Source organism: Meriones unguiculatus, chromosome 11, assembly GCF_030254825.1.
Source record: "Meriones unguiculatus strain TT.TT164.6M chromosome 11, Bangor_MerUng_6.1, whole genome shotgun sequence".
In the NCBI taxonomy this organism is placed as follows: domain Eukaryota; kingdom Metazoa; phylum Chordata; class Mammalia; order Rodentia; family Muridae; genus Meriones; species Meriones unguiculatus.
In genome coordinates this window covers 4,745,463-4,816,565 of record NC_083359.1, presented here as the reverse complement: position 1 = coordinate 4,816,565, position 71,103 = coordinate 4,745,463, and the positions used below count along the sequence as shown (strand labels likewise).

At 46.6% G+C, this 71,103-nt stretch overlaps 1 protein-coding gene across 1 annotated transcript; it reads left to right on the top strand.

Annotated features, from left to right (window-relative positions):
- Positions 1-13,510: 13,510 nt before the first annotated feature.
- LOC110552776 (myosin-3) lies at positions 13,511-34,598 on the top strand. Its single transcript, XM_060363479.1, has 39 exons — positions 13,511-13,714; positions 15,289-15,432; positions 15,911-16,067; positions 16,477-16,504; positions 16,823-16,931; positions 17,465-17,557; positions 18,685-18,748; positions 18,832-18,930; positions 20,229-20,332; positions 20,409-20,547; positions 21,129-21,247; positions 21,333-21,482; positions 22,385-22,555; positions 22,644-22,950; positions 23,075-23,145; positions 23,982-24,069; positions 24,155-24,272; positions 24,604-24,727; positions 24,815-24,951; positions 25,466-25,721; positions 25,912-26,154; positions 26,247-26,423; positions 26,552-26,697; positions 26,784-26,874; positions 27,573-27,962; positions 28,061-28,187; positions 29,001-29,119; positions 29,282-29,478; positions 29,803-29,986; positions 30,599-30,764; positions 31,065-31,189; positions 31,622-31,930; positions 32,042-32,245; positions 32,336-32,461; positions 33,162-33,332; positions 33,425-33,529; positions 33,688-33,783; positions 33,877-34,014; positions 34,478-34,598. Exons 1-39 carry the CDS (start codon positions 13,511-13,513, stop codon positions 34,502-34,504), a joined length of 5,823 nt encoding a protein of 1,940 aa, XP_060219462.1. The 3' UTR covers positions 34,505-34,598.
- Positions 34,599-71,103: the final 36,505 nt, after the last annotated feature.

The window sequence follows — 71,103 nt, the reverse complement described above, 5'->3', positions numbered from 1 at the left end:
AGCTGTGAGGTTGTGACCATTTCTCAGTGGGAAAACATTTGCCTGGCATATGTGAGGGCCCCAGGACCACAAAATAACTACATTTAACTAAGTTTAAAAGTGGGGTTGTTGATTAATGTTTAAGGATATGAAAAGATACCCAGTAAGCCACAAAAGCTTGATCTCATTTTTTTTTGTACACACCAAGATGTCAACAGTTGTTCCAACCATGGAAATACCTTCATGAATTTTTTATCTTATTTTTGATCATCTGTTTTCGTAGCCTTTCCACACGAATACATATTATGTTCATAAGAATGGTAGAATTATGTAATAAGAATGTGTCACTGGGCAGAAGAGATGGCTGCATGGGCAAGAGCCCTGGCTGCAAATCATTAGGACCTGAATTCAAATCCCCAGCACCGACATAAAGCAAAGCCAGGCATGAGGCTAGCTGGGGCTTGCTGCATGCCAGCCTGATTCTAGGTTCAGGGAAACAATTTGTCTCAAGGGAATAAGACAGAAGAGGTAGAGCAGGACACCAGTGTCCTCTGGTTCTTACATGCATACATGGGTAAACACATCTTGCACACACATATACATCATACATGCACACAGGCAAAAAGAAGGAAGATGCAATTTTTAACAAAAAAATTACTAGGAAAAATGGTCAAGTCTAGTGAAGACAAATAGTTGATCTTCGTGTTGACTTGAGTCACATTTTAGTCACTTTCAACTTTATGGTGCTAAGAGGGATTATGATGTTAAGAGCAGAAAAGATACCGTGTGCTGTGATCCACTAGTGATGTCTGCGGAGGTTGCAGGAAGCAGTAGTAACCATCTTGATCTAAATTCCTACCAGCCATGAGAGGGTGGTGCTGGATTTAAGATCGCCCTGTGTGCTCAGTTACTTTTGAGGTGGAGAGAGGCATAACATGACTTGGGTTCGTCATGCACAGCCTGGGAGGCCCCAGGGAGAAATGCCTTTCTTGACAGGCTGTTATGTCACCCCAAAGAATGCCATATATTCTGAAAGACAGCCCTTCCCCTCAACACATGTACAGATTTGTGTATCTCTCTAGTACCTTAAGGTCGCTTAAGGCTTATAGTAATTTTGTTTACATCTCCTTTTTATTTTACATAGAAACTAAAGTCAAGACACTTAGCGAGTTTAAACTTTACTGGGGGAATTAGTTTCTTCATTATCCAAGAATATTCTGTCAGCGTTGAGGCACTGGGGCAGCTCCATACACCGTGCTCACCAAGCACCAGCACTTCCCCACAGCCCCTTTCCCCTCCGCAACAAACAGGCCCCGCTGAGTCATAGCTTCCCATCAATTAAGTGGGGATATGGCCACCTGCTGTCCCTATTCCCTGGGATTGAGACAAGGCTCAAATAAGATCAGTAACAAATGAAGAAAGCATTGGCATCACACACACAAGACTGCTAAGGCTGTTGACATATGAAAGTTCCTAAAATAGAAAAAAAAATACTTGAGAGAAAAAGGACAAGGGATATGAAGATGAGAACTATGAGTAACCAGCAAACACAAGACATCCAGCTTCACAGGGAAGCAACACCCGTGATACCTCAACAATACAGTTGCCTAAACAAAACCTGAACAGTGACAAGCATGCTAGCATGGAGAGGGGAATATCATAAGAACCACAGGCAGCTAAAGACTGTGAGGGCAGGAGAGTTAGTCTCTTCCCAGAGATGAGCCCCTTAATTGCTTACCTGGTGCAGAGTGGTCAGCCTTGAAATCATATACACACGTGCAACACCAAATGAACTCAGCATATGGTATTTACATATTTATACCCTATATATGTAACAACAATGGAGAAAAAGATGTCATCAGTTTGAGATAAAGTGAGGGCGGGCTTTATGGGAGGGGTCAAAGGGAGGAAAGGGCATGGTGAAAGTGATGTAATTGGATTTTCACTTCAATTTTAAATAAAATATTTTTGAAAAAATATGACACAAATAAAATCTGAGAGATGTTTTCTCTTCACAGAGACTGAGCCACGCCCAGATTTTCCTTGGTGCAGTTTGATAATTTTGGATGCAGCCTTTGCTCCTCACACCCCTCAGTCTTGTTCTGAACTCAAGGTGGGAGACCCCTGACATTCCATCTCGGGAGGATGGAAGAAAGAGAACGCCATCTACAGGTGGCTCCTGTGTATGGGTGGCCTCTGCCAGGTAGCCAGTCTCCCCACTGCTGTCCACGCACTGGGGCCTCCAGAGTCTTGGAGGTACTCTGTAAAGCCCTGCCCCCAGCTGAGAAAGTTTCCCACCATGGGCTCTTGCTTACACCAGAAAGGGCGAACCAAGAGGTGAATGTGACAGACGCCGATTATAAATTATGCAATTCATACGTTTCTTTGGTCTCTACAAAGGGAAAACAGAGCTCAGCATAGTCCCGAGGGGGGTCTCCCCACCCCTGGCTCCATCAGGGCCACCTTTGCCCATGTATCTGTCGACAGAAATGCAAAACTGAAGTCCATCCCTGCCTCCTGCTAGAAATCCTCTTATTAAAGCTGGGAAGCAGTAGAGAGAACACAACCCTTCTCCATCCTTCCCGCCTTGTTTTGAGTTCTACTCTACCTGAAACTAGGAAGTGCAAATCCCCTTTCAGTGGCATCTCAGTGCCCCAAGCTGGCATATAGATCCGACCAGGCCTTGGATTCTACTCATTAGGGTTCCTAGGGTATTTTCTTACATGATAACTCTTAAGACAGAGACTCACAACAGATCCACCCCAATCAGGAATTTATCATAATCCCACAGCGCAGATTGGTTGCCTCACAACCAATCTATCTCAATTGAGGTAGACCCAAAAGGACCTTTGCTTCTGTTCTCTAGAAGCAAATGGCACTGGGCCCTATAGGTGCCACGCGCCCCTTGCTGTGATCATTTTGTTGCCGCATTACCTGTCTTGCCCACAACGCCACTGGTTCCTACACACACATTTTCATATTCTCAATAGCATCAAATACCAACAGTTATCATTTCCTGTGATCTAATGCTATGATAAGTATGTTTTGAAAGCATTCCCCAAATACTCATGTTCTAGAAACTTGGGCCCTGGTGTAGTTAGGAGACAATGAAACCTTTAAGAGATGAGGTTTTGGCCAGGAATGGTGGTGCATGCCTTTAATCCCAGCACTTGGGAGGCAGAGGCAAGCAGGTCTCTGAGTTTGAGGCCAGCCTGGTCTACAGCCTGAGTTCCAGAGTGGCCAGGGATACACTGGAAAGCTTTGTCTAAGGAAAAAAAAAATGGGAGTATTAGTAAATGAGTAGGTTTTTCTGGGGCACTGTCCTCAGAAGGGATTAATGTCATTCTCACAAGTCTCTGCTCAGTTTATATAAGAATAAATTATAAAAGAGCACCCTGGCTTGTGTGAAATAGTTTCTAATATAACCTAGCATTGCAGCCAAAAAATCCACTGAGCAAACATCCCAATTTCTTTACTATTCTTTTTTTTTCTTCTTCATTTTGTTGAGACAGCATCTCACTGTATAGCCAAGACAGGCTTTAAATATAAGATCCTTAGCCTTCCAAGTCCTGGGATTATAGGCTATCCTGCCATGCCTAGCTGCTTAATCTTATTTTTGAATGTATAAACCAGGTCCAGTACCCAGTACCCACATATTTACATTCATAAAGCACACAAAAAGACATCACTCCAGTTGCTCTCTGCAGATAACTGTTGTCATCCTTTAGTTTCTGGGTTAGCTTTTGGTGGCTAACCCAGCTTTTGAATGAGAATGGCCTCCGTGTTTGAATGCTTGCTCCCCAGAGGATGGAACTATTTGGGAAGGATTAAGAGGTGTGACCTTGTTGGAGGAAGTCATCACTGGGGGTGGGCTTTGAGATTTTAAAAGGCTCAGGTCATTCCCAATGTCTCTTTCTGCCTCCAACTTTCATGTCAAAAGATGTTCTCTCTCAGCTCTTCCTGCTAGCATGCTTTTGCTTGGCCATCATGGACTCTAAACCTCAGAAAACACAAGACCCCAAATTAAATCCTTTCTTTTATAAATTGCCTCAGTCATGGATCTTTATTGCAGCAATAGAAAAGCAACTAAGACACCTTTTTAAGTTTTTTTGCAAAAGATGAGCAAATACAAGTAGATATTTTGGGTCTCCTTTTTTTGTACCAGAGGCTGCATTCATATACACTATTCTGGACTGCTCATTTTTTTATTTACAATAAATTGTGGAAATTAATTAATATCAAGTCATAGAGATATTTCTAATTCTATCATGGAACCATCATAAATTATGCCACAGATTATCCAATCAGCTCTGTATTGATGAGTATTTGTGCTGCTTCCAATCTTTTATTGCAGAAATGGTGTCACAATAAATAGCCAGGCTGGCTGCTCTGGATAGATGATTCAGCAGATGAGAGCCCTGGCTGCTCTTCAGGAGGACCCAGGTTCAGTTCCCAGCACCAACATGTCGGCTAACAACAGTCTGTAACTCCAGTTCCAGGGGATCTGAAGTCCTTTTCTGGCTTCTGGAAACTGCACACAAGTGGTGCACAGACAGACATGAAGGCAAACACCCATATACATAAAATAAAATTTAAAAAATTTTAAAAAATCAAGTGTACAAGTAGCCGGTGCTTACATTGTGTTTGTGAAGATGTATTTTTAGAGTAAGTTCCAAAGTGATTTTTTCTGGGCCAGTAAGATATCATCTACCTACTTTTATTTATTTCTTTAACAGGTTTAATATTTTTCCAAATTCTCCATACCATTTTTACCAACCAGAAAACGGCATCTATTCTCTGTTTGACAATAAAGTGAGATGGCAGTATTATTCAGATTTTCTTTTATCTAATTCAGCATGATTTAATATAGCTTTTTTAATAAGCATTTTTATGCTTAAAGTTCACGTGTACAGCTTTCATATAAATCATTCTTCTTCCTGGCTTACCATTTGTTTATAGCTGAAAGGATTTTTGTCTCTGTTTTTTTAACTTCTAAGAACTCTTTGTATATTAAAGCAAATGTTTGTTACATCATCTGTCATCTTGTCCATGATTGGTTGCTATGCACCTGTCTTCAAACCTTCAGTAATATTTCCTGTGATCCACCATATGCCTTCATGGACTATACTACAAATACTTTAGTATATTTTACCATTTGCTGTTTGATTATTCCAGTTTTGTTTGCTATAGATCTTTTTAAATTGCCTTGATGCTGATTTTAACCTCTTTTTTTTTCTTCCCTCACGCTATAGGGAAAGTTCTTGAGGTGATAGAGCTTGTAGACCTTCCAACCAGACCAGCCCCAGCCCCACCCACGTAAACCTGAGCGTCGGGGTCCCTAAGATACACACATTCCCTTCTCCTTTTCAGACCCTGTCTGGGGCATTTGCTGCTTCAACCTACTCTAGGTCAGAACTATGGGACGGTGTCCCAGCCCTCCAATAAAGATGGTAAAAATGCACGATTTCTTTTTTAAGACAGGGTCTCATATAGACCTGCCTGTCCTGGAACTCAGTATGTAGGGCCGGGCTGGCCTGGAACTCAAATAGATCTGCCTGCCTCTGTCTTCTGAGCATTGGGATCAAAGATGTGCACGGCCCTACTTATCTCACTCAGGGTAACTGCTAGTGAACTGTAGGAGGGAGGGGTTTAGGCAAAGAATCTGAGGACACTGGGGGTCTCCTGTGGATGGGTCACGTGAGCAGGTGATTTGTAAAGAAGTAGCTTTCCCCCTAGATTTTTATCTGGGTCTCTTACCTTCCCTCATCACCATCATGAGATTTCCTAAATCCAGTGACCCAGCAGACTGGAAGAAGACATACAGGGAAATCACATTTCCAATCTCTCCCCCCAGGTCTGAATGTTAAACTATAACTTTTGGCTCCTTGACCAGATGACTGGAGGGAAGGGAGGGAAGAAGGGGATGGAAGGAAGAGTTAGTAGCTTGAACTAATCCTAGGAACCCAAGGAAGATCTCAGCACAAGGAGGAGATGGAATTTAACCCCTTCCTCCTCTCTGATTCAGGACAGACCGGCTCCCCCTGCCGCAGTCTGCTCCCCTGGGACATGACAGCAGTTCTTTCAGAACATACCTATGTTAGATGCCTCTGCTCTGAATGGTCAATAAGGAATTCACCCAAGTGTTTCTTAGCACTTGTTTTTTTCTCTACATTTGGACCTGACTTGTTTAATCTGATGTGCGGCGGGAGATATGCTTACCATGGCTCTCTTACCATGGCCGTGGGTCGTCTGCGCACTGCTTGGGAGGCACCGTCCTGGACCAGAGGTGTTGCTGCCTTCACGATCTGCTTTCTATCTGTGTTTCACACGTCTCCAGAGCTTCTGTCTGGTGTTTCTGCCATGTCCCTTTGTCGGTCTTCATGCACAGTATGACTCGGTGTGTGAACTGTGGCATGTTTTGTTTGATTCATTTTTATTACTTATTGATTATTTATTTATGAGACAGGGTCTCACTATGTACACCTTGGGGCCTGGAACTCACTTACTCACTATGTAGATCAGGCTGGCCTCGAAGTCACAGAGAAATAAGAATTCTACCTCTGCCTCTTGCATGCTGGGATTAAAAGCAATTGCTGCCAACCAGGCTGTGGATTGTGTTTCAATCATTGAAATGGCACACCTGTGGCTTGTCTCTTTATCTATCTATCTATCTATCTATCTATCTATCTATCTATCTATCTACCTACCTATATCTATCTTCTATCTATCTATCTCTTTCTTTCTCTTTTGTTGTTGTTTATCATTCATGTCTGAAATTTAGATTTCACTTTTCAATTTCAGGGGAAAAGGTCTATATTTCTGAAATTACAAATCTTGCTTTATTAGTCTTGGGATGGTTGGCATCTTTCTGGTGTGGACTCATTCCCATGTAGCGCACTCAAAGGCTGCACACACCTTATCAGTTTTTTCTCTACTTTTTTTTTTAATCATACCCGTTACTCTGGGTCTTCTCTTCCCTATAGAGTCCAGTCATCAACGCAAACTTTGTCTTCTCCACAGCACCTTGGGTGCTTCTAATGTCTGGCCAGTTAGAAAGACTTCTCCAAGTGAAAACCATGTTATCCCTCAAATTAAGGGCTTTCTTAGGATTACTATTTCTATGATGAAAGCAATGTATAAGAAAAAGCATTTAATTTGTGGCTCACAGTTTCAGAAGGTGTATCCATGGTCATCTTGGCTGGAAGCATGTCAGCAGGCAGGCATGCATGGTGCTGGAGCAGTAGCTGAGAGCTTAATTCTGATCCGCAGGCAGAAGGCAGATAGGCACTAGCCTGGTGTGGGCCTTTGAAACCTCAGAGCCAGGCCCAGTGACATACCTACCCTAACAAAGCCATACCTCCTAATCCTTCTCAAACAGTTCCTCAAACTAGGAACCAAGCATTCTAACATATGAGCCAATGGTGGCCATTCTCATTCAAACCACCCCAAGGGCTATGGTCTAAACCTTAACCGCCACCCTCTACATCAGCCACCTTTCTTCAGAAGTCCTGCTGTAACAATGCCATTTGTTCTCCGTCTCTGGCATTAGTAAGCTGATGACAGCTTTGATCGCTTTCCTCCATGTCCACCTATCGCCAGTGGGATGCTATCTTCTTCCTTCCATACCCTTCACTGTTATCGCTGAATCTCCTGGCAAGGCCTTACCTCCTTGCAAGTTCCTTTTCTTAGAAACCCCTTCCTCCTGTCCCGTTATAGTAGTAGTTGTCAACCTTCCTAATGTTGTGACTGCTTAATACAGTTCCTCACATTGTGTTTGACTCCCAACCATTAAAAAAAAATATATTTTTGTTACAACTTCCGAACTGTAATTTTGCTACTGTTAGGAATCATAATGTAAATATGTGCAATGCAGTATATCTGATATGCGACCCTGGTAAAGGGGTCATTCGACCCCCCAAAGGGGTGGCAGCCCTCAGGTTGAGAACCACTGTATTAGGCCATACTCACCCTCTTCTGCCAGAGGACTCCATGCTACCAACCACAAGAACCCCATCAATCATCTCAGTCCAATGCAGACTTGTGATGGTAGCTGTCATCTCCTCTGAGCCAGCTGAATGTCACAAACCCGACAGACACCCTCCCTTCCAGTCCTTTCCTTCTGTTTTACCAGTGTGTGACACCGTGTCCTCAAGCAGTCACCTTTTAGCACCCACTGTCTCCGATAGATTAAGACTTGACATTTCCCTGAAGCCTCTTCTGGTTAATTTTGCAGGTATCCCAGCTTGTGTTGTAATCTCTGCGTCAACTGGCTCGGATCTCTTCTCATCCAGTTAATGAGGTGCTTCATAGCCTGGCTCCCACATTCTAATTCTAACCTGGTTATTTGCTGCCTGCAAACCCCAAGCTGGCTTCTTTTCCTTCCCCTGCTTTGTCTTTGTCTTCAAAAAGCAAAGCTCGTACTAGTGCCTCCCGCATAATAGTGCATGAACTGTGCTTGCAAAATCTTCTGAGTTGTGTCCAAAAGAGACTGAAAATGCTAGCCATTTTGCCCGCACATTCATCATAGTGAGAATTTATAATAGGTTACACTATGAAAAGCTAACAGATTAACATTTACTCCATTGTCAGACTAGGGAAGCTTTCTAAGATTATGTTTTCAATGTATTAATTTTTAGACTAGGCAACACATAGGCCCATTTTAAAAGTTATAAAAAGGCAAACCATGTCCCTTCTCCATCTCTTCAGCCATGTGCTTCTCCTTCCAAAAGAAAGGAGAATTCTGGGGCTTCAGTAGCTGTTTATTGCCTAAATGAAGAGAAGAAGAGGAGGAAAAGCAGAAGAAAGAGGAAGAGTAAGAAGAGGAAGAGAGGGGGAGGAGGAGAGGAAGGAGGAGGAAGATAGAAGAAGGAGGAAGAGGGGCAGAAGAACAGAAAAAACTGGCCAGGCACCCACTGTGTTGCCTTCGCATATGGGAGATCATTTGTGATACTTCGAAGTTACCTGTCCATTGTAAGTGTTTAAATAATAGAAGCAAAAGCAGGGGGAGCCTGTATTGTGGATTTGAACTGAAGGGAGAGCTTTGACCTCTCTTTGCTTGAACTCCTTCTGGGCTCAGGGTCCCTGCCCTTGATCGCAGAACCAGTGAATGATTTTAGCTCAGAATAACAGAGTCCCTCATTTCCAGCAATACCTAATCTCCCACACACAGTGGGACACACAGAAGGCACTTGATCCAGGAGGCATGTGCTCACTGACGCTGACTTCATGGTCTGGCACAGTGGTCCTGGGAATGCTGCTTCGAGCCTGGGAGCCCCAGCGTCCGCACTGTGGGTTCAGACATCAAACAGGAGGCAGATAGCCAGGGAGGAAGCAGCTAGGCATGAAGGGCGGGTGGGGAGCACCTGGCCTCCCGGGCCTGCCTGCATTCCTGAGACACAATCCATTTTTTTTTTCAGCTCCTGAGGGATAACTGAAGCCCTGGGCTCCGGCTGTGGGGATTAGCTCTGCCTGGTGATGGGTCAGAGAACAAGGGTTCCTCTGTTCCCCAGAGATGTCTAATAATACACTATATGTCATCTGTCCCCTGTTTGTCAGAGGAAGAATTCCATGCCAAAAGAGCATCCAGTTTGCCTGTGACCTCTGCCTCTTCTGGTGGCAAGAAATTCTCATCTCTAAGATGTTCTCTTTAGAGAGACAGACACGTTAAAATGTATGATCTGATCTCCTTCCCTCTCTGTAATTTGGTAAACACATATTCAGAACAATCCACTCAGGCTTGCCAGTTCTAAGGGCAGCCATCTCCTACCGCCACGCATGCAAGTAGAGAGAGGACAGCCTACATTTGGCAAACATTGGTGTGCCAAATGCTTGAGCACCCTGCAGAATGCACCTAACTAGTCCGTGAGATGCACACGTCCCTGTCATTAAACAGTGGGAGAACAGGTCCCTGAAGCACAACACCCTGCCCTGTGGTTTAGGCACGGGTTACAGGAATATCTGATTCTCACCCCGTGTTCGTTCTTCAGCAAGCCACACCCTCTGATGCTATGAGCACTTCTTCCCCTTTCTACAGATGGATTCCCAAAGGACCAGACTCTCGGTTCCTCACATACACTCTTTAGTCTGCTTTCTGGGTACCGTTGTCATCCGTGTTCCTCAGAATTTCTGGAGAGCTGTCCTCTGTCCCAATGCTTCCCTCTTCGCAGCCCCTGGGACCTCCATCTTTCTCTTTCCTGCCTTCAGTTCCTTACATGTAAGGGTATTAAGCAAGTGACAGGAAGCACCCATCTCTTCACCTGCATACACCAATCTCGAAGACATAGCCACGCCTCTTGCACTGTCCTTGGGGGTCTGTTAACATCTGCTCCCCAGGTGATGCCTAGCCTTCCCATGTCTGTCTTGCTCGTGTCTTCCCAGGATCTCAACAGAAGATAGTACAGATGCTTGGGGCAATGTGTCACTGCACAAGACATTCAGAGTCAGGAGACCATACCTTTTTCAGGTGATGGATGGACACTTCAGGACTGATGGTGCTACAAGGAAGATGGACATTTCAGTCCAAACTGGAGCAAGAGGAGCAATGAGAAGATGTGGTTTCACTTTGGGCTGATGGGTAGAGCAGGGGCTAGCGAGCCCCAGCAAACTCCCCGCCACTTCCCTTGCATCGCCTTTCTGATCTGAAGTTGCCTAAATGTTGGCAGTGAGTATGTGAAGGCTCTATGACTCATCACACACAACATGGTCTAGTTGGGGAAAGACTATCCTCCGATCCTACTCATCTTCTCGAAGTGTCCTAGGTGGGAAAGAGCATACAGAGAGTGTTTAATAATTGCTCCTTATACATACTTTGGTCCTGCTTTCTTCCTTCCTCACCTATCAGTGTATGGGTAGGCTTGGAAGGGCCGGTCCTTATTCTCAAGTGGAATATATTGGCATGCAGTTCTTAATTAGATAAACTACTATGGGAGCCCCAGACAACTCAGACACTCGCCCCAAAGTCCAGGTTAGGAAACAAACAGTGGAATGGAAACTGACAAAAACTTCAAATATACCTTAGTTCTTTTCTTAAGGCTTAATTTTTCAGTCCTGATTTAGAGGTGACAACATCTGTTAGACAATACCCATCCTCCCTTTCTCTTCAGGCCACCACCATCCCCCTCATCTAGGCTGGCAGCTGGTCTTTCCTAATTGGTAATATGTCTTGATAACCACAGGCCCCTAAGCAGCTGTCCCTGTGAACATGGGCTGGTGGCATAGCTCCCTGTCATTAACTTGCTTGTTGGTCCTACTAGTGCTTAGGAAAGGATTTAGTTAATAATGATAGTAATGAGACAGAAAGCAACGACAGAAGGGAGAGAGACCAAGAAGGAGGGAAAAAAGAAAAAAAAAAAAACACCTATAATTCACAGCACAAGTTATACAGTCAAGGTGCCCTGCTACAACTTTGGGCTATGGTAAGTCTGACTCATAATCTCAAGGGGATTCCGACAGGGTCAGTCCTGTTTTATTCATTTTTTTATTGATGAGAGTTCTAAGCAAGTAGCCCAACTGAGTGTCCCCCGTCCCCAAGTGGTAGGGGCTCCTGCTGGTTTCCAGGGTGGAGTGAACTTCAGAATGGAGTCAGGGAGGGCCCCTAAAGCAAAAGCAATCCCATTGCGCCAGGTGAAGAAGCAACAGCCCCGAGTTCAGAGCAAGGCATCTCAAATTCCCAGCTTTCTACAGTTGGAAAAATGGTTTCGGACCCTGCTCATTTCTATATATACTTTTCCCTTGGCAATGACAAAAAATACGTGTGGAGGGGGCCAGTTCTCAGCTTGTGGTGTCACTCATCCTCCTTCCAAATATAGAGAAAGAATGAGCCCAGGGGGTTAGTGGTGGCCTATAAAAGCCCGGGGGGCTGGCTGCTCCTCTGTGGCTCACTCTGTCGTGGTCAGAGGTAAGTGACAGTACTTTCCTCTTATCTCTTTTGGCCTCTGCTGCTTCCACTCCTGGCTCAGCCATTGCTTTGGCTGGTGGCCCTCCCTAGCTTTGTCACAGAAGGTGGTCCTTGTTTCTCTTCTCATGGTGTTCTCAAAGAACACGTGAGGAGTGAGCTGAGAGCGCCCAGCTTCCCATTGCCTCTAGCGGGTCATCCAAGCTGGGGTCCTGCACATTCTTACTCTCTTTCCTTCCTCTGTTTGGGAAGGACCCTGCTGGACACTGTCCACTGTGGCTTGGTGTTCTCCTGTTGCCTCTTTGATCTGCAGTGTGGGCAAAGGACTCTGCATTCTCTACCCAGACTCTGTACCTGTTGGGTGGTTAATCGCCTCAAGACTGTATGCTGTGGTTCACCAGGTTTAAATTAGCCCATCTCAACGCTGTCTCTGATTACAGATAACCAGGAGGCCTGACTCACCTGCTAACAGAAGCTTTCATTGACAGGGACTCAGTCCATTTAGAATCTTTGCCCTGTTCACAATGAAGGATCTTGCAGACTAAAGAAACTGTCAGAGTAGGCTGGGAGAGCCAGCCTGCCAGAGAGTTGGTAGCTCTGCCTAGTGGTAGGCCATGACCTTTCTGCTCTTCTCACATGCCTCAGGGCTGGGCCTCTTTACACAGGTCTGGTCCTTTGTGTGTGTGTTAGCTGAGTCTCAGCAAGGTCCGCTTCAGCGCAGAAGCAGATCGCAGTGACTCTGAGCTCCTCCGTGTGCATGCTCTTGCAGGTCCCATAGCTGCTGCTGCTCTCTGCTGTCCTGCGGGCAAGACTCAGGTGAGAACCAGCCACGTCTCTGGCCTTCAAGAAGTCTTCAGGTATCACCCAGTGCTCCCCAATGTCTGTGTCCCTGAGGAGTTAGAGAGCTTAAACACAAAAGAATAGAAGAATAGGCTTCAGGGAGGGAGAGAAGGAGCCTTTCCTCCCCAGGTCTGTGTAGGTTTTTTTTTTTTTTTTTTTTTTTTTTTTTACAGAATCTCACTATGTAGCCCTGGATGGCCTATAACTTGCTAGGTAGACCAGGCTGACTTCAAACTCACAGAGATCCATCTGCCTGTCTCCTGAGTGCTAGAATTAAAGGCATGTGCCTCTATGCCTGGCCTTCTGTCTATTCTTAGCATGGGAGGAAGAAGCCATCTCAATTCAAAATAGTTCAAAACTGCCTCTGCCATTTGCTGCTTGGTATTCTCAATTTGAGGAATGCCTTTACTTATTTTTTTTCCATGGTATTTATTTTTGAATGCTCTGTTTGCTGTATCTGAGCTTCTCAGAAGAGAAAAACAAAGTGTCAAAAGTGGCATTTCAAAAGCCCCCTCACCAGGTTGGAATAATTGAGACACTTCGATTAAATAGATTCTATCTAAGTCCCCTGACATACAGTAACAATGTAACAGCTATGAGCTGATTACATTTTCCCAGGGCTGAATCCTTGTATGGCGCTCCACTGGACATGAAACAGCCCAGATCTCCTCGACCCAGTCTGGGAGGCTCCCATTGACAGCAGGATGGCAGGTTGATACTAGGATGGGTAGCAGGCTGTAGGCTGCCCGGCCCAGGGAGCGGCTGGCCTGACTGTGGGTTTGCTTTGCAGCTGACACCATGAGTAGCGACACTGAGATGGAAGTGTTTGGCATAGCCGCCCCTTTCCTCCGCAAGTCGGAAAAGGAGAGGATCGAGGCTCAGAACCAGCCCTTCGATGCCAAAACCTACTGCTTTGTGGTTGACTCAAAGGAAGAATATGCCAAGGGGAAAATTAAGAGCAGCCAGGATGGAAAAGTCACTGTGGAGACGGAAGACAACAGGGTAAGGCATTCTCTCTCTCTCTGTGTGTCTCTCTCTTTCCCCTACTGGCCCCAGCTCCTCACATTGTTTGCACAAGCATCTACCCCTGCTTCACCCACTTCCGGAGCCAGAGCCTGGGTCTGGTATTCAGCATCTGAAATAGCAGCAGGCATCCCAGACATTGGGAGAAGCAGAGGCTTTTGATTTTCTGCTGGGAAAGCAGGATGGGAGATGGGACCCCTGGTGGCTGACCAAAGCACTTAGTTTTTGGATGTCTTTTATCACTGTTCGCATTGTTCTGGGCCAGAGCTATCTTACCGTGGTGAGTTTGTGTGTGTGTGTTTGTGTGTGCCTTTGAAACACCTCCCTTTTCTAAGTTCCCCCAGTTCTGTCAGTGGTCATCTAACCAAGGAAGGAAGGGTGATGTATTCAGGGATGCTCGAGGGTCACAAGGTCAGCATCAAGAACCAGGCTCTCTGTATCTGGACATGGATGGACAACTGAATCCACTCTATTCTGTGAAAGGAAGAGAGGAATTTGAGACTTTAGAAAACTGAGAATCTGGAAATGTTACAAGGAAGAAAACAAAAGGGCTCTGCTTGTGGCTTAATGACAGAGCACTGGCCCAGCACTCACGATGTCCTGCATTCAATCACCACGTGGGTCAGGGTGGGTGTGATGGAGGCAGAAGCTGATACTGGGATAGAGAAGAGACAAAGAAAATGGAGCCATTCAGTGGAGCAGGGAGGAAAAGGGCAATAGGAGGCAGAAGCTAGACTTGGTGTAGGACTATCACACTGTCTAGGGAGAACATGCCTGAGAGGGAACAGCAGTGCCCACGGCCCCAGGTAGCTTGAGGGAGGCAGGGAAAATGGACGCTTTGTGGCCTGCACTGTGCAGAGACTGGCTATTTCCAGAGCCACTCCTAAAGATAAAGGAGGGCAGTGCAGGCCGCCCCATCCACAGGGCCAAAGGCCCTCCATAGAGGAAAGCCCCAGGGCTTGGTGGAGGAAATCTAGAGCTCTGGGGATGCTGCAGAAAGGGAAGGATGGGCCAGTGGCTTTTCTCTAAGAGCAGGGAAGGTGGTAAAGGAAACAGGATAAAGCAGCTGGGGTGGGGGTGGGGGTGTTTCTCAGGCATAGACAACTGCTTCTACAGGGCACCAGCCCAGGGATACAGTGCCTCTTGTCTCGTTCTCTGTTGTCCCTGGTCAGGCCTGTGCAAACACACCCTTTGCTGTAAGCAGGTAGAACAGAGACAGCCAATGACCACAGCCAAACAGCTTCCTTTGGCTCCCGTTCTGTGTCACGGGCTCCCACTTAGTCCTCCTAAGTCCCCTTTCATTACATCTGCCACCATCCCTCAAACCCAAGCCTATGACAGAAAGAGAGAGAGAGAGAGAGAGAGAGAGAGAGAGAGAGAGAGAGAGAGAGAGAAGTCCTTAGTGGTGGGAAGACCACATGTTTCACTGCCACAGCAAGTCATGGTAACCCTGCTCTCCCTCACTATTCTCCAGGCATTTCTTCTGCTCCCCTGGATTGCAGTCTCTCCCAGGGCACCCCCATTGGATAAACCTCATGACTCTTCCCTTTCAGACCCTGGTGGTTAAACCAGAGGACGTATATGCCATGAACCCCCCCAAGTTCGACAAGATCGAGGACATGGCCATGCTGACTCACCTGAACGAGCCCGCTGTGCTGTACAACCTCAAGGAGCGCTACACGTCCTGGATGATCTATGTCAGTGGCAACCCACCAGCAGGCTCCCCTGCCGCATCAGATATTGGGGGGTTGGGGCATGCTTTGAAAGACGCCTGTTTGCCTGGTCCAAAGAGAAGAGCTGAAGTAGGGAACTGAATGACCAGAAAGATGGAAAACAAGAGATGGATGGGATAGGAAGAGGAGGGATGGAGGAAGGAAGGTGGGGAGGAGGGAAGTTAGGGAGGAGTGAAGGTAGGGAGGATTCCCAAAGAGCAAGAAAGCTGAGGTCACCATGGGATCAGCAATGTCCTAGCTGCAGGAGAGCTGGCTACTTTCCTCTTAGAATTTCAATTGCTTCATCTATCAATAGAAATAATTACTTCTTTATTAGTTATCAGAAAAGCCTGGGATAATAATAAAGGCAACACACACACACACATATATATATTATATATCCATGGTACATATATGTATATATGAATGAATGTAGTATGTACCTATTTTTTTCCTTCCATAGACCTATTCAGGCCTCTTCTGTGTCACTGTCAACCCTTACAAGTGGCTGCCAGTGTACAACCCTGAGGTGGTGGATGGCTACCGAGGCAAAAAGCGCCAGGAAGCCCCGCCCCACATCTTCTCCATCTCTGACAACGCCTACCAGTTCATGCTGACGGGTATGTTTTCCAGGAGAAAGTACGGGGATGGGAAGTAGACACTAGACAGGCTCAGGACCACTCTGGTGAGAGGCCCTAGAGAAGGAAGAGCACAGAGGAAAAGAGGCTTTAGGAGTTTGCATTTAACGTAAGCACTGCTTAGACCCTAAGAAAGAACATCATGGATCAGAAGCAAAAACTGACCATCTTAGCTGGTTCAGTGTCAGAGCATGAGAAGCCTCACTTTTCATCAAAGGCTTGGCTCCTTTGAGCCTCTTTTTCAGGACAAAAGCCATGATTAAGCAGAGAAACAAAAATAAGATGGTAATTAAATAGAGGGAAAAGGAAAGGAACAGTTGAATCCTGGTGCTTGTGCGACAGGTAAGAACCTCTTCAGACATAGCCATCAGCTCTGTTTTCTTCCTCACAGATCGTGAAAACCAGTCCATCCTGATCACGTGAGTATCTCCACTTCATGAGGTTTCACAGCTGGGGCCAAGGACAGAACCCCTCAGCTCTGTTCTTTAGACAGTGCTTGGAGCAAAGCCCACAGTGGAAAGACAGGTTAGGGATGGGTGGGTGAAGAAGCCTCCAAAAACTGGTAGTACCCACGAGTGGATCAACCAAGGCAGTGGCCCAGGTCCTCTGCCCCTCTGGGTGGCCACTCGTATTCATTTGCTGTGTGTGCCAGATGTGCTGAGGAGCACCTGGAGACATCTTTGGATACTGCCTTATGAACAGGGCTACTTTCTTTGTCCTTCCACTCTTCTAAACAGCGGAGAATCCGGGGCCGGGAAGACTGTGAACACCAAGCGGGTCATCCAGTACTTTGCAACAATTGCAGCCACTGGTGACCTTGCCAAGAAGAAGGACTCCAAGATGAAGGTGGGGAAGGGAGCGAGGAAGTGAGTGGGCTAGGGTGCAAGAGCTTGAGCTTGGTGTGTGGTTGGCCATGGGTCCAGATTCTGTGATTTCTTAGCAGATGGAGACTCAAGACTTTCTAAGAGGGTGGATGACTCTGGGGGCAAGTCAGCAAGCTTGTTCCTTCAGGGTGACCTCACAGATAGCAGCTCAGGAGCGCTGGGCCATAGTGACCGGGTGTAGTGCCAGGGTATGAGAAGAGCACAAGCAGCCTAACGGGAGGATCAAAGGAAGGCATGTCCTCTCGAGAGCCAGTTGCTGACAAGCGTGAGAGAGGCGCCAAGTGTTTCGAGGAGGGAACGCTGCTGATGTGGTCGGCCTTTAGCTTGTCAAGTCAGGGACATCAGGCCTGGCTTTGCCGGTGCAGCCAGGAGGCCAGGCAGGCAGGACAAGCAGAGCAGGTGACAGGTGTTTTTGTTTTGTTTTGTTTTGTTTTTAATGAGGATCTTGTGGCTTACAAACATGATTTTTCTTCCTTTCTGGATTTCTTTGCTTAGGGTACTCTGGAAGATCAAATCATCAGCGCCAACCCCCTGCTGGAGGCCTTTGGGAACGCCAAGACCGTGAGGAATGACAACTCCTCCCGCTTTGTGAGTCTGCCTTTGAGTGTGATTGGCTTGGCTCATTGGCCTGCTGGACAGTCCGAGGGCCTGAGCTTGGGCAACTTACAGTGCAGTGGGAAGAGACAGTGAAAGAAGCAAATACACGGGCCACGTGTGCACAGTTCAAACACCCAAGGCTGTAGTTGAGAAAGTGGGGACCAGGTCCCAAACAGACAGGGTTGGCTGGTAAGAGCTTTCTGGGGGTACACGAGCCAGAAGCTGCTGGGTGAGAAAGTGGATGAGGGGATATCGTTTGATATTGGTCTTAGATGTCACAGTAGAGAGAGAAGATCACCAAAGTGCCAGGCATTTGTATTTTGAAAGAGCAGAGGGGTCCAGCCTTCTTGGAAAAGACTGACACCCTGCTAGCTCACCTGCTCATTTTATTCAAACATTAGAGAAGGTTAACTGGGGCTGGGAAATGTTCCGACTACCAAAATTATTTTGCTCTCACTGCCCATGAGAACCCACACAAATCTCAGTCCCTTTTGATTATGGCTAGCTATAACCAAAAGTAAGAACTCCAGGTTTGCCAGGACTGTCTTAGGACCAGAGGTTGGTGCAGCCGCAAGCTCCCATGTAGCACCAAGTGCAGATTCTCCAGAGAGACAACATTTTTTTTTCCAGGTCCAAAAGTCTCAAAACAGTTTCTCAGCCTCTACTGATGGACCAAACATAGTAGAAGATTTGCTGAAACATTTCACTCAAAACCAGACACAAAGGCTTATATACCACTTACATATCACTAAGGGGAAGAGTAGCTACATGTTCCTCGGGATGGGAAGGGTGTGGGGAGCACTCCTGCAGAGGATCCATGTGGCAAGTGGGAAGGCAGAAGAGGGAGAAGAGACCCATCATGAATGGGGCATCAGTCGTGAGGAAGACTTTGGGTTTTCCCTTGAGCGTAATAGGAAGGATATTTCCCTTGAGCGTAATAGGAAGTTATTTCATTAATGAGATATGGGGGAGCCCAGGAAGAGGAAGACACACCAAATGGAAGAAGGGGAAGGGAAAGGAGGGAAGACTACCCAGGGAAAGGCTCCTATGGGCAGTGCTCAGGAATCTAGAAGTTTCTTAGTCATGGAAGGACCTGGTCTCCCTCTCCCTTAACGCAGGGCAAGTTCATCCGCATCCACTTCGGCACCACTGGGAAGCTGGCCTCTGCAGATATTGAAACTTGTACGTATGCTCAGTGGTATGGGCGAGGTCTCTGAGCCACGAGGCGCGGTGTGAACCCTGACAGGCCTGTGCTTCTGTTCCAGATCTGCTGGAGAAGTCCCGGGTCACCTTCCAGCTGAAGGCTGAGAGAAGCTACCACATCTTCTACCAGATTCTTTCCAACAAGAAGCCGGAGCTGATCGGTGAGTTGATAGGGTAGGGTGGGGGTGGGGTGGCGGGGGTGGAGGGGACGAAGTCAATCACCCTTTGGGCTGACTTGCACCTGTGAAGGAGTTGCACCTGTAGGTGACTCTACACCCAGTGCAAGATTTAAATCAGCCATGGGATATGGCTCTTTGCGCAGCCTCTGTACCCATTTTTTAAAATCATATAGTATTTGTGTGAGTATGCGTGCAGAGGTATATGTGTGCCTGCAGGTTGTAGTTGCAGACGTGAGCATATGGAGGCCTGAGGAGACTGCCTGGTGGGTGTCTTCCTCGGTTTTACTCACTCTTGTCTAGCAGGCCAAGGGCTCTCAAGCCTGGAGCCAGAATGCTGCTCAGAGCCCTGTCTCTGCCTCCTGGGGACTACAGGCAGATCCCACACCCACCTGGCTTCCAAATGAGTTTTGGGGATTCGAACTCCAGTCCTTAGGCTCACATAGCAAGCACTTTACCTGCGGAGCCATCTCCCAGCCTCACTATTCCAATTGGAGAAATCTGACCCTGTGAGCTGCGGTAGGGCAAAATTTTATCATGATCAGTTCTGTGGTACTTTGACTAGTTAATGGTCCTCGAGCTCCCCCTTGTGTTTCAACACAGGAACCAACCTCAGCTCACATGAGGTTAGCACAAATCCAGTCAGGGAGGGTCATCGTGCCCCAGATTTGTAGTGGATAGAGGTCTTTGTGCTCACTGCCTTCTTTACTTCCTGTCTGTAGCAGCTAAGTCTTCTGGGGCTCCAGCTTGCCAACAGGCTGCCAGTTTTCAACCAACTTCAGAAAAGGCTGTCCCAAACAACCTCTGTTTTCCCAGCCTGGGCTCCTGTCCTGGCACACATTCATCCAGTTTTTCTTATTCTCTGTCCCCAGCCTACACTGGCAACATTCATTTGCAAAGCAAAAACACAGAAAGGTTTTTCTGTAAGGCTCTCAACTCACATGGCATGGGAGACTGCAGAGTTCCCCCTAGATCAGCGGTTTTCACTTAGCCTTCCAAATGCTGTGACCATTCATGTGATGAGCCCCAACCATAATTTTTTTTTTTTACTGTTTTATGACTGTGAATTTGCTACTGTTAGAAACTGTAATGTAAATATATGATATGCAGGATATCTGATATACAGCCTCAAAGGGTGAGACCCGCTGGTTTAGAGAATCCGCTTCTGCATTTAAATTTTGACCCCAGTGGTTGAAGCCTCTGGCCAGAGTTTAAGAGCACAATTCTGCCTGGTGGGATTTTCATTACACGTGTGTGGACTCCAACAACATTCATCATTTCAGAGTTGCTGCTGATTACAACCAACCCTTATGACTACCCATTTATCAGCCAGGGTGAAATCCTGGTGGCCAGCATCGACGATGCTGAGGAGCTATTGGCTACAGACGTAAGGACAGTTGGAAGGTGGGAAAGCCTCCCCATGGTGAGGGCAGTGGACAGATAAACTGTTCTCCCCATTGCAGAGTGCCATTGACATCCTGGGCTTCACCCCAGAGGAGAAATCTGGACTTTATAAGCTGACAGGGGCCGTGATGCATTATGGGAACATGAAGTTCAAGCAGAAGCAGCGAGAGGAACAAGCTGAGCCAGATGGCACTGAAGGTACAATGTCACCACAGCAGGCTACAGAGCCAAGACAGGTCATTCCCCTGGGGCCATCCTCTTTTGAAAATGATTAATCTTTCTTCCCCTCTGAAGGGGCGGATGTACCTTTTCCGGACCTGCAACGAATATAAGGAACCGTCGCCACTCACTTAAAAAACCACTAGTTTATTCGTGTGTGTGTGTGTGTGTGTGTGTGTGTGTAAGCATTCTGCAGCTCCTGTGTGAAAGTCAGAGCACAACTTTCAAGAGCCAGTTTTCTCCTTTCTACCATATGAGTCCCTGGGATCAAACTCAGTTGTGAGGTGTGGTACCCTGTGCCTCTACCTGCTGAGCCATCTCTCTGGCCCTTCCATTCACTTGTGCTGAATTCCTAGAGAGGTCTTATTCTGGATGCAATGTGAAATGGCCAGGGCTTCCTGGACCCCAATGCTGCTAATCATGAAGTCCACCACATGCTCTGGATGGTGTGGTGTCACTGGCTCCATGAGGACATTTAAGGTGTGGGGAACATGAAAATGCCAAGTTGAGACGCGGCCTCCCTTGTCCCCCACTGAATGCAATCTTTCCTTTCCGACCAGTGGCCGACAAAACAGCCTACTTGATGGGCCTGAACTCTTCTGACCTCCTCAAAGCCTTATGCTTTCCCAGAGTGAAAGTGGGGAATGAGTACGTTACAAAAGGCCAAACTGTGGACCAGGTAAGGCACTGTCTCGGGTCTGGGAGGGACCTAGCGCCCGGTGGCCGCTGCCTTCTTACTAATTTGCTGGCCTCTCCTCTGGCAGGTTCACCATGCTGTAAATGCTCTCTCCAAGTCTGTTTATGAAAAGCTCTTCCTGTGGATGGTCACTCGTATCAACCAGCAGCTGGACACCAAGCTTCCGAGGCAACATTTCATTGGGGTTTTGGACATCGCGGGCTTTGAAATTTTTGAGGTTTATAAGATTTATGTTTTCTTATATATTTGTGTGGGAGTTTTTTTTTTTTTTACAACCCTAAAAAGGGGCACCAAGATGGTTTTCTTATAGGAAAGGATAGAGAGAGTGAGTCCGGTAGGAAAGAAATAGCATATAAGGAAAGCATTTTTTTTTTTTTTAAGACAGTTGAAGAGGCTGGGGAGATGGTTTAGCCAGTAAAGTAGTTGCCTTGAAGGTAGTGATTATGGTGTCAAGAATACTTGCATTAAAAAAACAAAAGAGCTTGGCAAGGTGGCGTGTTCTCAGCAGTGGAGATGCAGGTACTCAAGAGATTTCCAAGCCTGTAAGAGATGGGTGGTGGACGTAGCTTGAGCAATGACACACAGTGTTGTCTCCTGGCCTCTGCAGGCACTCACACACACATGCACGCGCACCCGCACATATTTGTGCACATGTGAATACACACATGCATACAGACACACACAGGGCTGTAGACTTCCTTCAAGTGGGAATTTTAAAAGCTATCACCTAACAGATAAAACTAAGGGAAACCCAACGGAGGACCAGAGAAATGGAGGACCCGATCCAATCCTGCCAGTCATGTGCCAGCTGATATAATTATCTGACCGGTTCTGAGTTAGAAGCAAATGCGTGTTCAGTGTTCACCAGATAGCAGCCATGCAGGTAGGAAGAAGGGAAGCTTGCAGCTTAGCTGAGAAACAAAACAGAAGCCTGCCGGACATGCAGAAGCATAACCACACAATCAGTGCCCAAGAGGTGCCCAGAGGCAGGAGGGCCATCTAGGTAGAAGACTCAGGACTGGCTGCAGGTGGGGCCCGATCCACGAGGAGGCATGCCGACGGCCTTTCGTTTTGAAAGAGGTCTAGTTTTTCACGAGAACCTTATGTTTTTGGTGTCAGTATAACAGCCTGGAGCAGCTGTGCATCAACTTCACCAACGAGAAGCTGCAGCAGTTCTTCAACCACCACATGTTCGTGCTGGAGCAGGAGGAGTACAAGAAGGAGGGCATCGAGTGGACCTTCATCGACTTCGGGATGGACCTGGCCGCCTGCATCGAGCTCATCGAGAAGGTAGCCTACTTCGTCTGCTCTGGGCCCCCTTCCCGTGCACTCTGCTGCTCTTGCTCACTCAGCTGCCTTTGCCTCATCTTCCATCCAGCCGATGGGCATCTTCTCCATCCTGGAAGAGGAGTGCATGTTCCCCAAGGCAACAGACACCTCCTTCAAGAACAAGCTGTATGACCAGCACCTGGGGAAGTCCAACAACTTCCAGAAGCCCAAGGTGGTCAAGGGCAAGGCCGAGGCCCACTTCTCCCTGGTGCACTATGCGGGCACCGTGGATTACAGTGTCTCGGGTTGGCTGGAGAAGAACAAGGACCCCCTGAACGAGACCGTGGTGGGCCTGTACCAGAAGTCCTCCAACAGACTGCTGGCACATCTCTACGCCACCTTTGCCACAACAGATGGTAACTAGCAGAGTCCAGACACGGGGGCGGGGCTTTGTCATCACATGACCATCTCTTTTCCCCACAGCACATGAAAGATATGGTAGGTCCACTCACAGTGTCTGGCCCCATTGGTGTCTTGCAGCTGACAGTGGGAAGAAGAAAGTCGCTAAGAAGAAAGGCTCTTCCTTCCAGACGGTGTCTGCACTTTTCAGGGTAGGACAGATGTGCATTAAACTGCTCACAGTTAGCCAGAGTCACAGCAAAACAAGAAATGTTAAGGCCCTATCCTTGACTTATTCAAGGGCAATAGTATTCCTCAAGTCTGATGGGTGTTGCTGAGTGAGATCAATTGTCAGTCTGACTATATACAGCTGAGGCTTAACAAATGGGGGGTCAGGATTTATTGGCTGGCTGGGGCAGTGAATTCTCAGTTCCAATGATCTAGTTGCCTCCAGGGCACCTGCAGTAGTGTCCCAGGCCACCGGCAGGGTCAGACACATTTTCTCTGTTAATTCTGGGAACCACTTTGTAGTTTGGTGACCGTCTTGCAACCTAGGAGAAAGATGACTGAGACAGGTCACATTCCTCTGTGCTTGGGACAAGCATCAGACTTTGGATTTTCTCTTTTTGACTAATCCATATACATAATGAGATTTCTCAAGTAGGTGACCCATAATCACAAAATCCATGTTTCATATACTCCTTATACAAGAAGGGTGAAGGTGATTTTACATGATGTTTGAAGAATATTGCTGTTCTGTAGCATAATAAGATGGAATGTTCTATTTGTGTGTTAGATTGGTACTCAAATTCAGATTTATAAAAGAGAAAATTTTCAGGTTTCAGAGCTTTTTATATTTTAGATATGCAAGGTAGGGGGTGTGAATTGTGCCAGTTGTCTATATGTCTGACTTTGGGGCTACTCAAGGACAGAGTTAATGTCACAATCCTTAACTTGAAGTCATGTAGTTTAGTTTTCACCACCACGTATGTATTTGTCTCTGTGGGAGTTTACGGCAGGCCACCACATGAAATCTTCTTTCTCTTAGGAAAACCTGAATAAACTGATGTCCAATTTAAGAACCACCCACCCTCACTTTGTGCGCTGTATAATCCCCAACGAAACCAAGACCCCAGGTGAGAGACCACCCAGCCCTGAGGGGTGCTGCTCAGTCTTTGGGGGCTTCCGGGTGAAGCTCGGGTGTCCTGCCTGTGTTCTCAGGGGCCATGGAACACAGCCTGGTCCTGCACCAGCTCAGGTGTAATGGGGTGCTGGAAGGCATCCGCATCTGCCGGAAGGGATTCCCCAACAGGATCCTGTATGGCGACTTTAAACAGAGGTACGTGGTCAAAATGCTCTGTTTGTCCTTTGCTGTAGAAAAGGGCTGGAATTTGAGGGAAGAAATATCATACAAAAAGACCCATTTCAAAAGGGCAGTTGTGTTTGGTCTCCTATGCAAAATTACCTACCTCAGGGGAGGGAAAGAAAGCCCTGGCCCAAAAGTCCCAAGGCCTGGATTCCAGGAGGCTATCTAGTGATGTGATAGATCTGGAAACTGGCAGGTTTCATTACTTCCTGGGATTGAAGCTTTCTGATCATCAGTAGGAAGAGAGGCCTGTGGTCACTGGTCTTTGCCAACAGCCTAGTCATTTCTGTGTGCACAATGGCAGATACCGAGTGCTGAATGCCAGTGCCATCCCAGAGGGCCAGTTCATTGACAGCAAGAAAGCTTGCGAGAAGCTCTTGGCCTCCATTGACATCGACCACACACAGTACAAATTTGGACACACAAAGGTAACACTTCAATTCTGCCTCATGCTGTTAGTGCTCTCTTAACACAATGAACCACGTGTCTCATTCTTCTTACCCATCCCTCTGAAGGTGTTCTTTAAGGCGGGCTTGCTGGGAACTCTGGAGGAGATGCGGGATGACCGCTTGGCCAAGCTGATCACTCGGACGCAAGCCGTGTGCAGAGGGTTTCTCATGCGTGTGGAATTCCAGAAGATGATGCAGAGGAGGTTGAGTGGGGTGTTTGTTCAAGCATGAACTTTTGGGAGAAGGTGGAAGGAGGAAGAGAGAATGCCTTGTAGAAATGAGCAATGCTGTTTGTTTGTTTGTTTGTTTCTTGAGACAGAGTTTTTCTGTGCAGCCCTGTGCTGTTCTGAAATTCACTCTGTAGACTAGGCTGGCCTCAAACTCAGAGATCTGCCTGCCTCTGCCTTCCAAGTGCTGGAATTAAAGGGGTGTGCTACACCACCTGGCTGATTTTAAAAAATTATATCTATCTATCTATCTATCTATCTATCTATCTATCTATCTATCTATATCATCTATCAATCATCTATCTATCTATTGTGTTTCTGTTTGTGGGCATGTGTGCCAGGGCACACTTGTAGGGGCCAGAGAACAACTTGCAGGAGTCAGTTCTTGCCTCCACCATGTGAGGCCTAGCAATCAAAATCAGGTTGTCAGGTTGGGCTTCAGGCAACTTTACCTGCTGAGCCATCTTGCTGGTCCATGATTTGTTTTTAGAGAGTCCATCTTCTGCATCCAGTACAACATCCGTGCCTTCATGAACGTCAAGCACTGGCCCTGGATGAAGCTCTTCTTCAAGATCAAGCCCCTGCTGAAGAGCGCGGAGACGGAGAAGGAGATGGCCACCATGAAGGAGGAATTCCAGAAAACCAAAGATGAGCTCGCCAAGTCAGAGGCCAAAAGGAAGGAGCTGGAGGAAAAGCTGGTCACTCTGGTTCAAGAGAAGAATGACCTGCAACTTCAAGTACAGGCCGTACGTCTTCAGGAATCTTGCTTTTCCATAGCCTAGATTTGACTATGATTTTAGGAGACTGGGTTAATGAGGTTGGGGCATGCATGGGTGCTGGATTTTAGTTGGAGGGTTTCATAGAGGACTTCATAAAATAGGATGGCAGTGTCTCAAACCTTTGCTCCTCAAAGGGAACTGTGATTTCTTTTCAAAGGAGAGTGAAAATTTGTTGGATGCTGAGGAACGATGTGACCAGCTGATCAAAGCCAAATTCCAGCTGGAAGCCAAAATCAAAGAGGTGACAGAGAGGGCAGAGGACGAGGAGGAGATCAATGCGGAGCTGACGGCCAAGAAGAGGAAGCTGGAGGACGAGTGTTCAGAGCTGAAGAAAGACATCGATGACCTTGAGCTGACACTGGCCAAGGTCGAGAAGGAGAAGCATGCCACAGAGAACAAGGTGCTCACTCTTCTTGTGGTTTCTCTCCAGCTCGATGCACTCATTGCTAACCAAGCTCTGCTGCCTTTTCCAACTGCTGCGGCTTCTTTTAGGTAAAAAACCTTACCGAAGAACTGGCAGGGCTGGATGAAACGATTGCCAAGCTGACAAGGGAGAAGAAGGCCCTCCAGGAGGCCCACCAGCAGACCCTGGACGACCTCCAGGCTGAGGAAGACAAGGTCAATTCCCTAAGCAAGCTCAAGAGCAAGCTGGAGCAGCAAGTGGATGATGTGAGCACCGGGTGTTTGTCTCAGGAGTCTTGACCCTTCAGGGCGGAAGAGCCCTGGGCAGGGGCAGGGGTGGGGTTATCCCACTGGAAATCATTTGATCCTAAAGGGCAAATGATGGCTTTTCGCAGCTGGAGAGCTCCCTAGAACAAGAAAAGAAGCTGCGCGTGGACCTGGAGAGGAATAAAAGGAAGCTGGAGGGGGATCTGAAGCTCGCCCAAGAGTCCATATTGGATCTGGAGAATGACAAGCAACAGCTGGACGAGAGGCTCAAGAAGTATAGCCCCCTCTCCCTTCCAGCAGCTTCCGTTCTGGAAGTGGCTGGGGATCCTGTCCTCACACCTCCTCTATGTCCTGCCGTAGGAAGGACTTTGAATATAGCCAGCTGCAAAGCAAAGTGGAAGATGAGCAGACGCTGAGCCTGCAGCTTCAGAAGAAAATCAAAGAGCTACAGGTAGGAGGCTTTCAGCTCCTGCTTGCTCACGTGGGTCCCACTTCTGTGGTGTCTGCTGGGAGCCGTGGAGAGCAGGTGGGGTAGGATGGTGTGGCTGCCAGCCTCATGGGAGAGCTCACCCTGCCAAGCTGACACAGCAGTGGTGGCAGTGATGATCACGCCCCCCAAACTTGCAACAAAATGCGTGGAGGGTAGTGACCATGTTGGTGCAGGGAAAGGTTCATCTGGAGGAAAATCAGCAGCATTTGTGTTTCTCTGGCGGAACACCATGAGGAGATTCATCTGGTGGGAGCAGAGCCTCATCTTCTCTATCGTCATCATGGTCATCAACTAACTGTATATATTAATGAGCTTCTGTGTGCTAGTTCATCTCATACATACAGTGCTCACTGGCCCAACTCTCTTCTCAGCCACTTTCCCCACCTTCCTAACCTTTAGTAATCACTGTTTCATGCTCAGATTGACTTAAACCAATTCCTCACATGAAAACGTGCCCTGTTTTGTTTTTTTCCGGTGTCTGGCATGCTCCATTTTGCTGCCAATGGGAGGGCTTCGTTCTTTTTGTAGTTGAGTAATATGCCGCCATTTAGGTGAAAGGCGGTGTCTTCATGCCTTTGCGGGTGGCTGGCACCTGCTCGGATGCTGTGTTAGTTGTGGTGACCCTCAGAGTCTCTTGCGGATCCGCCTGCCCTCTACAGGCTCGCATCGAGGAGCTGGAGGAAGAGATAGAGGCAGAGAGGGCCACACGGGCCAAGACAGAGAAGCAGCGCAGCGACTACGCCCGCGAGCTGGAGGAGCTGAGCGAGCGGTTGGAGGAGGCGGGAGGCGTCACCTCGACCCAGATTGAACTGAACAAGAAGCGTGAGGCCGAGTTCCTGAAGCTGCGCAGGGACCTGGAGGAGGCCACTCTGCAGCACGAGGCCACCGTGGCCACTCTGCGGAAGAAGCACGCCGACAGCACCGCGGAGCTGGCGGAGCAGATCGACAACCTGCAGCGGGTCAAGCAGAAGCTGGAGAAGGAGAAGAGCGAGTTCAAGCTGGAGATCGACGACCTCGCCAGCAGTGTGGAGAGCGTGTCCAAATCCAAGGTGAGGCGCTGGCTGGGCGGACCCGGAGGGGGACACCTGTCGTGGGTCAAGCTAAGGACGCCTACAGACCCCTCCCCCCTTCCCCTTCCAATCTGCAGGCCAATCTGGAGAAGATATGCCGAACTCTGGAGGACCAGTTAAGTGAGGCCAGGGGCAAAAACGAGGAGACTCAGAGGACCCTGAGCGAGTTGACCACGCAGAAGTCCCGGCTGCAGACGGAGGCGGGTGAGCCTTGCACAGGGATGCCAGAAGGCTCTCTTTACCACAGGCAGCACCATTTGCGGGAGAGAATGTTCTGCTTTGCTTTGCTTTGCTCTGTTTTAAAGACCTTGGCTGGCCTGGAACTCCCTGTGTAGACCAGGCTGGCCTGGAACTTGCCTGCCTCTGCCTTCCCAGCCCTAGTATTAAAGGTCTCCACCACCACACCCCATGAGGGAGGATTTCTAAAAACACATCTTCAGGGAAAAGTAAAAGGAAGTAACACCCGAAAGAGGCTGTCCCAAACATCCCGGAGGAGACCACTGAGTCTAGTGAAAACAGGAATCAAGCAGATGATCAAACTTCCATGAGTAAATAAACTTTCATATGACAAAACCTGGACAGAAGCAGGAACAGCCTACCCTCTCTATTTCCTGCCCACCTTTCCTTTCTGACTCCTGTGTACACCCCAGCTGACCATACTCACCCAACAGTATAACTTCACCTTTCTAGACAGGTGAAGCCCTAAGTGCTTTCCTTAATGACACCGCTGGAATCAGCAGCAGCTGGGGAGGTGTGCTGGGAGTGGAGAGGCAACCTTGGCGATGTTCAAAGTCACAGTGCTCCTCTTAGCTTTCACTGGCAGAGCTCATGCTGGGCTTCCTGTTGTTGACAGCAGTACTTTATTAGGGTGTCAATTCCTTTTCATGGACACACCCATAGCCTCTCAGGTGGGGAGGTCTCACCTTCATTACTATCCCCCTCCCCACTGGCACAATGTCTTACACTTGGTAAGTAAATGAACCAATGCATGAATGAGCTGTTTCCTTCCTGACACAGGTGAGCTGAGTCGTCAACTGGAAGAAAAGGAAAGCATAGTGTCTCAGCTTTCCAGGAGCAAGCAAGCCTTTACTCAGCAGATAGAGGAGCTCAAGAGGCAGCTGGAGGAAGAGAGCAAGGTACCTGCCCTCAGGGATGATTTCTGATCTCATCTTCAAATGACACGTGCAAAATAAAAGCAAACGTGATTTCATGCAGCTGGTGATGACAGCAGGACGTATGTGGCTTGTCTGGTACACACAGCCCCAATCCACTGGAGTGCCTTTTGATTTTCTTTTCAGGCCAAGAACGCGCTGGCCCACGCCCTGCAGTCCTCCCGCCATGACTGTGACCTGCTGCGGGAACAGTACGAGGAGGAGCAGGAAGGCAAAGCCGAGCTGCAGAGGGCGCTGTCCAAGGCCAACAGCGAGGTGGCCCAGTGGAGGACGAAATACGAGACGGATGCCATCCAGCGCACGGAGGAGCTGGAGGAGGCCAAGTATGTGACTCTAACCAGAACCCTTGAGTGATCTCACAGCTCAGCACATTGGCTTCAGAGGGCCCTGGGGATGAATCTAATGAATCTGAGATTTCCCCATCCACGAGTGTCTTTAAACATAGCATTGGCAAAGCTCCTTAACACACCAACTTTGACCCTGGTTAGACCTGAGACAGGCCATTGAGCACATGGGGGATTCTCTTGGGGTTTATGTATAGAGGGAGGCGTGTGAGCCATTGGGATTACAGACTCCAGCTTGATGAACAGTGGTGCTCAAGAAGATTGAAACTTCACGGAGTCTGTTTCCTTCTCATTTTCTCAAAGGAAAAAACTCGCCCAGCGTCTTCAGGAGTCGGAGGAACAGGTCGAAGCTGTGAATGCAAAATGTGCTTCCTTGGAAAAGACCAAGCAGAGGCTGCAAGGAGAAGTGGAGGACCTGATGGTGGATGTAGAAAGAGCCAACTCCCTGGCTGCTGCTCTGGACAAGAAGCAGAGGAACTTTGACAAGGTGCGGGGAAGCTCCGTGTTGGCTGGACTCCATGGCGTAGGGGTGGGGGTAGATAGGGGTGGGGGAAGAGATCGGCTCCCTGCTCTGCCCTTCTCTAGCACTGTGGCCTTAGAAAAGTCCCTGAAATTCACTAGCGTGGTGTTTCTCCATCTGTGACATAGACTGGGAATGGGATAGGGCACAAGCCTAGTCACGTGATTGTTAGTCGCAGTGAACCGGTTTCCACAGTACTGTTAAGGCCACACTCTTTCCCATCTGCCCATACTACCTGTATCTTCAGGTGGCTGATGTGAGACTCAAACGTAGACCCCCCCTCCCTCTGACAGACAAACGTGATTTGAACCAAGCCCCCACCCCCCCTTATTTTGGTATTAGGGAAAGTAACTATGTCTAGCTAATTTCTTCTCTCAGAATTCATTTGCTCTTTGGACATAATAGTAGATACTGATTATTCTGATTAGGCAAATGGGATGAAACCTTAGCTCATTTGGTAATCTAGAGCGGGCAGAGAGCTGAGCGCCCTAGCTCTGAGCCTAGTCTCCTCAATGGTGACATTCTTTACGAGCTTGGTGGAGAGCTCGCTGACAGAGCCTCGCCACCATGTTGTTGCAGGTGTTAGCCGAGTGGAAGACCAAGTGTGAGGAGAGCCAGGCTGAGCTGGAGGCAGCTCTCAAGGAGTCCCGGTCCCTGAGCACTGAGCTGTTCAAACTGAAAAACGCCTATGAGGAAGCCTTGGATCAACTTGAAACCGTGAAGCGGGAGAATAAGAACTTAGAACGTAAGCAGTTCCAAACAGTCTGAGGACTGTGGGAATCTCCTTTCCACACCTGCCATGGCCAGTGTGTGAGGATGGAGGAGACTCTGTGATTAGGCTCCTCCGCACAGGTTCATGGATGCACTGTTCACTGTTGACAAGCTGTTTTTTTGAGTCTCTACACTGTTTTGAGTCTCACATCTCCTGGAAGCAGGGGTCTTTGGAGTTATAGAGAGCTAGCGAAAGGCGCTGAGTGGGTGCCTCGCATTCCCAGGAAACCTGGGCAGAGATGCCCAAATGCAACGGGACCTTGTTTCATTGCAGAAGAGATAGCGGATCTCACGGAGCAAATTGCTGAGAATGGTAAGAGCATCCACGAGCTAGAGAAATCCAGAAAGCAGATGGAACTGGAGAAGGCTGATATCCAGATGGCACTGGAGGAAGCAGAGGTGAGCGGGAGGGAGTGGGGAGGAAGAAGCCAGTACAGAGGCGATGCTGTGGGCCTGAGAGGAAAGTCGTACTTCTTGGTGCAGTACAACACCATGAGGCTGTGAGATAATGCCCATGAGTTACCTTAAGTTAGAATTATGTAAAAATAGGCCTTACCTGGCTGAAGTTAAAATTGCTGTAAAGTGCTTCCTGCTCTTAACAAATAGAAGAGCGTAAATACTTTTTGTGTTTGAGTGCACAATCATAAATGAATAACAATAAAATGTCTTACTTTTGCACTGAAGGGAAGTTAGAGATTTTACTTAAAGGTAGTTTTGATGATTATAAAATGTGACCTAGGAATATCTCAATGGAGCTTTTCTGCCAAGGTGGTGGTCAGCTCTATAGCTGTGCAAAAAAAAGCAGTTCATTTTCGGTTCTGCCTTTTAAAGGCAACTCTTGAGCATGAAGAAGCCAAGATCCTCCGAATCCAGCTCGAACTGACCCAGGTGAAGTCAGAGATTGACAGGAAGATCGCCGAGAAGGATGAAGAGATTGAGCAGCTGAAGAGGAACTACCAGAGGACGGTGGAGACCATGCAGGGTGCCCTGGACGCTGAGGTGCGGAGCAGGAACGAGGCCATTCGGCTCAAGAAGAAAATGGAGGGAGACCTCAACGAGATCGAGATCCAGCTGAGCCACGCCAACCGACAGGCCGCAGAGACCCTCAAGCACCTCCGCAGTGTCCAGGGACAGCTGAAGGTGGAAGGACTCCCTGGGGCGGGAGGTCGTCTCCAGTGTCCAGATGTGAGGAGACTGAGCAAGGCGTGTGTTCCTTGGCGCTCGGCTTCAGACACCCTGTCTTCTGCCTAGGACACCCAGCTGCACCTGGATGATGCTCTCCGGGGCCAGGAGGACCTGAAGGAGCAGCTGGCCATCGTGGAGCGCAGAGCCAACCTGCTGCAGGCAGAGGTGGAGGAGCTGCGGGCCACGCTGGAGCAGACGGAGAGGGCCCGGAAGCTGGCGGAGCAGGAGCTGCTGGATTCCAACGAGAGGGTGCAGCTGCTGCACACGCAGGTTAGGGCCGGAGCACGGCAGCGTGTGGGGAGCACGGGGTGTGGGGGTCCCCCGCAGACACACCGGATGACAATTCCTCCTCCTCCCCAGAACACCAGCCTCATCCACACCAAGAAGAAGCTGGAGACGGACCTCACCCAGCTCCAGAGCGAGGTGGAGGATGCCAGCAGGGACGCACGGAATGCGGAGGAAAAGGCCAAAAAGGCCATCACTGACGTGAGGCTCCTGCTTCCTCCCCCCTGCGGCTGCTGATATGGTGTCTCCTGAAAGCCCTTCTTCCCCCTAGCCCTAGCTGTGCCCGGTAGACGTCTACCCTCTCAGGACCCTCGCGATGTACACGCTGACCCCAGACCATTCCTATCTCCCCTCAAACTCACCTGTTCCCTCCTGTATTGCTAAAAGCTGGCAGACAGCGGGAAGGCGACGTAGGATTATACTACCTTTTTTTTTTTCCTTCTGCCTCTAGAGAGGTGTGTTCTCTTCGGCATCCGGAAATAAGGCCCTCTGAGGGTGCTATCCTATCCTTCCTGGGCCTCCAGGCTTTCTGGCTCTGTGGCTCCAACAGCGCCACCTGCTGCCTTTGTGGGGAATATCACCTCAATTCCTCAATTCTGTTTTGGTGACGGACCAAAACAAAACAAAACAAAAAACCAAACCCCAAAGACCAAAAAACTTCTGGGGTTCAGGCAAGCCCCTGAGGCCAGTTTCCGGACACTGCTTCTCTCTCAGTCCTGCAGAGTTTATTTTTCATATTTCATAGCCCAGATGTAGCTCTTGTCCTGCTCCAGCGTGGGAAGCGTGCTCCCTCATGGTCTTACCCATTGTCCTTTCTGTAAAGCATGCTGTCTACTCACCCCTGGATGCCTCTGAACAGCTGCGAGGTCTTTGAGCCTTGCCTGCTCACTTTGCCTTTCAGGCCGCCATGATGGCGGAGGAGCTGAAGAAGGAGCAGGACACCAGCGCCCACTTGGAGCGGATGAAGAAGAACATGGAGCAGACGGTGAAGGACCTGCAGCATCGCCTGGATGAGGCCGAGCAGCTGGCGCTGAAGGGCGGCAAGAAGCAGATCCAGAAACTGGAGACCAGGGTACTTGCAGGGGGATCCCCAGCCAAACTCGGCCTGCTAGGCTACCCCATTCAGGGCACAGCTCTAGAATACCGCCCCAAACCTCCCCCCAGATCAGAGAGCTGGAGTTTGAGCTGGAAGGGGAGCAGAAGAGGAACACAGAATCTGTGAAGGGCTTGAGGAAGTATGAGCGTCGCGTCAAGGAGCTCACGTACCAGGTAGGTGGAAAAAACACCTAACGCGAGCTTTCTCTCCAAGGTGCAAATGCCACTCAAGGCCTGGAATAGGATGGGACACTTTTACGCCCCCAGACTGCCTCGGTCCCGGTACAGTAACGCTGCCCTTATTAGTGACACCCCTGTGTTCCCACTTACAGAGTGAGGAGGACAGGAAGAATGTGCTGAGACTGCAGGATCTGGTGGATAAACTTCAAGTGAAAGTCAAGTCCTACAAGAGGCAGGCTGAGGAGGCTGTAAGTCACGCGTGTGTGTGGAGAGGCCCGCTTCCCACCCGGAGTCCCGGAGAGGGGCGTGCTGATTTCCGCTGCGGGGCTCTTTGCCTTTAGGACGAACAAGCCAATGCTCATCTCACCAAGTTCCGGAAAGCTCAGCATGAGCTGGAGGAGGCCGAGGAACGCGCGGATATCGCCGAATCGCAAGTCAATAAGCTGCGGGCTAAGACCCGGGACTTCACCTCTAGCCGGGTAAGCAAGCTGACCCTCCTGAGCTAGAGGATGCTGTAGGGGCTCCTCTACTTCCCAGCCGGAGACTCTCAAGCTGAGCGGAGCCCCCCTCCCCGCCCCCAAACTTCATGTATGTGTCTGCTGTAAGGCACGCCAATGCGCTGAGTTCTCTCTTCTGCGCCCTCTGCTGGTATGAGAGAGGCTGTTCAGGAGCACCCTCTAGAGGTGGCTGAAGGTGCCTGTGGTTACTGTACCCACAGACCCTTGGCTGCTCCCAGAGGGGCCTTGATTTCTCTGGGGACCAATTTCTCAGGAGATGGGGCCGGACGACTTCCTGTGGGCCACCAGGCATCCTCCCAAAGGACCTCCAAATTCCCTGCATCCCACGGAAATATACTAACAACTCCTTAATGCTTGCGGGAGAAGGGGCTGAGGGAGTGTCTCTGTTGCCTGCTTTGACTGAGGGCATCCGCATTCTCTCTAGATGGTGGTCCATGACAGCGAGGAGTAAGTGCGCCCTCCTGATTCAGGGCAGAAGATATGCAAAATGTATGTTTTCATGGCTCCTGACAAGTGTACTTAATTATCACGTGACTCTTTCCCCCATGCAATAAAATTGGCTTTGTTTTCAAGTTGGGTTGTTTTGTCTTGTACGTTCCCCCTTTCCCCACATGGAAATGGTGTGTGTGTGTGTGTGTGTGTGTGTGTGTGTGTGTGTGTGTGTGTGTGTGTGTTGGCTTTCGGTTTAAATTGGAGATGAAAAAATTTGTAAATACTTCTAGATTAAGCATTGTCTCAGTGAGGGTGGGGAAGAGAAGTATTAGGGAAGACATCTATTCATATCATATGAGAGAGACACAAAGGTTGGGTTTCGAACTGGGTAGGATCCTCTCCTGCACATTTTAAGAGGAAACATATCTCAAATCCAGCAAATAATGGTTGGGCTCCGTGGAAAATATGACTGAATGCCGCAATGTCTGGTCCTCTTGGGAGTCCAGAGGCTAGGGCTGGACCTCAGTGGTGGAGCCTTCATCACATGCACATGGGGCTTTGAGCATTCATCCTTCAGCTGCTGTAAACAAACAACCAAACAAGTATTTAAAAAAATAATGAGAGAAAAAGAATTCAGTCTGTATCTCCCCAATAAGTCCTGCAATCCTGTATGCAATCTGACTTATTTCAGAGCTGAATAAACAAACACATCACCCAGATGAAGAGGACAAACATGGGGAAAGTCAGCATAACCTCCATGCTGATTAGTCAGGGACACAGAATCCCCTATAGGAAATCAGCTCAACAAGGAGGATCCCACGAGGGCACTCAGCAGAAAGGGTCGTCAAGTCCCTCTCCTTACTGAGGGCTAGAGGGTTCTGGGATGGCCTTGTTTGACTTAGATGGGAAGTAAAGTCCCAGTTTTGTTTTGTTTTTGTCTTTTTTTTTTCTTTGACCATACTCGGGACCATGCCAGCACCATTTTTAGGGTTTCCGGCTATGGAAGGAAGAGGCTGTGTTCTGGTCAGGCTTATCTTTTTGGAGATTCCCAGTCATTTTGTCTCTGAGAACATGTCGCTTTGCTTTGTCTTCAACACTTCATGGTAACAGCATGGCTGAACAGTGGCATGCCTTCTGAGGCAGCTGTTGCTGAGAGGAAAGTCCGACCCGCAGCCGGACCTAAGGTGGGGCCAGGAGACCAATGGTCTCTCGGCTCCTCTCAGAAGGTAGGAAGGCTGCCTACACTGTGCCAGCTGTGGAAAGTGGTAACGGAGAAGGCAGGGCAAGCCTTGTTCCCAGGTATTGTGGGTAGAGTTTGCAGAGGGAATGGGAGACCCGGGGCGTCACAGTCTTCACACAAAGTAGGAGCCCTGAATAAATGGCTACCGCAAGTAGGTGAAGAGAAGGTTGCCAGACATTCTCTGCCTCCCCCGATGAGGGCATCCACACCATTGCTTGCCCAGAGTCCCCGATCAACAGGCCATCCTGGTCTGATCAGGCCTCCAGATGGGACTTCTCACAGTCCAATGCAGGGATGTCAGTTGCAACCAATAAATCCACAATATTGGAGCTCAACTGAACAAATAATAGGGTTTAAAAAATAAATACATTGCATATAAAAACACAGAATAGTAAGGGAATCTATATATTAAGTTATATTTAACCTATAAACCAATTGCTCTGTATGGATTTTAAAAATTAACACCATGCTCTATTTTTTAAAAAAATCTGTGTGTATGTGTGTATACATATGTGTGCACATATGTATGTATGTGTGTATGTATGTATGTCCAAAGCATGTATGTGGAGGTCAGAAGACAATTTATGGAAATCAATTCTCTTCCACTATGTGGGTCTTGGGAACTAAACTCAGGCCATCAGGCTCGGTGGAAAATGCCTTTCCCCACTGAGCCATCTTGCTGGTTCAAGACTGATTTGTATGAAACTGTGTTAAAGCAGAGGCACACCTTGAATAGTAACGACTCCTTTTCATGCTTATGGAGAGAGTCTGACACTGATTCTGTTTTGGACCCAGTCCTTATTTTTAACAAGTCCACACTACAACATTTATAGGTGAAAAGAATGAGAAAGTGAGCAAGCTTTGCTTGGAGTCAATGTGCTGACAGATCTTAAGAATTCACCCAGGAAGTGTCTCATGCAGAATGGACACACACACACACACACACACCCCTGATAGTCCCTGAGGCTATGGGATCTGCCTCGTCCACATACCAGCAAAGTGTGGCATTGCACACAAAAGCACAGTTCAGTTCTGGAAGCTACCCTGGTGCTAGGTGATGATTTTGTAAAGGATATAAGTAGGAAAAAAAAATCATTTTCTGAGAGTTAGGATCATCATGAATTTTTGCCGGTTTGTTTATTTCATAAACCAACAAAGCAAAGGAAGCCCTCAGTTACTGAAGACACCAGCTCTGTTAGTGAACAGAAAAGAGAGGGAGAGACAGAGAGAGAGAGAGAGAGAGGGAGAGAGAGAGAGAGAGAGAGAGGGAGAGGGAGAGAGAGAGAGGGAGAGGGAGAGAGAGAGAGGGAGAGGGAGAGAGAGAGAGAGAGAATAGAAGTCTCCTTCGGAATGTGGAGTATGTGGAGTAGCCATGCCGTATGAGTCTGAGAGGGGCTGCCATCTCTGGCAGGGGAGACGGAGATGAACTCAGCCACTATTACTGACCTCTTACAGTGTGCCCTGCGCACGTTCTCACATCATCGTATAAAGATTCCTCGGTGACGAGCTGGGCCTTGTTATACTTGCTTACTACAGAAGAAGAGACATGTGGTAACTCGCCCCAGGTCAAATGGAAGAGCTGTTTTTAGATTCTAAGACCACTTTTGCCCTGCAAAGTCTGTCTACAGGAGCTGCAGCCCAGGTGAATCCCCCCAAGGAGGAGGGGCTGAGGAAGCCAGTCATGTGCTTCCCCCCCCCTTACAGATTACTATTTCTGGTCACTCTTTCAGGCACTGCAGCATAATTTTTCTGCTGCCCACCAGCATGTGGCTCCCTATCCTTGGGACTCTATCTTACACAGACCGCTGGATCGTGTCGGCCTATGGTGACCTTCAGCCCATTTGTGACATCCAGTGATGCTTCTGCCCATGAGCCCTAGATCAGGGTGAGGAAGAGGAAGGGGACTCCCTGACAGCTTTTCTTTCCAATCCTTGAATAAAACCCCACTTTTCTCTTTTATTTTTTTTTCCCTGCTAGCTGGGTAAAGAATTGATTTATTTTTCTCTCCATAATCCTCATATGATCTGCAAACTTCTGACTGGCTGAGTTTTTATTGAGTCTCAAATCTCTGAGCTATAGATTTCTCCTATTTTTTATTACCTTTTGTATTTTTTTTAATTATAAAAGAAATAGATGTTCAAGAATAGGCTTTTTAAAGGGCCCTGTCAAGTATAAAGGGGCTGCCAGCTGGGATGGTAGACTTTTTTTTATTTGGAGAGGACACAAGCTTGATTTATGATTGGCAGATGGTCCCTTCTGAAGGAACCAAGGAAGCAGTTTCTAATAGGAGTAACATGTCCTTATGTGGGGAGATGGGGCGGCCTGCAGCCGCCGGCAGCTGGTAAAGATAGCCTTTCATTTGTCCATGTTTGGATCATGTCAACAGCTGAGTTTTAATAAAGCAAATGTACCTCAGACTCTGGGAGGAGCGAGCCTTGCAGAACACAGAGGGCTATTTGCACCCTTCCCACTAATCCCGCTGCTAAAAACAGCTGAGGCAGAGAGGCTCTGGGAGTGCTTTCTGGATCTGAGCAGTGATCTGGTTACCCCGAGAAATGCTGAGACATTCCACAGGCTCCTGATCCTCCGCTGCAGGCCACCAGGAGCCAGCAGCCCCGGATGGCACTGACTATTTTTATTCAAGATGGCCATGCTGTCTATGATAAGGAGGGGCCCCCTTTTTAGGGCATGGTCTAACAACCAAGACATGGTCCTTTTTTGGAGAAGCTTCTGGGAGGTTTAGGTGAGCAAGTGATAGAATCCTAGGACTCCCTTCACAGACAATCCCAACAGCGACTTGCTAAGAGAAGATTCAGCTTAGGTGAAGAAAATGGAGAACTACCATCTTCCAGGGCTTCCCAGTGTCTAGATAAAAACCCATGGTACAAAGACAAATAAGAGAAGCCTGAACTCCAAGTACAGTAAACAGAAAATAAGTACCCAAGTAAAGTAAAAATGAAAAACAAAACAACAGAATGTAAGCAACAACAACAACAACAAAAACCCTTAGTGCAGTGGATAATTGAGACAGGGTGACAGGTGACAATTTCACAGAAATAAAAAAAAAAAATGGCTTTAGCCACAAAGTACAAAGCAAGGTGCTTTGTACACGGCAGGCATACAGTGGCCATGCCAAATCCAGTTCTTAGTAGGGAAAGTCAAATAGGATGGAGGGGAGCATATGTTGCCTTTGGGAAAAACCAATTCTCTCTACCCCCACTCCCTGCCTTTTTATTCCAACTCCCATATCAGGAAGGAAGAGACAATACAATGCAGAGATTCCTTACAAATTTTCAGACAGTCTTAACCATGAACTCCATTTTGTTGGCTTCTCAAACAACAGGCCCCAGGGGCCCATGTATCAGGGAGGAGGTCTGGGGGTGAGGACAGGGTTGTGAGTTGCTGCCTGTGAGAACCTAGGATGGAACCAGAGCCTCCACCCAACAAGCTTGGTTGGCAAGTAGGCATTTCAGGTCTGTGTTGTCGCACATCTGTCATTTACCAAGTGCCTACTGTTGCCCAGAACTGGGAAATAGGAGCAGAAATCCCTTGGAAAGTGAGACAGAAGGAGAGGAAGAGGAGAAGCCCATATCTTAAGTCCTCAGAGCAGGGAGGGAAGGAGGGTGGGAAGAGATACATACATTTCCAAAAGTGGTCAATCCTTTGCCCTGGGTGGCTTGAGCCTGCACAGCAGCTGCACCTATTTTGGGCTGCACCTACCAAGGCAACAGGTGTGAAGACCCAAGATTTCCTGGCACATGCCCAGGGGCACATTTCACCCTTTCAATGACTCGTTTTAAGCTAGAAACAGATGAGGCTTCCTTTTCAGTTTTCCCAGGGCCCACCAGCCTTGATCCAGGCCTCATCATATGGGGAGTGACCTGTGGTTTCTGGGACTCTCAGGCACACTGCCTTCTCTAAGTTGATGAGGAGTGAAGTGAAGTACATGTCAATCACAGGCCCAGAAGCCCGCAGAAGCGAGTCAAGTGTAGACAGGAAGCAGAGATGAACTCACGCGCTTTGTCCTCCGGCCCCAGGCTTAGTGCCCTGCACAAACAGGCTCTCCTGTGAGATGGTGCGATGTGTGGTCTGTAAGTTCCCGCTGATTAGATTTGACGCCATTATCACTGGTCAGCAGTAACAACAGCCCTCAGCCCGTTGTCTCCAAGGCACCGCAGAATAAAGACAGGTCTTTTAGGGGAAATCAGCACTTCGGCAGCAACCTCATCCTTACGTTCAGAGGTAGCTCCTGTTATGATGCTTTCCATCTACCTACTTCCTGTGCACTTATCTTGGAGAGGGGTAAGAGGGCAGTGCCAGCCCAGCTCCTTGGAAACTGGAATGGGCAGCAGGAGTCTTCGGCTTCTGCAGGCATCTTTTAGCCTGTCATCAGAGCAGTTCCTTAAGCTGAGACTCTAAGCCCAGAGCCAGGGCTTGAATGCTTGGTGGTGAACGGTGTTAATGTTCCTGCTTTCTTCCTTCAGGTTCTCTCTTGTCTTGTAATCCTGAGTCATCTATTGCTTTTGCTCCATTGTCTGAAACACAGATAGGAAATGCACACAGGCTGTTGTGTGTGTGTGTGTGTGTGTGTGTGTGTGTGTCTCCTGACATCTCTGTAAGAAAATATTAATAGTGGTTCTCTGGTTTAAGCCATCCTGAACTAGCTCCAGAGAGTAAAAGACAGTTTAAATATTAATCATTATTCTACATGAAAAGGGCAATTTTGACAAGTTTCTTACTGTACTTCATGACTTCACTGAACTCCCCTTTGGGTTTTAAAGGCTGGTGAAAGAGGAGCCAATGATCTCTTATAATGTGAAAACAGGAGAGAGGAATACTGGGGATTAAAGGTTCAAGGGAGGATGGGCTTGGGGGACAGGACAGAGGGAGAATGGGTGTGGCTTAATAAAAAACTAAGAGTGTGTATAAAACCCTTATGGAAATACACTACTTTGCAGCTAAATTGATATATATATATATATATGTGTGTGTGTGTTTATATATAACATAATATATATATAAGTATATAAATATATTTTTATATATAAGTATTTACATATATATGTATATTTAGGGAGTTTGAACACAAGTACTTTGCACGAGTGAACAAGAACTTTGCAAGAAAATATGTTATTAAATTAAAATCTGTGCCAGCCTTGAGGATACTTCTTTAGGACTTATTGGTCAAGGAGGCCATAGAGACCCCCTCCCTTTCAAAAACATCACAAGCTCTTGGATTTCCACCATAACTGTATGGTGAGATCCACTTGCTGAAGACACAATACACTTTGATTGTGGGACAGAGAGGACTCAGGCTGGACCTGACCTGAGAACTTTCTCCTTGCTTGATAGCTTCCATAGTGCCAGAAGGTGCTATGCAGGCACCTGGAGGAGAAAAGTCATTAGTAGTCTTGCCTGTCTCTGAACCCTGAATGCTGCAATACTGATCTTACGGGCAAGAGGTGTGTGCCCACTGGTATTGAGTGTCATAAAGGTTATGGGGCTAACCACCTGCTTTGTGATGAGAGTTGAGGTCTGGCACTGTAAACTGGGCCAAAAGCCCAGAGTTTAGGAGGTCATAGGCCCTAGGGGGAACCCCCACTGCTGCTTTGCAGATTGGACACATTGTCAAACAGCTTCTAAACATGCATATGAATGCTCTTCTCAGCCTCGGCCAGAGAACTTCAGCTGTAGTGGCCGATAGTTAGTGCAGAGAGTTGTAATTGAGAATAAGTGACTTCTAAGCTCTAAACAGGGCATCTACATTAACCCCAGTGCCCCAAGTCTCAGAGAACATCACGGATGAGGGAGTGAGAAGAACATAAGAGCCAGAGAATGCGGAGAAGTGTTGTGAAATTTTGGCTTCTGAACATGTCATGGCTGTTGTACTCACGGACTCACTTGCAGCCATTGTTACTCAAGGCAACAGGACCAGCCAGTGTTCCAGCAGTCAGCTCTGACTGGACTCAGCGGGTTACAGAAAGAAAGGAGGAAAGACAAGTAAAGGACACGAAGGTGTTCCCAGCCCTCTGTTTTACTCACTATTATGTGACAAGTTCTTATTGAGTTGCTCAGGCTGGTCTTGAACTCACTCTCTTGCTTACCGGGCCATGAGCTTTCCACCCTCCTGCCTCAGGTTTGGTAAAGATAATCAAGGTACATTGTAAACATGTATAAAATTGTCAAAGAATAAATAAAAAAACATACTAAAAGCAAGAATCTCATGCCCGGAGAGGCACACCGTCTCACCAGCTGTTTGGTTCAAGAGCACACAGGACCACCCCTGGCAAGCATGCTGGCTCGTTTGCCTCAAACACTGTCGGGCCAGTTATTTCCTTCATGGCCACGGAGCTCACTGGGAACCACGGCCTGCTGCTGCTACCCCTCGTGGAAAGGAGTCAAAGGTCACGATGCCAGCCCAGGAGAGGATGGAAATCTCAGAGTCCAAGCATGCTCTCTACTGACGTGGTTAAGGCTGTGTAGCTCCACAGTGCCTCCTCAGAGGCAATGTAAAGCCCCAATGGCCTGCCATGGTTTTGCCCAAACACTCAGTGGCCTCTGTTCCCGTTGGTCAAGCAGTCTTGCCTCAGGGGACCAAGTCAGTGCTCTCATTTGATCCCCACAAACTTAGTCACTTCTGTACTCTGGAATCCTAGCTTTGCTAAGGCTGTCTCTTCCCGTTTCCCAGCCGCCAGTGAGCATTCCAATGTGCTTCTGGGAGCAGCCCCTGCCTTCAACCTTGAAGGCCACGTTTGGCCTTCACACATGCAGCCAAGGGTACTTTACAGCCAAGCTGTCCAGGCTGGTCTTAAACTCACACTGTGGCTTATCAGGCCTTGACTTATCCATCCTCCTGCCTCAGCCGCCCCAGTACCCGGGGTTACAGGCCTGTGTCACTCTGAATAGTGACTCTCCTTCTTCCTGATGCTTGTATTTCCAGTGCCTCCCCAGACACCCTGTTTTCAGAGACTCTCAGGACTTGATTTTCTCATATTTGCCCCAACTAGGCAGAGGGAATATTATGGATGTTAGAGACAAGTCCTCCATCGTCTCTTTTACTTTACTGATGGGAAGGGAGGAGGCAAGGGTCTGCCTCAGGGTCACCCTACCTGTGGATGGCAGTGCGAGTTCCCAACTATTGCCTCCCATACCCGAGACCTGCTCTGAAGGAGGCTCATAGCTGTGAGCTCTGCTTGGCGTCATCTTTGACTGCTTGGCACCAGATTCCCCCACTAGATGGCACCACTGCTCTGCCAGGAATACAATTCCCATGGCGGCCTCATCAGAGAAAGGATAACATTCCTCAGGTGCCAAGGCCTGTGGGTGGCTCTGGCAAGAAGTGGGCAGACAGTGGAAGGCTCCCACCACCTCAGCCTGCATTCATTAGAAGATGCCAGAGCAGTGCTGTTGGGTATTCGAGTTGAGATAAGAGGAAAAGCTGGTAATAGGGATTCTGTCTTAATTTAAAATTTTGTTCATCATGGAGTTTTTGAGTATTAAGTTTGATCTTTTTTTTCGGGGTGGGGGGGGTGGGGAAGTGGAGGAGCCTTGGACCATGACAGTGGGTCTGAGCCTGATGTCTTGAGTCGCTATGGCAACAGATGCCCTTGCTGTAGCACATGGCCCTTTCTCTTTGTGAAGGGGCTGGGCTAAGGAGGATTTCAGGCCAGCCACCATTCTGGAGTCATTAGGAAGCGTCGGCTACCGACAGGATTGTCTCTCAGGATATATGTCCACCTAGGGAAGACCCCACTTTCCCTGCAAAGCCCTCCCTGCCACTCCTTGCTACCTCCCTACCTGGCCGGGCCCCCAAAATCCCTGAAACCCACAGCGCCCCCACTAGGATACATGCTAAAGCTCTAGTTAGTGGAAGAAGCAATTTTTAGTTCTTTGTTTCTTTTTTTCTTTCTTTCTTTCTGGAATGTTCCCTGTCCTCCACATGGCTTCACTCTTCTGTAGGGAATGAAATGCTTTTCATGACTGCCCAAGCTCCCTTTGGGTTCTGTCCTCTCTCTGCCTGGGAAGAACCTCTTTTACTTTCTGTCCCGTCTGAACCGTATTCTCCATCCCCCTGTGACACTCCTTCTGGCGGCCCTCCTTTCTTTCCGTGGATCCAGGCTCCACTGCAGATGTGGGGCAGTGAAATGATGTCAAAGAAGCTGCCCACCAATCCCACAGGAACCGAGGGGCCCAACTGTCCCTCCCAACCTTGGTGGAAAGCCAGCTGCAGCTTTGTAAAACACCGATGTTTATGGTCAGGCTACCTGGGAGGCTGAGGCAGGAGGATTGCTTGAATCCAGGATTAAGAGACCAGGGGAAGTAACATAGCAAGCAAGCAAACAAATACAAAAAAACAAATACAAACAACAAATTTCCCAGACCACACACAAAATTAACAAAATCATTGTCTCTGAGATGAGGTCCCCAAACATCAGTAGTTTATAACACCCCACCCAAACCTCCAGCTGAGAAAAAATTAAATAAAAATAAAATAAAAAGCAGTTCCTAGCTAGTGGGAACAGGTTTCGGCTCTATTGAGCCTAAGCTGCCACCTACAGGCCAGAGCAGACGCTGCCTTTGGGTGCAGGAAGGGGAGGGCAGTGGACGCAGCAGCTCGGAGGCTCTGGAATACGCTGTACAACTCTCTTGCAGTGAGCTCCAGACCAAGCCTCTTCCCAAATTTTCCACCTCCATAGACCCTCTATCTTCAGCATCCCACAAGAGCTCAAATCGACTGCTTTGCTGGCTCTCCAAGGTCCACCAGACAGCCACTTCATCCCCGGAAACCATGCCCTTTCAAAGCGAGAATTTTCCCATGCCTGTGTCCGGCTCCCTCCATCTTGTTGTCTTCTTTTCTGCATGCCAGGCTAACAGCACACCTAGAATTTAGTCTCAGATTTCGAAAGCAACCGTGATAGTATGTGTTTATCTAAACACTTTTTAAAATCACATTTCCCTGCCCGTTCTGCTCAGGAGGGAAGTGTGTGGTTCTGGGAACTGAATGCCATATTTCTGTATTAAGAGGGAAGCATCTTCTGTGCTCCTCTATTTCTCTATCTGTAACACAAGTGATTAGGGCACCCACCCTAGAGGACGGATGCTACAGCTCAGAGAAAAGGCCCCACACAACAGTGTCTGATAGAAAGGGTTAGCTGAATCGTCTGACAGTGACGTGAGGTATGCTGCCTTCTGCTCATTTTGCTCTCATCACAGCATGACTTGGTTCACGCAGGCGGGTAAAACTGGTCCTGAAATTCAAATACTGAGGGAAATTTCTGAAAAACAAACAACCAAAACCCAAAACCAAAGCAAAACGAACGAACAAACACGAACCGCGTAAGTCAGAGGCACCAACCCCAGCCTTTAAAACCACGTTGCGTTTTCGAAGTTGCCACCAGAGGGCAGTGCTGGGCCACATATAAAAAGATGTGCTCATGGCCCAAGCACAGCGGCTTAGGGACGCTGCCTTGTTAACCTCCTGAATTTTCTTAAACGTGGAATATCATGTCCGCTAGCTGGCCCAGGTCTGAGTCTAAACTCTTTTCTGGCACCCGCCTGTAACCTGGGATCACGGTGACATCTTCAAGGTGAGCTGGCCTCTCATGTCTCATAATGGGTCTTCCATGTCACTTCCATGTCACCTGCAAGCATGGCAAATGGGTCTGACCTGGGAACCCTTCTCCATGTATCCACCAACGAACAGCTCGCGCTCACCCTGGGAGATCTTGTCACCGGGAGCCGCTCACAGGCGCAGCCTGCGTACTGTTCTACATACCATCCTTTCCCTAGCGCAAGGCAGGTCCTACAAGGGGCTGGCTAATCCGGCAGAGGCTGAGCTGCTGTGGCCTCTTCAGATTCAGACCGACCCAAGTGTTTAGCAAGGGTGAGCACAACTCGAGGAATAGCTCAGTCCATGCTCCCTTAGTGAACCCCTCTTCTTGCCAAGCGGACGCAAACCTCGAAGCTTCCTGTAAGACTGTAAGAACTGTGACAAGAACCCAGAATTGTGGCAATCCCCCTTCTGCCCCCCAGCAATTCAATTCTTCTGTCTTCAACCCATCCGAAGAGAGATGGCGAGCATCCCTTTCCTCCCTGTAGAGCAAGCACTTGATGACCCTGGACCTGGCAACAACGTGCTGGCTGACTTCAGGGCTGCCTGCGCCACCCTACCTACGGGTTTTCATTTAGGAACCTTTTGACTATGTGGGCTCCTTAAGGAGAATAGGGCAAGTGTTCTTGCAGGATTATGCAACGTTAGACATGGGGAAGTCGATAGGATCCTTGACTTGAGTGCTCCAGACTATTTTAAGAAATGGGAGAGGAAGGATATGAGGAATCAAAGGATTTAGTGCCGATTAAATCAGAGAGATCACAACATCCTTGTGGGGGATTTATTGCTAGGATGGAACTGAGCATAGCGAATGATACAGGGTGCTCAAGACAGCCTGTTTGATCACCTTAGAAGAAAGAGAGACACACTGAAGAAACCCATGGTGGAATCACACTGGGAGCCCCAGGCTTGATCTAGTTTATGCCTTACCAGGATAAGCATGCAATAAAATAAAATAAAATAAAATAAAATAAAATAAAATGAAGTGAAGTGAAGTGAAGTGAAGTGAAGTGAAGTGAAGTGAAGTGAAGTGAAGTGAAGTGAAGTGAAATGAAATGAAATAGGAACCTGAAGGGAAATGATGGCTAAAACAAGAGTTTAGGATTACAGGATCACATTCAAGAAGTCATTCGATGGCTTAGGAACAGATTTCTGACAACGGGATCTGCAAGCAGACAGACAATGTCCTAGCTATATGTTTATTGAGGTTATCCTGAGCAGGACTGCCTCCCAATACCAAAGAGCTAAGGCCTCCAGGCCAGGCAAGTGCTACTAATGATGCTGCTTAGAAACAAAAGAGCATACAGTATATGATTCCACCCATGCAAAATGTCCGCAGGAAAATCCAGGAGGGGAGGGGAGGGAGAGAGTGGAAAGCGCTGCGTAATGGGGGTGAAACTGTTTTGAGGGTGTGGAGATACTCTAAAATGAAATACCTATTGGTGGTTGCACATTTCTGGGAATATTACAAAGCCGCAGAACTATTAATAGGTGCAGGTTAAGGTCTGCGAAATTCACCTGAGTAATTGTATAGAAAGAAGGCGGGAAGGCGTGTGATACAACTTACAAATATTCCATTGGCAATACAGAAGGGTTAGAGTCATTTGCCTGGAGAGTTCAGAGTATGGGAAATTTTACTCTCAGGCAAAGTCACAAAGGGAGTGTTTCATCAAGAGGAGTGAAGGCGAAGTGAAGGGGTCATAGAGAAGAAAAGCATAAACACACCTCAGTAAAATCCAGGAAGATCTATTGCTTTTAGAGAAGGGACTCAGAAGATCACGTGACTGTGCAGGACACTCTCTTACTGCCATGCATGAAGAAACAGTCTAAAACAGCAGCAAAAACTTGAAAGTGAAAGCAGCCTCTGATGTACTCCGGCTCAGCAGCCTCACTTCCTGAAGGAACCACAAGGTCCAGGTTCTTGTGTCTTCCTTCCATAAATGTTCTATTTCTGGGCTACTTACATATCTGCTCTCTCTCTCTCTCTCTCTCACACACACACACAATCTATGATTTAGCTAGACTGAAAATGTAGGAGGAAAAATACAAAATTCATTTATTTATTTTAAAAGACTTATTTTTTTACATTGTGTGTGTGTATATATATCTTTGTGAATATATGCACATAAGTATCCACAGAGGCCAGAAGAGAGTATCTGGTCCCCTGGAGTTAAAGCCGGGAATTGAACTCAGGTCCTTTGGAAGAGCAATATGCACCCTTAGCTGCTGAGCCACCTCTCCGGCCCCACATTAGTTTTAGTTAAGGAAGAACTTCCTTAATGTAAGAGCAGGTGCTCAGAGTTAGTTACATCAACATCTTTATGTAGTAGAGGGACTTCCTTGGGCTTCAGCACACTAGGACATGAAGCGTGACATGGCCACAGGAAATGACAACCTATATGTGAGTGATTCTGAGTGACACTCATGGTTCCTGGGTTCAGTGTGAGGAAAGATGAGGGGTTGGAACCTGTGGCTTCACGGTCCACACTCTTCTCTTTTCTACATACTCACTAGTCCCTGGGCAGCACAAATGGTCCTCTTTTTCTCTGATGCTGGTTCTCACACATTTGCTTATTTCTTTTTTCTTCATTTTCTGCGTATGGTGTGAGTGTGTGCACACGCTGTGTATACGCACATACTGGTGTGCGCTTGTGCCAGAGTAGCAGGTTGGGTGTCTTCCTTTATGTCTCTCTGCCATATTGCCTTGAAACAGTGTCTTCTGGTGAGCCAGAAGCTCTCCATTTCGGATAGACTGAGTGGCCAGTGAGTTCTATGGATCCACATGTCTCTGCACATTACTCCCCCAATACGAGGATTACAGGAATGCACACCATGTATGACTTTTTTTATGTGTGTGCTGGAGATTCAAAACCAAGTCTTCAGGCTTGTGGAGCAGCTCTTCTCACTCATGGAGCCATCTCCGTGGCTCCTTAATTTTGCTAACTGATGCCTTAATACAAACATGTGTCTATTAATGAAGCACCGCATATGATGTTTTGATCTACTTATCCATTGCATAATATTTACAGGAGGTTAACTCCATTACTTCCACACATATCTCTGACCGCATGGTGCTAATGCTCCAAACTTCTTTTCGCAGCTTTCTGAGAAAAGCAGTTTCAGCCTTTCAGCACACCACTGTGCATCATCACAGCAGAAATTCTTATTCCCATCTAACTGCAACTTAGCACCAACTGGTCGACCTTTTCCTCTCTACACTGCCTCTGGTAACTGTTATTGTACTTTCAACAGCTTCCTCCTCCTCCTCTTCTTCTTTTTCTTTTTATATATATATTTTTTCCAAGATAGGGTTTCTCTGTGTAGCCCTGGCTATCCTGAAACTATCTCTGTAGACCAGGCTGCCTTGAACTCACATAGATCCGTCTGCCTCTGCCTCCTGTGTACTGAGATTAAAGGTGTTCACTACCATAGTCCAGCAATATTTTCCACTTTTTATAGAGCCTAAGAGTAGATTCCACATAGGAGTAAAACCTGCGAAAACTGTTTTTTGTTTTTTGTTTTTTGTTTTTAATCTAGTGTATTTATCCCCACATTATGACCCAAAGTTTTCTCAGCCTAGGTGTGTGTGGCAGCTCCTAAGTCACACCACTGGAGGTGGAAGGATCATGTTAGCTGTGGCATACAGAAGCCTACACTGCCTTGGGGGAGACACATCCTTGGCTGATGTCTAGGAAGATGCTGCTTCTGCACATGGTGGCTCAGCAGTGATGGAAGCATCTGCAAAATCACTAGTGGGTAACTTTTTGAGGGAAGGAGACATCACCACAGGGCTTCCATCAACTGGTGATGTGCAGCTCAGCAATAGCAAGGCTGATGTCTTGAAACATGGCACCAAAACAGGAGGAGCGTAGTCCAGGCACCACGGTCCCTTGAAGACTCTCCTCACACTCAAGTATTTTTAGTTGTGGTAATTGTAGGTGTCAAGCAGAATACTACAGCCCTCAAAATAGGCGGCTCTCAAACACGCAGGCTCAGCAGGTGGCACCTCCGTAAGCGAGTCTGCAAGAAGGAAGGGATTAGCTGTGTACAGGGCAGCTTTCCAGAGAGACCGTCTTGCAGAGTGATCTGGGGTGACTTTGCTCAGGAGATTAAAGTGCTTCTCCTCTTGTGCCATTAGCAAGCAGCAAAATATCTGACACTTGGACCACTGTGTGTTGTGGTAACAGGGAGAGTAAATGCAGGGGTATGGTGGTCACTTGGGTGAATATCTTGAAAGAGAAGTTGGGAAGTGAAACACATCAGTGTGTCCCCGGAGGTCCAACAGGTTGTGCTGTCTTGATAAATGACTTGGGCCCTTGATGTGGAAACGCCCAACAGATCTTCAGCTCTTGCTTAAAATGGCCATTAAGAATACCTAACTTACCTTCTGTGTTTCCCCAGGGATACAGGTTGGATCTGGAATGGCCTGCAATGGCCCAGGTAGAGTTCAGCTTGCTGCCCAGCCCAGTAGACACTGGGAGGTGGGAGAATATTGAAAAGGTAGGACCCAGTGGGAAGTCTTACAGTGAGTGGGGACACTCCAGCCTCGTTCTCTTCCACTCACTTGCCTATACTCCAGCAACATGGTGAGATGTTTTGCTGTGCCACATGCTTGAGCCGAGCCATGATGTGCTGTTTCCTTCTCCATCAGAGCTCCCTTTCCAACCACGAATGAAACCCTCTAAACTCTGAACTGAAGTAGGCTGCTTTTCTTTAGTTCTGGTGGGCTGTTTTGGGTACGGGTTAACAGAAAGCTTACGGATGCTCCAAGTAGCATCCTTACCTCATGTGCCAGGAAAGGAATGCTCTAGAATGGAGGCTGGTTCTGCTTCTTGGACCTAGAGAAGCCCCCTCTATAGGCAAATAAACAACTTCTGGTAACAAAAATCACTTGCTTGTGAATTTGGTGACCACTGACAAAATGTTGATCACTTGATTAATTCTATGTGCTCTGGTAAAACACATTCTAGAGAAGCAGGGTGGAATTCTTTCACTGAGTACCTAGCTCGTATCAAATGATACAGCAGAAGCAGGCAAAACATAGTTTCTAATAACAGGAAGTTTCCAGATAAGCGATGATTCAGGCCTGATACAGGTAAAGGCAGTCTTTTTCTGCCTGCACCTGAAAGCCCCCCACCCCTACCATCACCAAGCTTGTTTATCGTCTGTGTGAACGGGTCAGTCAATCCCCTGCCTGTGAGGAACCTCAGAGGCTCTCTGGGCTGGTGGCCTTCACTTCTCCCTGCACAGTACAGTCACTGAAGGAACTTTGGAAAAGTGTCGAGACCTGGAGCATGGACCCATTGCCCAGGGCTGTTCGTTGAGCTGATTAGCAGAAGGCCCCAGGTACCAGCAATTCACAAACCTACCCAGGTGATTCAAAGGTGAAGGTTGGGTTCACAGTCCCTGACCCAGCACAACTGTTCGGTGTTCTAGGGAGGTAAAGTAAGAGCCATAAAATTAAGGAACAACCCCAAAGTTAATGCTCACATAATTCAGTGACTTCTAGCAGTCAATGGCTGTCCCCAAATCCCCTCCTTCACATGTAATCTTCATAATATTTCCATGCTCACATGCACCTCTCTATAGCCTTAACATTTTTTTTTTAAATCACTCTTCACAATACTGTTTAAGCTCTGTCTGTCCTCAGCAATAAAACCCTCGATGGATTTAGTAGCAGACCAGATCCCTCTCACTGTCAATCACACTGCAGGCTTGCTTCACTTCTGGTGTCACCCAGGGCTGAGTGCTCAGGTGCCAGAGACCTTCGGTGGGTGTTGTTTGCATGAACGATGGGGGAAACTGCAGTGGCCACAGGGACCGGGAAGGGGATGATGCTCGTGAGGTCTGTCAGGCCTTGCTGGCACCCACCTCAGGAAGTGAGGAAGGAAGACACAAGGACCAGGCAATTTATTTCACTTCTAGAAAGGCCACAAGTCGGCCTAGCCAAAAGACTTTTAAAATGAGGCTTCCCCTCCGTCACCTGGAATCTGCTGATGAAACAACTGAAATTGATGTGGAAGAGGAGGAAAATGATGCCACAGAACACCCAGAAAGTGACACCAGAGGGCACAGTTGACTAAATGCCACTTTTAGCTCCTTGGGTTCATTAAGCTGTTAGATTTTCAATCCTTCTCTTTACTTATCGAGACTTTTTTTTAAGGCTGTTAATTTTGCTCTTTATAAACACAGTTTACATTGACTTGTAACATTCTTAAATGAGAGGGGAAAAGATGCATTCCTTTGTCTACTCAGGATGAGAAAGTTTTTTGAGATCTGACCAATAAGTTATCCATAATTATGGTTTTGATGAAGAGGTATCCTGGTTTTCAAATTTGGGAGAAGAGATACGAAAGGAATTGCAGGGCTGATGAGTTGGTTTGGAGGATGGAAATGCTTGATACACAGGCCTGGCTGTCTCTGTTTAATCCTTGGGGCCCATGGTGGAGGTAGAGAATAGATTTCTGAGGGCTGACCTCTGACCTTCACTTACACGGTACCATGGCATTCCTGCCCGGACTCATAAACACAACACACACACACACACTCACACACATGCACACACCAACTTTTTTGAAAATGAAGGAATTGGAGAATCCTTTGGTGAAATGAGAGCACTTGGGATTCTTTAAACCAGGCCTTCTGAACAAAACCCAAGTCTGTGTGTTTCTTTCTTTACTTACACATAGATTAAAGGCATAAAGCATTGGGCAGGAATGTACTCACCAGCTTGAAGGTAAAACTGCTGCCAAGAGTTTTCTGAAAGAAAGAGAGAATTGTAGTATTTATTATCGTGATTAATCTTAAAGATTTGAAGTAAATAAAAAATGTTTATTAAATCTGTCTGGTGGGCCCTGGATACTTATTAAATTATTTATCTAACTTTCCTGTCAACCTGTCTTCAAAGATGAAAACAAAAGTTGTTTTAAGGGATTGCAGTTCTGGTTCAAGTGTTTGATGTGTGTATATGAGTTCATTGGCTATGCATATTCTCTGTGGCACAAAGGCTCGCATTGTTTAGATGTGGAGACAGATGCAGAACTCAGCTGTTGTCACATAAATGACACATGGACCTTTGGCAGGAAGGATTTATCAGGGAGTTAAGGGAGTAAGGGCTGCAGAGACGGCTCATCGGGTAAAGCTCTGGTTCTGCAAGCTTGGTGACCTGAGTTCGAACCCTGGAACACATGGAGAGGCGGAAGCATCCTCTGACTCCCACACACAGCTGTGGTACACACTCACACACATGCATCCCCCCCACAGCCCCCCACAAACCTGTAACAGTAATTTTTAAAGAGCTAAGAGAATAAAGTTCAATTAGAATATTTACACAAGTAAAACATGTTAAGTTAAAAAGTGTTTAGTTTAATAAAATAAAGCAGTCTTATTTTTCCAAAACATAATGTTTAAAAAAAACTTATTTCTTGAATTTACTTAAAAATGTAACGACACATTCACTGGACAGGTCAACCAGTATTAAAAAAGCTGATGATCTTTCATCTCTCATTTCAATTCTGCCCCCACCCTAGGAGTTAGCTGAGGTGAGCCTCTTGACTTTATCCTTCTGTCTCTTGTTCTACAAAAATCTTAAAACTTGTTCTTGCAATTTTTCAAACCAATTAAAATTTCATGATTAAGAGTAACTTTTTTTGATAGTAACATAGTCATTTTTTGAAAAAAAAATGCGCAGGGGAACAAAACCAAGATAAAATTAGAACAGTTAAGTGGGAATGTGTTTTTAATTCAGCTTGAATAGAGTTTGTGCTTCTTAAATCCCAAATCAAAGATTTAGGCTGGACTCTACTCGCTAGCCTAGGTGCGTGCATCTTTGCTTTGGCCACTTTCTGGGATTGGGCCATGATGATCCTGGGATAGTCAATAATTTCAGTTGGTAAATCACCAGAGATCCCCTGAGGCTCAAAGTGGGAACCACCTTGTACCCCATGGTCATAGTCAGAGACCAGGATGGTCCGATGCCTTCTCCTAGACTTCTAGATGGTGGCAGCTCACCACTACCTTTCCCCTCCCTGTTTGCCCTTTCTCCTCTGCCCTTTCCTGCACTGCCTCCCTTGCCCTACTCAGTCTCTGCCTCAGACTGGCAGAAGACGTGTTCATGTCACTCACCTCTTGGGTAACTGGAGATCCTCAGCTGTTTGGAGCCTGGTTTGGAAGGACATTCCAGTGTTGTCCTGGCTCCTGGAACAGCCAGCTTCCCAGAGGGCTTCACCTGTCAAAGCTGGGAGCTGACTTAGGTTTCCTTATGAGAACTCTGTAAGAGAAACTGAAATAAAACAAGCTGTCATGAGCACTGGAGGAAGGCTCGGAAGAGCAATCCCAGTCCTTTACCGAGAGTCCCACTTCAAAAACCAAACTTTCTCCTAAATCTGTGGGTGGGCGGGGACCTCTCCACGTGGTCCCCAAAAGTGTGCCAGGGTAAAGACACAAGAGAAAGATGCAAAGGCAGTCTTAGCTCTCTGGGATGAGCAAACCTCAGAGCCAGCGGCAGGATAGGAGGTGCCAATCTAGGGAGATGGGGCTTTTTAGTCAAGAATTAGCCATTAGCCTCCATAGGGCTTTAGAGAAAGGAGTGGGATTTGCCTGAGCAAATGATTGGTCTTTTTTTCTGTTCTCTCTTCCCTTCCTCCATGCCTCTCTTTCTTTTGTTCTTCTACCCAATCCTAAACACTGCTTTACAAAACAGGTTATTTGGAACCAAATCAGCATCACACCCTTTGCCCAGGCTGTGTCTGTGATCCCTGGGGGGCAATGACTGGTGGAGCAAGCCAGCAGCTCTCATGGACTATACATGGCTGACACCAAACCCCGGTATAAAGCGGGGGTCTTAGGATGCAGGCTGGCTGTGACAAATATTCCCCCATGACACTGATATTAGGGGAAATTTGCATGAGTAAGAATGGGAATGAGATGGAATGGGATGGGATGGATGGGATGGGATGGGATGAGATGGGAGGGGATGGGATGGGATGGGAGGGGATGGGATGGGATGGGAGCACTGGAAAGCATGCATTTAAACTTTTTTTTTTTAAATCATGTCAAACACTCCCAAGAGGCAGGATTCTTTATTGTATCCACTGTACAACACTGCTGTTAAACAAACAACAACCAAGAGAATGAAGCAAGGGCTTTCAAGGTAGTCCCCAGGATCTAATACCAGCAAGCCCTTAGCGATCTTGTGTGGGGACAAGGAGCCTTGGGCAGGCTGCGTTCCTTTGCCTCGTGCCAGAGTCCTTTGGCATTATCGTCTTACACAGGGAGAAGCAAGAATGTCCTTATAATCCAAGGCTGGGATCCCTTACCTTGATCCCTCTGGGGTAAGAAATCTGAGGACAGGATGAGCCTGCCAGGAATGGCTTCTTGACTCTGAGTCTGGCTGTGAGATGTGGCTGGAGCTACAGATCCCTGGGAGTGGGGGGGTGTTCTCAGAAGCTTTATCAGGTTAAGTGACCTCAGTTGATCTCCTTGGCCCTGGGTTTCTCTGTTGACCCTCATCAAGGAAGCCGTGTTATCAATAGTGTTATTCCACAGACGGCATTCTTCATTGCTGATTATTACATACTCATCCACATCTTCTGAGCACTCCCCACCAACCACACGGCACTGAGTCCCTCACACACAGTCCCCTGGTCCTTAGTTCACACTTGGGAGGAGGTGCTGATCTTACCTCTGCTTTATGAAAAAAAAGTCACAAATTTGTTAGGTTTAGGGGGTTGGAAAAACCCTCTATTCAAGCGTGCACCAAAGCCCATGTCTGCCTCCTGAGTGGTGCTCTTCAGAGCTCAAGCTACAGAGATGGCAGGATAAGCAGGAGAGCACTGAGCTTTCCCGAGGAGCTACCTCTGCTTCGTAGCATACCAAGATGAGTTAGCTAAAAAGGTCCTTTGTCTTGCCGTCTCTCCCTGTCTTCCTAGAGCAGGGGTTTTCAACCTTCCTAATGTTGTGAGCCGTTCCTCATGTTGTGGTGGTCCCCAACCACAAAATCATTTTCGTTGCTACTTCACCTAACTGTAATTTTGCGACTGTTTTGAGTCATAATATAAATATCTGATGTGCAGGGTATCTGATACGCGATCTCTGTGGATCTAATCACATCATGGTTCTAAGCGTGTGTTGGTGCTCAAAATACCTGTTGTATACACTGAGCTTAAGTTGAAACGCAGACTTAGAGTTCTGGAGATGAATAACATAGACTTAATTTTCCAGCTTGTAGACGTGATGGCTCATGGTTACTGAGCAGAAGGCACACTACCCAAGTCAGAACTACAAGCCAAAGTGAGGTCGGACCCAGGACGGGGGCCCAAGGGCAAGCCCTTGGCCTTAAGTGTAACCTCCAATTTGTGAATTCATGAAAAATGGTCCAAGGAATGTTTGTCTCAACGCTGGGTTTGGTGAGACATAAGAATACCAGGGGAAGACTTTATTCAGAGATACAAGGGACCTTTCCCCACCTATGGACTTCTGAGAGTCACCTCTTTGAGACAGCCTGACATGGGGGAGAGGCTGCTTCTTCGATAAAGAAGTAGAAACCAACTAGGAACTCAGTTAACTGATTAACTGGCTGATAATGACCCTCCCAGGTGTGGCCCATGAGGGTAAAATGGCCTTTCCAGTTCGTTGAAAACCAGTTCTGTGCCAGCTATACCAAGCCATTGAGGAGCCCAATGCTTCAGGTTGACTGATTCAAATAACAAGGTTGTGCTGGTAAACACTGCCATGCAGAACTCAAGTCTAGGTTGGTGAATGGGCAGGGAGTTACTTGTAAAAGCCCATTCACTCATTCCTCGGCATTAGTGGCTAATATGTGCCCCCAAATTGGGCTAGCCCCAGGAAGGCCCACCACTACCTTACAGGATTTTAGAACTGAGCAGCTAATCTCCTCACTGTGGGTTGGTTCAGGGCTGCAGGACAAAGGGACATCTTTTAGAAAATTTTTGTTCTCTCGGAAACTCGTGGCCACACACACGTTAGACTGCTACCTAGGATCTTTGCATTTGATGTCCCTTCCGCCTGGAATGTTCTTTTTGCTGATGTTTTCGTGACTGTTGTATTCTACTGTACAGATTATGACTCGATTCCTTTCTCATCAGAGACTTCCACTTGCATCTCAGCACCACTCCTCTCGTTAATCACCTAGCCCATCCTTTTGCTTCCTTCTTGGCACTCTCTGGAGTCGCTGTCTTCATCTGTGCACGTGGTCATCCCATCTCTCACAGTCATAAACCCGTAGGAAAGCAAATTTGCTTTTAATCTTCGGAATTTGGAATGCCTGGATTATAGTAAATGTTCACACAGATTTGTGGAGGGAAGGCACAAGTCGACCTTCACACGAGTGAGCAAGAGGTGATTCTGCGGACATTGAAGGGGGACTAAAGGAGGATGGGATATGATCAGGCATGAGGCCCCCGGTTTGTTTCTCTGCATTACAAAAGCAGTTCAAAGGACCTGAGAGCCAGTGTGGGCACGGATAATGGCTTAATGAAAAAAATCTGTGCTTGGATCTGGAACACAGTGAAGCCAAATGATGAGCACAGCGAGTCAGGCCAGAGAGTACAGACAAAGATGCAGAAGCAAAAAAATGATTTGCACAAAGGAATGGGCACCAGTGTGACTGGGGGCAACAGTTCACAAGGGCAAGCAGTGAGAGATGAACCCACAAAGGCAGGCTGTGTCAACCCAGGGTAAGCTCTCACTGCCAGCTGCAGACAGTATTCTCAAAGACGAAAAAAACTAAAAACCCAGCCAGCTTCATCCCTATGAAACACAGTTCATCATGTTTCAGGGTGGGGGTGTAAGTTCAGTGGTAGAAGGCATAGCCAGCATGCACAAGATCCAAGGTTTGAACCCCAGTGCAGCCCCCCCTCATTGTTTTAAAATAAATGAGCCTCTGAAATTCTTGGCTAATACTATATTAATATCCAGACCTCTCTTTTCAGAGTTAATTTTTTTTCTTAAAGTGTTTTAATTATGTGTATGGGGGATTGGGCGGGTACTGAGGAGAACAGCTCTTCCCTGGAAACCCCGTGCGCCCATGGCACAGGCAGGCCACAGTGCATTTAATCAGATCAGGTACAGACTGTAAATCTGCTGCCAGTGCTGGGGTTTAATAAAAAGTGCGCTACAGAGGAGATCGCTCTCAGGAAGACAGGCTTTGCCATTAAAAGACTTTAAAGCAGGCCCAACGGGGGAAGATACAAACCTCATCCCTCGAGCATTTTGGAAAAGTGCAAGGAATATTGATTGGCATTTTTAGGAGTGGAAGCAGGCTCTTTCATGTCTCTTGCTTCTTTAAAAATATATAAGCAAAGTCACTTAAAAAAAAAAAAAACAACAAACCTTCTGTGTTAACGGCAAAGTGGAAGCCATGGCGGCCCTGTGTGAGGGAGAGTGACAATGCAGAACTTTAAAAAGGACCTGATGATGTGCAAGGGCAGATGAGAAACCCTGGAAACTTCCTTGACACAGATCAGCTTCTGTTTGTGGCTCCACAGGCCATTTGCTATATCCAGTCACTCCTCAAGGATCAGCCGCTCCTTTCCAAGTATTAAGATGTCAGCGAAAATCTACCTTCTGAGGAAATTCAATCTGGGGAGACGACCTGCTGACGCTCGTAAAAATAGCTGTCAGGCGTTATGAGTCCTCCTGACTCCTCCGGACAAACCAGGGTGAAAGAGCAGAGCCCTGGGTGAGTGTCAGGACAGTGTGTCCAGATGCACCAGGCCTGGGGTCAGTCAGAGGTGGGGCTGGGGGAGTAGGATGGGGTTTCAGGGACTCTCAAAATTTTCAGAAATTGAAGAAAAAAATATTTCAGACTTCTATAGAATTTTTAGGGGAAATCTTTCATCAGAATCTCAGATGCTCATGTTCCCCTCCACCCCAAATTAATAACCATTGCCTTGGTATGTGATGTCCACAAACATTTTATTCACTCTTAAAAAAAAAAAAGGATTTTTAATTGACCAAGAAATACTTAAGTACCGCACCCCCTTCTCCCCCCCCCGCACAAACTAGAGTCTCATGATGCAGCACTGGTCGACCTGGAAGTCAACAGGTAGGCCAAGCTGGCTTTGAACTCACAGAGAGTTGTGTGCCTCTGCCTCCCGCGTGCTGGATTAAAGGCCCGTGCTGCCATACCCTGACCTTAAGTACACTGTTTTAATATAAGGCTATTTGCCCATATCTCCACACTAGAGCTCTTCTTTCTTGTTCGTGTTCTCAATTTTTGTGTACAGTTTTAAAAATAATTGTGTACATATACAGAAACTGTAGCGCATGTACATGTGCTATTACATTTCAGTGGTGCTGTGTGTGTGTGTGTGTGTGTGTGTGTGTGTGTGTACAACTTGCCCTTGTACCCCACAAAGTCTAGGGGCTACTTCCTCAAGGGCACATGAGAGTCCTTTCCTGTCTTGTTAGCTGCCATGTGGTACCCCACAGGCAGGCTGAGATCAGTGTACATAGCCCTACCTCTACCAATGAACACTTAGTTGTTTCCAGTTTTCTTTCACCCAAGCAGCAGCGTGATGAGCATAATTGTACAGGTCTCTATATGTGTTTCTCTAGCTGAGAGGAATTGCTTGGTCACGTGATACACATTAAATTTTTTAATTTGAAATTAAAATATGGTTATAGCATTTTTCTATTTTGCTTTGCTCCTTTCAACTCCCTTTCATGTATCTTCTCTCACTCTCTCTCTCTCTCTCTCTCAAGTTCATGGGCTCTGGCCTCTTTATTTACACATATTATTATTCTAATTTTTTAATTAAAATTATTTTATGTAATATATTTTGTTCACATCTTTCCCTCCCTGAACTCATTCCAGATCCTTTCTACCTCCTCGTCTCCCTACCTATATAACTTTATGTTTTCTTTCTCTCTTTCTTAAAAAGGAAATCAAAACAAGCAAACAAACAAAAATCCACAACACAAAACCAAAACCAAAACCAAAACCAAAACTGTTGGTATAATGTTCTTTTGGAATGTATAAAATTTATCCTTATTCATTCAAATGCTGATTTTTCTACCCCACTATCCGGTTTCAATCCAGACATTGCATTGTAATGCTTATTCTGAGCATCACCTGTCTCAAGTTTGTGTAAACATGCCACCATTTGTCCTCCATATTGTCAATTAAACAACCAGCCCCAACACTGTGCAATAGAGAGGACAGGGTAGGATATCCTGATAGGGACGGGAGAGGAGAAGGAAGCAAGTGGGAGATGGAGAAGAGAGAAGCCACAGGAGAGGTCTTGGAATCATGTGGAGACATGGACCGGACCTTAGATATGACTAAAAGCAAGTATAATGGGTGAAATCTGAATGGTAGGAAACTATGTGGCCTTGGAGGTTTAGGATAGAAAAACTATTGCCCAGCATTGTGCTCTAGGTTAATTAAATAAATCCCAGTCTCTGTGTGGTGATTTGGGTATACAGCCGATTTAGAAATAACTGCTGCTTAACTAAAAAATGTAAATAGTAAATATTAAATACCCAAAACACAAAATACTCACACAAAAATCACGGAGTTTGCTTTGTGTTGGTCAACTATTCCCTGAACATGGAGCATACCTTGGAACATGGTTGATGTGACCAATGGCAGTCTATTAGAGAAAACTGATTTGTTTTTGTTAGAGGGCGGCCATTGTAAGTAGCTCTGTGGTTAAGGATAGGACCCTGTGTCCACTTCCACCTCTCATCTGTCCTGAACCTGTGCAGGTCCTGTGTGTACTGCCACAGCCCTTATTGTTTCAGACGTGTATCCATCCTGATCTGATCTATGGGTTTAGAGCTATGTCACTAGGAGTTGTTTTATTGCTATGTTCCTTTAGCAGAATAACCCTGGTAGGTTATGATCTATCTAGACTCAGGCACTTGGCCATTTTAGCAGTGCTGATTATGGGTTACATCTCATAGAGTGTGCCTTAAATCCAATTAAAAAAAAAAAAGGAGTTGTTGGTCACTCTTATAACATTTGTGCCACTACTGCACCGGTATATCAGCACACAGATGAATGTGGTTGCAGCATTTGTAACTGGGTGACAATGATGATTATCTTTCTCTTTCGGTAGGGTACAGAGTACCATCAGCACCATGAATGTTAGTCTTCAGGGGAGAAGCTTCTCGTTAGGTGCAGCTCAACTTCTCCACGTTCTATGATGAAGTAAATGGTGTCTGTAGCAGCAGGGCCTTGCCACCAGGTTGTGGAGAGAAGCTGTCAGCCTTAGCAATATCATGTGATATTTGGGGAGTTCTATTAGGCCCCTTTGGATAATAACTCAACAAGATGTAGCCCATTCCTGTCACTGGAGGTTTTATTTGGTGTCATAGGGTGTCTACTTGGGACATTGTCCCTCCTACTATTTGGTGACTCCATTTAGATTTTATATCTGTATATATTTTAGGGAGTGTCTACAGTTAGTTTTAATATGGTTTTTCAAATGGCATCTAGTTGTTCCTCCCCATATTTTCTCCTTTATCCCTTTCTACAATCTCCTCATTTAATCCTTCTTTTCTAGTCTCCATTTTATCTCTCTGTAACACTATGTTCTATTTCCCATTTTTTGGGAGATCCTGTCTCCCTGACACCCATGATCCCTTACTGGCTTCCTAACCGCTGTGGTTATTTGGATGGTAGCACACATTGGAAGACTTAAAAGCTAACATCCACATTTAGAAGAAAGGGTGCAATATCTGTCTTTTGGGGCCTGGGTTACCTCACTTAAGATGTTTTTCTTTTTTTTTTAATCCATCAATTTATCTACAAAAGTCTCATAATTTCATTTTTCTTAACAACTGAACAATGATCCTTGTGTAAATATACTACATTTTTAGCATCCATTCATCGGTTGATGGGCAACGAGGCCTTTTCTAATTTCTGGCTGTTTTGTATAAGAGCAGCAATGAACATGGATGAGCAAATGTCTCCGCAGTAGAATGTACGGTTCTTTGGGTAGTAGCTGAATGGCCAGATTCCCCTCTGAAGTTTCTGTAGCAGTTTGCCTCCGAGCCTGCTCTCTGATTCAACCAGTCACACCACATACTGATAACCTTTAAATTTTTGCTTGTTTTCACCTTTTCACCATCATGGAAGGTAGAGATGTAGTGCCTCATTTTCACATGTGTTATGTAGTTGGGAGGTTGGGCATTTTTCCGCATGTTCATGGACACCTGTGTCTTCTCTAGGGAATTGCTTCCTCTGAGCATCTCTCCTCTGTCTCATCTCAGGGTTCTCAAGCTGGGATAAATGTTAAAATTACCCACTGAGCTTTCCAATGACATTGGCTACTGAGCCGCACTCTTCAGTATAATTATCCTGGGTGCCCTTCCTAGTACAGATATCTCCACGTTCGTGATTTTAAAACTTCTCTGGTGAGCTGGAGGTCCAGCAATGTTGAGATGGCAGATACCAGCTGCTTAGAAGAATAAAGACCTCAGTTCTAGTTCCTTTCCCCTCACAGCATGTCAGTTCCATGGTGCCCTGCAGGAGTCCCCTCAAAACTCTCCCTCTACATTTTACCTAGAAATTCAGTCCTATAAACTTGCATCCAAGAAGGAAAGACAGAAAGGAAGGAAGGAAGGGAAAGTGGAGAAAGGAAAGGAGGAAGCAAGAAAGATTCCAATTTGTATAAAATGTTTATGCTGTGCCCTATCTGAAGCAACCCAGTGTGACAGATCTTCCCACTTGGGTTCTCCATTTGATTCTACAGTTTAGCAGCTGCAGAATGCCTAGATTAGTGACTACACTTCTGTTTGTTCTTCTGTGAAAGGAACCTTGCTGTCACTGCCTGACAGGTGTGTGTGTGTGTGTGTGTGTGTGTGTGTGTGTGTGCTTACAGGTCCAGTAGAACTAGTAGATTTATTTTCAGGTCTCAGACTGGAGCCTCTTCCTGGCTCCCCTGAAAGATGGATTCTACTTATACTCATCTTATAGGAGACCTGAATCTCTCTAAGGCCTCTCAACCAAATCTTCATATGCTCTTAAAATTTAAATCTCTCAAGCTGCAATTTAAAAAAAAAAAAAAACAAACTTTGGTAGCGAATAATAAAGACAATCAATAATCTATCAATATTAGCAAATGTCTCCCTACTTTCTTTCTCAGCCCTTTTGTCTTTTGTATACAGGAGAGCTACTGATTTTTTTGAGTTAATTTTGTATCCGGCCACTTTGCTGAAGGTGTTTATCAGCTGTAGGAGTTCCCTGGTAGAGTTTTTGGGGTCACTCACGTATACTATCATATCATCTGCAAATAGTGATAATTTGACTTCTTCCTTTCTAATTTGTATCCTCTTGATCTCCTTCAACAGTCTTATTGCCCTAGCAAGGACTTCCAGAACTATGTTGAAGAGATATGGAGAGAGCGGGCAGCCTTGTCTTGTCCCTGATTTCAGTGGGATTGCTTTAAGTTTCTCTCCATTCAGTTTGATGTTGGCTATAGGCTTGCTGTATATCACCTTTACTATGTTTAGATATGTGCCTTGTATCCCTGATCTCTCCAATACTTTAAACATGAATGGATGTTGGATTTTGTCAAATGCTTTTTCAGCATCTAGGGAGATTATCATGTGTTTTTTTTTCTTTCGGTTTGTTAATATGGTGGATCACATTGATGGATTTCCGCATATTGAACCACCCCTGCATACCTGGGATGAAGCCTACTTGGTCATAGTGGATGATATCTTTGATGTGTTCTTGTATTCGGTTTGCAAGTATTTTGTTGAGTATTTTTGCATCAACGTTCATAAGGGAGATTGGCCTGAAATTCTCTTTCTTTGTTGGGTCTTTGTGAAGTTTAGGTACCAAGGTGACTGTGGCTTCATAGAATGAATTTGGTAATGTTCCTTCTGTTTCTATTTTGTGGAATAGTTTGAAGAGAACTTGAGTTAGCTCTTCTTTGAAGGTCTGATAGAATTCTGTGCTGAAATCATATGGTCCTGGGCTTTTTTTGGATGGGAGACTTTCAATGACCGCTTCTATTTCCTTGGGGGATGTAGGACTATTTAATTGATTTACCTGGTCCTGATTCAGCTTTGGTAAGTCGAATTGATCAAGAAAATTGTCCATTTCATTTAGGTATGCAGGGGTGGCATATAGACTTTTGAAGTAAGTCCTAATGATTGTTTGGATTTCCTCAGTGTCTGTAGTTATGTCCCCCTTTTCGTTTCTGATTTGGGTCTACCTCATGGGAGTGCTAGAGTTCGAAAACAGATTCCGAATAACTTTCTCAAGAATAACTGTGAAGAGTCAGAGAATTTAAATACAACAAACAAAAGCATGTGAGTGATAGGAGACACCACAGTGTCTGATAATAAAGAGAGGTCTCTGGGACGGAAAGTCTGGGAGGTCTTAAGAATTTAAAGGAAAAGCCAAAAGCTGCTAGGTAAAGGGGAGACAAATGCATTTGGAGAGAAACCTGGGGTCAGTAGAAGCCAGGTGACAGAAGGCCCGAGTGCTCTGCAGAGCTGCTCGGTGAATATGTGACAACTGTGAGCAGAGGCGGCCGGGGTGGGGGCGCACGGTGCCACTTGATACACTGGGTTTTGGCAGCAGTTGCTTCCTGACCTCAGGATTAAACACAAACATAATTTACATTTTCCATTTTGTTAGCATTTCGGAGTACTAATTTAGTCTTCTAATGGGAAAGATTGTATGGTACAAAACACAAAGTAATTATAGTAAAATGTTTCCTCTCATCCCGCCCCAGTCTTGCTCTTCGTAGTATCAACCTTTTGCAAATCTTTTAGGGGTCCTCTTCCACATAAGAACAGCCAGTTCATGTTGCTTGCCATAGTCACGTTCTGCACAATCACTATGAGCTCTGAATCAGCAAGCACAGAATCGCTGCTCTAAGGGAAATGCAGGGTTTGGTTCCCACAAGCTCCTGGTCAGCTTCAGCTGACCAAGGGAGGACAGGCATATGGACGAGGATGGTGTGTCTTTCCTCTCAGGTAACTTGGGGAGGAAGGAGGATTGTTGGTGTCACGTGGCAAGCAGGGGACTTGTTAAATCCAGGTGGGTCTTGGGCTGATGGCAGAGGGAAAGAGAGAATGAGAGAGAGAGAGACAGAGACACAGAGACACAGGAGAGACAGATACAGAGATAGAGAGACAGAGACACAGACAGAGAAAGACAGAGACAGAGAGAGACAGAGCCATACAGAAAGGGACGGAGAGAGAGAAAGAAAGAGAGAGAGAGCACACACAGCAGTATTAGGTAGGAGAACAGCATCAATGAAATAAACTGGGGTCTATGGTAGACTGAAGGAATGAGAAAGGCAACAATGAGCAATCAAAGAACATTTAAGAGAAGCTTTAAAATGTAGATACTCTCAATCTCTCAAAACAGGGTGATGCCCAGATGGTATCAGAAGTGGCAGAAGTGCAGTTTTCATAATTTCCAGGGTCATGGCCCCTGTTTTAGAAAGGGCGACATTCTCAGGTGCCAATTTAGGTGCTGATTTTCAGTCTCCTTTCTACTTATTATGTGGAGTTTCATAATGAGATCTCCATTCAGGCGCCTCCTGACCCATCAGCTCTGTGGAACAGAGGGTACTTGGTTTGGATTTCAGAGCAGTGACTGGGTTCCTTTCTATCCCCTCACGGGCTCTCTCTGCAGCATCTGCAGCTTGGGCTGGGTGATCCTTTGCTGACACAAAGCCGGGAATTAACTCTCTGACTCTAGTACCCAATAAGGGCCACTAAAAGTCAAGGATCATACCAAGTGTCACAGGGCTTGTGAAGCTCTGAGCTCATCATTTTCTTTCTGAGAAGCGACAGGCTATGACAATGCCTTCTCGGCCGTCTTAGGTGGAGGCAGTCGTGGCCCCTACCATTCTCTGTAAGAAACTTCCACATGAAGTGTGCATACATGTCAGAGAGAGAACCGAACACCCACCAACATCCATGATGTATCAAATGCTAAGCCTGTGTGCTAAGTGACCTATTCCCTCAAATCCAACATTCTGGAATATCACAAAGCTGTGACCTTGGCAGAGCTGTGGAGGGACAGAGGTTAACCTTCTGAGATTATCTTTATCAGGGGACATTTCCCTTCCCCACAGCAGAGAAGTCTGCTGTTGTCACACCTCAGGGAAGCAGGCCACTACTGAGAAGAAAGGCAGGAGCCGTCACTAAATCTTCCACAAGGCGCGTTTACCCCACAACAAAGGTCTCACATCAGCGGTTCAGAGCACAAGAAGACCCAGAAGAGGCAGAGCAGGGAGACTTGGACTCTCTGCTGTAGCATCTTGCTTAAAACGCAGTTATAAAGATATTGAAATGTATCTCAATTGTACCCCCTGTCAGTCTGCTGACAGCTCATTATCCTTGGGGACCCATGATTTACGGTTCAGGACCTGACACGGACAGTAATCAAATATCCATATACGGGAGTTAATTTTAGAGATTCATGCTTTCTATTCCACTGCATAGCATTTCATTTTTCAGGCTTATGCTGCTGACTCAATATATTTTCTTGTTTTATAACTGTGTCTTCAAAGCTGTCATTGACATTGACAGTGACTGGAGCTGACATAAGCTCCCTTAATGTAATCTATAAGTTCACAGGCTGTTGATCTCTGCTCCATCTCTGCAGCGAGTGAGATAAGACTGGTCTGCATGCGCAGGTATTTACTTAAATAGCTGCAAGCATGAACGGAGGGATAAAGTCCCCAGCCTGACCACTCGCAGCAGCAGATGCATTGGTTATTTATTGTCTGTAAGAAATGGGCCAGGTGTGATGGTGTCGGATGCCTGTCATCCCAGAGCTTGAGAGGCTGAGACAGGGACATCATGAGTGGAAGGCCAGCCTTGAGCAGTCTAAAAAAGAAAAGAGGAAAGAGAGGAAGAGAAAAGAAAGGGAAGACAAGGCAAAGAAAAAAAATACTAAATAATTATATATTGAGATAAAATGGCTCCGGAAAAGTCTATTCCTATTTCCTTCGAAAGAATTTTGCAAGTGACCTTTTCTACACTAACTGTGAGTTAAGAGCACCAGGATAGGAAACAGGTTTTACTGTACGTGCAGGCCCCCCGGGGTTCCCTAGAAGTACAGATTCTGGCACCGTGGCTGAGGAAGGACCATGGTCCCTGTGAAGCTGATGCTGCCCACTTGTGGGGTGGATGGGTCTCTAAGTAGCCTCCTGGGAGAACCTGTTGATACTTAAAAACAATAGGATCACACTTAGGAATCCCTCCCGTTCCTTGAATGAGATGGGACAAAAATTATAGGTGTTTTTGTTTGTCTGAGGTTTCTTTGTTTTGTTTTCAAGATACAGAAAAAAGAAACATTTGAATGAATGGAAAAGGAATAAAGAATGGTTGTAGATTGTCTTAGTTAGGATTTCTGTTGCTGTCATAAAGCACCATGACCAAAAGCAACTCAGGGAGGAAAGGGCTTATTTTATTTTATACCTTGTACTTCCTTATCCAGGGAAGACAGGACAGGAGTTCAAGGCAGGAACCTGGAGGCAGGAGCTGATGCAGAGCCCATGGAGGAGTGCTGCTTACTGGCTTGCTTCTCACAGAGTTCTCAGCTTGCTTTTTTATAGCACCCAGGACCACCAGCCCAGGGATGACATCATCCACAATGACAAGGGCCCTCCCACCTCAATAAAGAAAATGCACCAAAAGCTTCCCCATAGGCCAGTCTAGTGGGGGCGTTTTCTCACCTAAAATGATTCTAACTTGTATCAAGTGGACATAAAACTATCTAGCGTAAACATAATGTTGATAGATATTTATTTTGATTGGAAAGATCGCCCTTCCTCTAAATGTCAATTTTTTTTGCTTTGAAAAAAATGGAATAGCATTTTATTGTCAATTAGTGAAAAGTTCCCTCAATCAGGAATTGGCAGAACTGAACACCATCCCAGCCTGTGGGCAATCATCTTGGAGAGCCAGGTAGCGTCTGTAAGGCCCAGCATGAAGTGCACAGGACCCTTTGCATTCTGAAAGATCATAGGCATAAAGTCTGGGAAACTGGGGAGGGCTGTCAGGGAGGGCTCACTGGGGCTTCGAGGGAAAAGATCTTAGGCTAGCTAGAGGTAGTCATCCCATTCTTCAAACAACACATGCATCTCATATACATGCAGGTATCTTATCACACCAGAAAGTATTTGACTTTCCCTTAGCTGGGCATGGTAGTGCACGCCCTTAATACCAGCACCTGGGAGGAAGAGGCAGGCAGATCTCTGTGAGTTTGAGGACAACCTGGTCTACATAGCAAGTTCCAGGACAGTCAGATTACATAGAGAGACCTTATCTCCAAATACCATTTCCTCAATAAGTAAGTAAGCGAGCAAGCAAGCAAGTAAATGTTAAAAATAAGATGATTTGTCAAATGATGTGCCTATAGATATAGGATAGTAAATGCAGAATTGGGGGGGGAGGTTCACAGTAGAACTACAAGAACACTAGCCCTTTCTTAGCAGCTGTGCCTCTATGGACTCCCAAGGAATCCAGAAATGTCTTAGAGTCTGACACAGAATTTTGATGGTCCATTTTATTTTATTTTATTTTATTTTATTTTATTTTATTTTATTTTAAATACTACGGCATATGCTGGCATGATGGGAACAGAAACGGATGATACCAGAATCCCATGGTGAGGAAGTACAAACTGACAGAGGCTCAGGTAGGTTAAAATCTAGTTCTTTATCACATAAACCAATCCCGATTCCATCCTTTCCTATCACTGTAAGAAATCATGAGCTCTAACAAGCAACAGGAGTTTAGAAAGGAAAGTGTTAGTGAGTTTGTCAACAGCGTCACCATTTTCACTTGGCAGCACTTTTCCTTAGAGTCTTACATGGTGATTCTGATCTTGAATTCTTGGCAGCTCATTGCTTACAACTACTGCCTATTGGTACGGGATGTCTCAGTGAACCTGATGACCATAGGCCTCACCTTTCTAGAATGCATCAACTACAGGCCAACCAACACAAGAGTTTCAACTCTCTCTCCCCATTAACACCATCCCAAATCTGGAGGCTACCAGGATGTCTCTTAATCACTGAGTGAAGAAACAAACTGTGATGTGCCCATAAAACAGAACCTTACTAAGATATAAATAAGCTACCAAAGCATGAAATATTAAATATGTATTGCATGTGAGCAAAATCATTTTGAAAATGCTGCACACTGTTTCTATTATGCGACTTCCTATAAGAAACAAAACTATAGAGAAAGTAAAAAAAAAAAAATCAGTGGTTGCCAAGGGCTCAAGAAGATATGGTGGGCTGTAGAGGAAGAAGTGTGTGTGTGTGTGTGTGTGTGTGGTGGAGTTCAGATTAGGAAAACTATTTTGTATGATACTCTAATGGTAAATAAATGACACTTTGCATTTATCAAAACCCGTAGTGCTTACAACACAAATAGTAAACTTTCATGTACGCAGCTTAGAAGAACCACAGGTTAGTGTGCCCAGAATGAGGTGTACAGGTTAGTATGCACACATGCATTGAGAAGTTCCCCCAAGTAATTGCCTATTAGCAATGAACACATCCACTATCCAGATAGTAGTTTCCAAAACCACATCTAATAAAGACAAGCAGAGATCCTTGAAACAATACTTGGATCCAGCCAAGAAGGGCAATAGGCAAGATGAGCCTGGAACATCTCATAATGTCACAAAGCCAGAAGGGACTAACAAAGGAAAAATGGCCATTGACCAAAATAATGAGGGGGTGGCACAGAAGCCAAGGGAAAGAACTCTCAAAGGCCGAGGTTGGGACAAACGGAGTAACAAAAACACAACTAAAGTATAAAAACAGATGCTCACAAATCTGCTCTGTTATGAACACATAACTAAGTGGTAAAGGGGCAAATTTCCATGCAGAAGGATTCCATATAATCTATGCAGATGTCCTGCCCCCAAGGATGGGGAGTGAAACTTCCACTCCTTCAGCTGTGGGCTGCTGAAAGTACAGCATGGAAGGACAAGAGAAGAGCCTCCTCAGGGTGGAGGAGCAAACATTCAGTGACTAGGTGACTCAGTCACACGTCCTCGGGATGCTAGGTGATATGATGGAATGGCACTACCTTGGAAATCTTTATCCCCCCAAAATCACAATGTTAGACTTGAGGAGCCTCGGTGACAGGGGTACATCCTGTGAAATACAAAAAGCAGTAACTCCCAAAAAACAGGGAGAGCCATGAAAGCAAGAGAAGCCTGAGAGATTGCCACAGCCAAGAGGATCCCAAAGACACCTAATCACTGACTACAGCATGGCATCAGGAACAGAAAATGAGAATTAAACAGAAGTTAATGTAGTTTAAGAGTAAACTAAAGGACTAGCAGGCACATGCCATGAACTTTATTAATAAATATGCACCAGTGCCATTGCTAATAATAAGAAATGCATAATCCTAATTGCTTCTCAGCCTTTTGGCTAAGATCAAGTGTAGAAATGTACCAGAGTAATATAGTGTTAATAAAAATGACTGTTGGCTTCTCAGCCTTTACGTGAATCTGAAACTGAAAGCCTTAAGAAGCCAAATGAAATGCTGCTATATAGGAAACTGACTGACCCACAGTGCTTTGAGCTTCACCTGTGGGAAGGAGCCCAGATTTACAAGCAGTGACTTCCTTCTTTTGGTCTGTCAAGAAAACCTAATGATGACAGCAGGATCTAGCTAACATTAGGCCATGACAAACTGATCACTTTCAACCCCTTCCCATCCAGAAGTCAGTAGACAGCATCAGCGCCACGATCCCCTCAGCCCTTTCTCTGTCAGTCAGAAGCTGCAGGTTTTAAGTCGGACTATGTCAGAGTCGTTTGGCAGCTGTGAGGGACCTGCCAGGACTTGGCACACGGACAGCGACAGAGGTGCTGAGGGAGTGTTCTGGGAAGCCCAGCTCCTCCACCTCAGCATGTTTGCTGACCAAGTCAAGTTTCTATATTTTCAGCAGCTTCTTTGAAACAATCCTTAAATGCTCCCCGGCGCAGGCAAAGGAAAGCAAGCAGCAGGGTTGTTTTCTCTCTTTAATGGACAGGTGAGATTGTATTTATTAGGCTTTATAATTCCTCCCATAAAGGATATGGGAATGTAAGGCTATCTATCAATTGCAAAACACCTTAAGAGTGTAACCTCTCCCAGGTGTTTCATACAAATGCAGAGTGGAAAATAAAATAAACATGAGATGAAAGAAATAAGGCAGCCTAAGGGAATGAAGTGTGCCTCCCAACATACTGAAACACAGGTAGACTAGTGGTCAGCCCTTTCAGTTCCTTACACTAACTCTGGAGAAAACTACTTCTAAAATACTCTTTTCAAAGTATCTACTCACACTCTCAAAATGACAAGTATAATCCTATCTTCAATTATATTCTTTAGAATGGTTTCATCTCCTATAGGAAGCAAACTTTGCTGAGCTAAAGAGTTTATGCTCAGACTAGCAAAGAATCAAAGCAAAGAGTTTTCAAATGAGGCAGCTGGCAATTCTCCCATCTTCCCTTTTTAAGTGCAGCCACAGAGGCCGGCATAGCTGAGTGCTGTTTGCAGAAAGCTTGACAGTGACTATACTTACAGGAGGCTGGGGGGGCTATTCTCCCTCTGCATTTACCACACTCCAGGGGTGAGGCTTTCAAGCAACCCCTCTTCAGGGACACAGAGGCACGAGATAGTTACATTTCTTGCAGTTGCAACTGGGAAAGTCCAAAGATGCAATTATGAATGTCTTGAGAAATACAAAGTGTCCTTGGGGGCATTTTGGACGTGTTTGGCGTTTGGCATTTTTAAAACCCATTCATTGTTC

What these genes read in the sequence shown, in the direction of transcription:
- LOC110552776 (XM_060363479.1), top strand. Translation starts at nt 13,511, where the DNA reads ATGAGTAGCGACACTGAGATGGAAGTGTTTGGCATAGCCGCCCCTTTC. An exon ending in AGAAGGACTCCAAGATGAAG is followed by an intron (nt 16,932 to 17,464) that starts GTGGGGAAGGGA and finishes TTCTTTGCTTAG; the next exon opens with GGTACTCTGGAAGATCAAAT. An exon ending in ACAAATTTGGACACACAAAG is followed by an intron (nt 24,728 to 24,814) that starts GTAACACTTCAA and finishes ATCCCTCTGAAG; the next exon opens with GTGTTCTTTAAGGCGGGCTT.